The 72,089-nt window shown below is 42.7% G+C and overlaps 1 protein-coding gene and 1 pseudogene across 1 annotated transcript; one reads left to right on the top strand and one right to left on the bottom strand.

The window, feature by feature from the left end:
- Nucleotides 1-332: 332 nt before the first annotated feature.
- Nucleotides 333-4,796, bottom strand: LOC148161722 (testis-specific Y-encoded protein 3-like; the record flags this gene model as incomplete). Its single annotated transcript, XM_088020617.1, has 9 exons — nt 4,778-4,796; nt 4,375-4,532; nt 3,904-4,113; nt 3,111-3,188; nt 2,860-2,971; nt 2,616-2,761; nt 2,439-2,523; nt 482-546; nt 333-395 (listed from the first exon to the last, which is right to left on the bottom strand). Coding segments are annotated over exons 1-9 (936 nt in total), but the record flags the coding sequence as incomplete, so codon positions are not given.
- An 18,799-nt stretch (nt 4,797-23,595) lies between these two features.
- LOC148161721 (gamma-taxilin-like) lies at nt 23,596-60,738 on the top strand (annotated as a pseudogene).
- Nucleotides 60,739-72,089: the final 11,351 nt, after the last annotated feature.

The following is a 72,089-nucleotide window of genomic DNA, read 5'->3' as shown; positions in this document are numbered from 1 at the left end:
CCTGCATATTGAAAAGGACAAGAAGCATGGTTGAGGTTTGACTGCTAAACCCTCCCCTGGGAAAGAGCCGCTGCACTTCCCAGATGTTGTGGAGAGGGCAGTCTCACTGGGTGGGGCGCGGTGGGGGGCAGGAAGTTTAGTATTCCCCTGTCCCCCACAGGGCTGCTACCCTTGCAGCCAACTTAGCTGGGGATGGAGAAGAGCCCCATGGGTCAAACACTCACATCTCCCACTGTACTGGCAGCGGACTCAGTCCTCTGCCAGCTTCCCTCAGCAGAGGCATCTCAGGCAAGCAGTCATCCGCTCCGGGGAGGAGCGGCCCAGGGGCTCACCTCACCGCCTCCCAGGTGCAACTTGCGACAGGTACTCTGTATGTCCCAGGTCTTTCCATGGACCTACGCACAGAAGGCTAAGGGATATCAGCCCAGAGTCATCATGGGACAGAGAGCACACGGGTGAGTGGCCCGTCCCTTGCACTTACCAATCGTGCTACCCCCGCCCCTCCCCTCGGACTGTCTGCACTCTGGCGGACCCCAAACGAGGGCCCTAGGGAAACAGGGGCCTAGGGCTTCTGGGGGAGCATGGGTGCGTCAGTGAGTGTCAGGACATGTGAGTGAAGGAGCCTGTGGGGGAGGGGGCTGAGTGAGTGTGTGCCTGAGTGAGGGACCGAGTGGGCGTATGTCAGGGGATGTGGGTCAGTGAAGGAGTGTGGGTGGGGCGGTGAGTGAGAGTGAGTGTGGGTGTCAGTGTGTGGGAGTGCCTGAAAGAGTGTGTCTGTATGGGGGGTGAGTGATTGTGCCCCTGAGTGTGCATCTGTGCGTGTGTGTGTGTGTATGCGTGTCTTTCCCCACAGATTAGACGCTCGGCCTGGCTCCTGTGCCCGACTGAGAGTGCCATCCTTCCTACCTTCCCACCTCACTCTGTCCCCTCTCCCACCGTCCCGCCATCAGGCCTGACCCACACTCACTATCATCGTTGCTGCTTCTGAGAGGCTGACCGTGTCAGCAAGAGCCTGTGCGCATTCCTAGGCCCAGGAAGAGCTCCAGCGCCCGCTCAACTGAGTAATGAACCTTGGGTTCTCCCCCCGCCTCCCCCGTGGCGTTTGCAGTGGATGTGTCTGAGGTCACCCACCAGGGAGCATCCCTGGACGACTGTCATCTCCATCCACCGAACCTGGGTCCTACACACATTGGCCCTGGCTCGTCGCTCCCTTTCCTTGAATGTCCTCATTTCTCCAGGGAAGAGATGAGCCCCAGGGAGCGGGCCTTGGTCTCATTTCCGCTCCCTGCCCAGCACCCCCGCACCTCCAGGGGAAGGACCTCTGCCCCCTGGGATGCAGTCCCCACGCATGTGTGACCTAGCCCTCTGGGCAAGCATACAGGCCGAGCCATTCCACGGGCCGGCAATGCCCAGGCAGAGAAGTCAAACACCCACATGAGGCCGATGTGCTCAGGCCCTCCCCCGACCCCCATCCCCAAAGGGGAGCGCGCACACCCGAGCGCCAGCGCACACGCGCGTGCACACACACAAAGCACACTTGACCTTGTTTATCAACCTTTCAATGTTTTTCCAGGGCTCCTGGGGCCTCAATCTGCCCCATGTTTCGCCCCCGCACCACTCTTCGGTTACTTCCTGCGCAGAGGAACTCGCCTGAGCATCTGAAGCTTCTGGACTGGCTTCGGTCAAGTGTGATGCTCCCTCATATTCATCTCAAATTCTTGATGCTCCCTGGGAGGGTCAGACACACCGAGACGCAGACAGACACACACGCACACAGGAGGAGACCCGTGTGTACCTTCTCTGAGCCATAGGTAAGGTTGCTTCAGGGTTTGAAGGCCCTCCCTGGGAACGGCGGTCCCTCTCCCATGCCACTCCCTGCTGCTGACTGTGATCTCCTTACCTTTCCTCCACCCATGTATTCAACTAATCTGTGCACCCTGGCCAGTGCTTTCGGCGTGCCTGGGGGCGGGAGGAAAGGAGCTGCCTATGGAAATGAAGGGTTCAACGGTGGTGTCCAGACCAACACAGAAAGGTGACGGGGCGGCGGGGTGAGCCTTTGCGCCAGGATACCCACCCGTCTCTGCCAAGCATGACGGGAGGCAACTTTGGTGGGCCTAAGTGTAAGGCGGTGCTAGGAGACCTGAGGTTGGGGCTCATGGCCCCGGAATGACAATTCCCCCAAGTGCAGCTGCCGACCCGCCTTTGCCTCTCCAGCTCTGCTCATGGATGCTGCCTGGCCCCGCCTGCCTCAAGATTCCCCAGGCAGAAGCCGTTTGGCACTGCACTTGTCCAATCTCCCTCTCTGACGGTGATGCCCTTTTGACCCGGGGTCCCTGCGTTGGAGAGTTCCTCTGAGCCTCAGGGTCTCCATTGGTGGAGCCGAGGTTCCACAGAGCCCCATGGCGCACATTTCGGCATCCACACCCTGGGTCCCTCACCTGTCCTCCTCTCGGTTCCCTCTCCTGGGGCCTTCTTCCTCATGTAGTAATGCAGGGGGTTGGGCCACAGGTCGTCCATGATGATCTGGCATGGAAACGGGGCAGGGCTCAGAGGCCCATCCCAAGCAGCCGGGGAGCCCAGCAGGGTCCTTCCCGCTGTTTGTCACAGGGCCCCACCTCGGCTATCCTGCTAGAGCTGGCAAAGCTGGGGTCAAAGAACCAGTTGAAGAAGTTAAGACTGGTGTTGTGGTCCCTGCGACTGTAGGCCTCTTGTTCATAATCCTGGTGCCACTGGATGGGAGTGGAATGAGAAGGTCCGTACCCTGCCGGAAGACAAGGATGTGAGAAGGCACCGGATAAAGAATCGGGTTCGACCCCCCTCCTGTCCCTGTGGCCGCCCATCCAGGCGGCGGCCTCTTACCAGCAGCGCTGAGGACATACTCCTTCACAACGACTTCATTCCGGAAGTAGGGGTTCTTGCGAAAGAAGAGCAGGATCTGGCGGCAATCACGGGGAAACCTGAGATCCTCCACCTGCCGGGTGGCAGAGTGGGGGAGACGGGGGTGAAATCTCTGTCCAGGAGAACCTCCCCGTCCTGACTTCAGAGATGGATCACTTCGGCACGCTCCCCACTCCCGTCCCCCGCCCCGGTCTCAGTCTGCCACGCCACACCTTCAAATCCGTCATGTAGCCAAGGAGGCCTTCATCTTCCTTACTGATCACGGCTGACATCTGGGGGTGGTTCACAAACTGCTGTGAGTCAAGGACCCTCCGAGGGCTGGAGATGAAAGCGCTACAACAACAGAGCAAGTCTGGACAGCGGCCGGGCACTGCCTCCCCTCTGCTTCCCCGGGTTGCATTCCCTCCCCACGGGCTGCATCAAGGCCCGCTGGGTCCCCACACGGGATGCTGCAGATCTCGGCACTCACACAGGAAGCTGTGCATGCTCAGAGACCACCCCTCCCGCCCCACACTCCCCTCCCCAGCTCATCCTCCTGTGCTGACGGCCAGACACAACTAGCTCATCTCCGGACAAGCACACGTTCCTGCCTCAGGCTGAGCAGGTGGGCACTCACAGCCACTGGCCTGCTGCGTTACCCCGAGGGGAACCTGAGCTTTGCCTCCAGCTGTTTTGTGAGAAGAAGCCCTGCAGCGGCTCCTAATTCCTAATTCTGAGCTGGACCTCTGCTCCTACTCCCCCACTGGTCTTCCAGTGCCTCTTGCCACATCAAGAGCACTCTGAGGCCCACAGGCCCCACCCCACCCCCAGAACGAGGATGTTGAGGCTGTCGGGATCACCAGGGCATGAGCGTGGCCCCCACACCGCGGCGCGGCCGGGGGTGTGGCTGGGGTTGAGGGGGGTTCTCCAACCGATGTATTTGGATACTCAACGGCCCCCTCCCTTCAGTTCCTCTTGCTCTAGGCCGGCCACATCCGGGTTCCTCCATGACAGCGTCAAGGATACAGCCTTGGCCCAGAAGCCAGGGATGCCCCGGATAAGGGCGCTTCGGTGTTCCAGGTGACGCTGCCGCCTCCGAAAATAGCTCAGTCTGAGCCGAGAGGAGGACCTGCTGGCTTGTTTATTCTCGGGCTCCAGCTCTGACTGCAAGGCCTCTAGAGCCTCGAGCGGGGACGGGATCGGACCCCGCCGCCCCTCTGGCTGTTCTTCCCCTTTCTGCTTCTCCTGTAGCTCCTGCGCCCCTTCTTCCTCCTTCTGGCCCTCCTCCCTCTGGTCCTCGTGCTCAGCCTCCTCCTCAGCCTCTTGAGCCTCCTCTCCCTCCTCAGGCTCCTCGCACTCCCCAGCCTCCTCTGCCTCAGCCACCTCCTCTCCAACATGCTCCTCCTTAGCCTCCTCCACCTCAGCCTCTTCCACAACAGCCTGCTCCTCAGCCTGTTCCTCCCCCTCCTCTTGCTCAGCCTCTTCAGGCCCCTCCACCTCCTCCTCTTCCTCGGGCTTCTCCTCCGCCCTTGGCTCCTGCTCAGCCTCCTCAGCCTCCTCCTTCTCAGCATGCTCAGGCTCCCCCTCCTCCTCCCTGTCCACATCCTCCTCCTCCTCCCCCTGCTCCTGCTCAGCCACTACAGCCTCCTCGCCCTCTTCCTCCACAGCCTTGTCAGCCTCCTCCTCCCCCTCCTCCTCCTCCTCCGCCTCCCCTCCCTCACCATCCCCCTCCCCCTCCTCCTCCGACTCCTCAACCTCCCTAGCCTCGTCTTCCTCCTCCGTGTCAGCCTCGTCTACCTCCTCCGCGGCCTCCTCCGTGTCCTCCTCGTCCTCTCCGTCCTCCCCCTCCAACACGGCCAGTTGCAGCACCAAACTCAGGTCAGCCCCCACTAGGACCAGCTCCACCACCAGGATGGCATCCTCTCTCTCCCATCGTTCCTCCCCTTCCCGCACAGCCTCGTCTGCCATCCCCACACCTAGGGCCTTCAGCGCCCCCGGCGCGCCCCGGGGGCCTCTATCCCCGGGCACAGACACCTCGTGACCGGCCCCTTCCTCGACTGAGGCAGGTCCAGGATTCTGGGGACCGCCCCGCCTCCCCCGAAGCCCGCCTCCCCACCCCCGGACCCTGCCTCGCTGGGGCAGCTGCGAGGGAAAGGCTGGAGTTGTGAGCGCAGGCCTCCGCAAGCGGCTCGGCAGGTGGGGCTCCGTCCGGCGCCCAGGGGCGGCGACCGAAAACGGTCTCTTCCCGGATGCTTCCGGACTCTGGGACGCATGCGCACAAGGGCCTGGGGCCAGGTGTCCAAGGAGACGACGTCGACGGGGCACCCGTGCGGCCCTGGAGATATGGAGTCCCTGAGGCACGCCCAGGACGCGGGCCGGCCCCCGGGTCCCACCAGTCGCACGGTGGTGGGCGTGGCCGCCACCGGCCCCGCCCCTCGCCCCCTCGGGAGACAGCCTTCCAGCAAGGGAGACAGCCATCCAGCAAGGGAGCCCGCCAGTGCTCCTCCTCGGGGGGGGCCTCGGGCTCCCACCCGCCCCGACCCCACCCCTCCCACCCCCACGCCGCCCCACAACACGATCCGCACCCCACCACCCCACCCACGCCCCTGCCGCGGCCTCGTCGGGCGCGCCCTCTGCCTGGATTTTCTACCAACAATGCGAAGCTGTACCTCGCCCTTCCCGAAGAGACTCCTCTGAGACTCGGGACACTGTGTGCACCACCGGGAAGCCTGGTCCAGTGTGCGTGGAAATGGTCAGCCCAGGCCCTGGAGTATTCATCGTGCGATTCCAGGAGACAGAGGCCCCGAAACCGCCTGCCTGCTTGGCGGAATTGTGCGGCTACAGTTTGTCCCAGCGCATGCCCTTTGCTGGTCAGAAGACGAGCGACGAAGAGCGCTCTGTCCACCGGTCTGCCTGTCCTTTCCTCACGCTCTCCTCTCCGTCCTCTTCTCTGACTTTGGCTTCCGGCGCTCTTTCTCTGACCCCTCTGGCCACACGGCCTCTGGAACCTAAAGGCTTCAGGAAGGAAGACGCAGATGAGTCTCGGAGCAGCTCCTTTCCCAGGAAATCAAAGCCATCTCCCCCTCTGGGACCGGCAGCCAGGCCGGTGACCCTCGAAAAGGTGCCAGGTTGAGGGCCCACACAAACACACGCTCACACGGTCACACAGGCACACAGTGTGTTTGGCATGGAGGACAGAGGGACGCATGCCTTTTCCTGGAGCCAAGAGCATACAGCAAAGGGGACCCAGTTGCCCGTCTATGAAGAGGAAGTCTGTACCAACCCTGTGGAGAGGACGGCAGAGGGATGCTGTCCGCCAGGTGGATGCTGTCTGCCCTTTCGGTGACCTCAGTGCCCACTCTTTGAAGGCCAGGCAGCAAGGGGCTGAGCACGGCACCCAGGCGACAGGCAGGACGAACGCCTGCACCACCAGCGACGGACTGTCTTCCGTTGCATTCTGCCAACTGCACAAATGCCCAGGGAAGGGGTTTCCGGCTCCTCTGGCCTGCAGAGGAGAATGCATTCTCCCTAGCCTTCCCCTCTCTGGGTCCGCCGGGTCCGACCGTGAGTGGAACATCAAGCCGGGCCATCACAACCCCAGAGCTGGCCCACAAATGTGGTGAGAGATGCCCAAGTGTGGTTTCGAGCCTGCAAAGTAGGCTTGGGGCCGTGGGTCTGGTGCCAATGGAAGCCTGTCTCCAGGCATCACCGACAAAAAGGGGTTTCTCACACAGCCCCCCTCCCCCTGTCTCACGCGGGAGAAGCGTGCACATATCTACAGGTACAGTGCCCGACTGGATCTCCATGCATTTCCACCAGAGTGGATTTCATATGCGCACCCACGGTCTTTGGACCCCAGTTTTTATTTGTTTGCCCTTCATGTGGATGCTGTCCATGTCCACTCCCAGTCCCAGGTGACATTTGTGCAATGACAGACTTCTGGCATTGCCCTTGCCGGGGCGGGAAGGTGAGAGGGACCACACGACAAGAGGTGTGCGGCCCGGGAAGGAGACTGAAACCCCTAGCTATTGCCCACACCTGAAACCATCTGTACAATCAGCACAGATGGGTGGTGTGCCTCACACCCGCCTGACAACTCCAACCCCTCCCTCCTTGCCTTGGCCCCTGCGTGTCTATGCATCGAGAGGTGAGACAGATTCCTGAAGAACCACAGAATGCACACGAGGCCTGTGTGTCCGGAGGGACATGGCTACCCTCGGCCTCTTGCCCATTTCTCCATAATCCGCAGAGCTGGAAATCCTGCAATCCCTCTCCTTTTCTGACTGGGGCCTACACACGCACATATACACATGCAAACGCTTGGACATACAACATACATGCATACAGTCTCGACACACAGGTATGTGCCAGTGGCCGATCACACTCACAATCACATGTGCCTGGAAACACACGGAGACAGGCACCACAGACACGAGCTCATGGAAACACACACATAGGACACACACCCACACTCCCGGGCTTGACACAGCAGATAGAAGATGGCCGCACACACGCACGCAGACACAAACCCATGCAGACAGGCACCACTCTCTCTCTCTCTCACACATGTGCAGAAATACACAATCTGCGCCCCCAGGAATGCATGTTGGCTGCACACGTCCACTCACACGCACACCTGTGCATGGACACACACTGAGATCACATAAGACACAAACACATGTGTCCTGCTCACAGGCATGCATACTTGCCCATGCAAACACACCCAGCTGCACTTGCAAGCACATGCACAACACTCACAAAAGGTCTCCAGCACAGCCATACATGCTTGGCCTGGCACTAGCACACACAGCCCCCCTCCGCCCAAAAAGTCACACACACACACGCACAACAAATACACACGGTCTTAGGCACACATCCATTCACAACTGGCTCTCACGCAGACACATGTACACACACCTGCCCTCAGGATACCCACAAGTAACAAACACACGGTCTGTGTCGCATAGGAATGTACACTGAGCCGCTCCAACACACACATATGCACGTGCTCACGCACACGCACACACTCACGCGACACAAATTCTCTGGTTCACAGGCATCTGCAGTGAGCTTCCCAATACACATGCACACTTTTGCACATGTAACCCCACACCCACAACATACACGAACGGTCTCCAGTACAGAAGAATACACAATTGGCCCCGGAACAACATACACACACACACACACACACACACACACACACACACACACACGGCCTGTACAGCACACAGACACTCAAGGAACACACACAATCTTCAGTACACAGGCATACACCTCTGGTCCCGCACCCTCAAACACGCACACCCGCACACGAGCTCGTGCCAACACACATACATGCAACGCACACACACCCATACGTTTTTTCAGGACATAGGTGTGCTCACATGACCTCCCAAATACACACACACTTGCTAAAGCAACACACACACACCAACCACGCACACAATCTCCAACACAGAGGCATGAACAGGTGGCTACAGATGTGTGCACACACACACACACAATCACCCAAAGGCCTGCAAACACAGAGACACACAACAGACACCCTCGCGCATGCCAGCACACATACACTCAACACTCACATGAAAGGTCTCTGGCACATGTCCATACATACGTAGCCCCGCAGAAAGTCACACACCGAGGTGCGCCTGAAAACACACATACACGCCATACACCCATGGCCTAGCCCAGACAGCCAGGCAGGTTTCCGCTCGCATGCACACACACATTCACATGCACTGGGTAACAAACACAACACACACATGGTCCCCGCACACAGGCATGCACACTTGGCCACACAAACAGACACCACCGCACGTGGGCAAAGACACACTCAGGAAACACACACCCAACACATTTGATCTCTAGTACACAGGCATGTACACTTGCCAGGAACACACATGGCCGTGCACATGACACACACACACACCTAACACTGGGAAGCACACACTGTAACCGGTACACAGGTACTCACACATTGCCGCACACATACACATACACACGCATACAAACGCACACAAATGAAATAGGACCACACATGGTGTCTGCACACAGGTATGTGCACATGGTCACCCCCCACACACCCGTCCATGTGCAAACACACACTCAGGCAACACCCAACTCACAAGGTCTGTGGCACTCAAGCATGCACACTTGGACACACATATCAACACATACGTCGGCATGCAAACACACACACACAACACATAAATACTCAGGGTCCCTACACACTGGTATGCACACAGGGCCTCGCAAACACACATACCCGTGCACCCGTAAACACACCGCCCCGATACACACACCAAGACTCATGGTCTCCGGTCCACAAGCATGCACTCTTGCCACACACACATGTGTGCATGCAAACACATACACACTGCACAAACATACACAATCCCCGGCAAAGAGGCCTGCTCAGCTGACTGCACATGCGAGCACACACACACACACACATGCACGTGCGCACACACACACCCGAACGCAGATCTCCCTCACACACAGCCCACTCACAAACCCACAGTGCCCACCACTCACACCTGCCTTCCCTCGCACGTCCTTGGAACTGCCCCCTGTGGGCGGGTGGTGAAGCGCAGGAGGGCATGTGTCCACAGGGATCGCCAGGGACGGCCTCCTCTTTAGTCCTCCCGGTACACATGGGTTTTGCAGTGCTCCTGACCGGACACATGCATGGGAGCGCATCACAGCAGTGCGGGGCCCACTTGCAGGAGCAAGGGTACTGGGCCAAGTTCCCAAAGCGGTGTCAACGCGGCGGTACCAGGAGTCACCAGGCCACGAGGGCCCTGCTCTCCAGGACCCTTCCCCGCCTGTGTGCCCTGCCCTAAAGAACAAGGCTCCCGTGAAAAGTGGTCTGCCTTTTCCAGTCCTCCTCCCAGACCCTTCCTAGTAAGGGCGGTGCTCTGTCAGCATGTTTTTCTGCTGGTAAAATATTTTATTTCACTTTAAGTATTACACCAGCCAAAGAATGTAAAAGGGATGAAAGGAAAATATTTTCATCTTTTACAGTACTTAAGTCATTGGTTTTAGCCTTTTTTTCTTTTTTAAGGTGTTTAGAGATACATATTTCTTTCTAATTATTGCTCTGCCTGTAGCTAACAAATTTTAACATGTATCATCAGTATCATTTGGTTAGCAATATTTTCCATTTTTTCTTGGGATTTATTCTCTGGCCTATTTATAAGTATTCTTAATTTCCAGTGTTCCATTGTTCCAGAAATATGTTATTATTATTAACTTCGCATATGATTCTATGATGGTCAGAAATATGCTCCAAGATTTCAGTCTCTTCAAATTGTTTACATAGTTTTAAAAATCTTGAAATAAATTCATATTTTGGGTGCCTGGGTAGCTCAGTTGGTTAAGCGACTGCCTTCGGCTCAGGTCATGATCCCGGAGTCCCAGGATCGAGTCCCACATTGGGCTCTCTGCTCAGCAGGGAGTCTGCTTCCCCTCTAACCCTATCCCCTCTTGGGTTCTCTCTCTCACTTTCTTTCTCTCTCTCAAATAAATAAATAAAATCTTACAAAAAAAGAAATGCATGTTTTGTGGTTTGATTTATTGGTTTATAAATGTCAGCTAGTCCAGGTAGTTAACACTGGTGCTCAGAATTTGTGTATTACCTTTTTTAAGTGTGTATATTTGGCCTATTATTTGCTGAGATGGCAGTATTTCAAATCTACTGAGTGCATTTACCTAGTTTCCTTATATAATCTGCACTTTTTTACTTTATATACTTGGAAACTTCATTATTAGGTGCATCAACACTTATGATGGTTATGTCTTCCTAATGAATCAACTTGTGTCTGGGAATAACTCTTTCTTCTGAACTTAATATATATGATAAGAACAGAGCTACTTAGTGTTTTTTTTAATTAAGTGAAATTCACATAAAAGTCACCATTAAATTATGTATATTTCATTGACATTTAGTCTTTTTCTAGTAGTTTCAAAGATTTTTTATCATCTCCACTTACCCCTATTGACTTGTGAATTGTTCTGCTAAGAACATCTGTGTACAAAAATTTGAATACCTGTGTTCAATTTTGGGGTACATAGTGTTACAAAAGTGGGTTAAAGATGACCCCTGTGTATTGATCTTACATTATTTACTGGTTCGTAGCATGCAGAGACAGCTCAAAGCCACTGGTGCCAAACTCGAAGTCCCATTGTTTTAAATACAGCCAAACAAGAATATTTTTAGTCATTACAAGTCCTCTGCTTTGCTTACCTGATGACACTGCACCCACCATCTGCTAGGCACAGGTAAGACAAGCCCTGGGGCTATAGAACCTTCTAAGTCCTGCTGCCCTTTGGAACTCTCTGACTTATAGTTTCCCTGCTGTGGTGCTGAGTTGTATCACCTAGACACATAAGTGCTTGCTGTCTCTCTCTCTCTCTGATTCTCTCCTCCTGAAGAATTTCCTTTCAGAATGATGGCCCAGACCATTGTCTCTGAAAAATCTCAGGCTATGAGGGACTTCCTTCCTATCAAAACACCACCTGAATATAGCTCCTTCTGTGCTGTCTTCATTTTGAGGCCCTATCAGCTCCCAAATCCCTGATAGAACCAGTGTAAGGATGGATTTTTTTGTTTGTATGTGATTGGTATGGAGTATATCCAGTAAGTGGCCAATTGGTTGACTGATTAATCTGGAAATGTCAAGATGCCAGGACATAAAACTTAACTCCTCTGCGTGAATTTGGTATGGCACTGCCACACACTGTTCTGCACTCTAATTGCCATGGTGTTCCTCTGTGTTTGATTAGCCCGGTAAACTAGGAGTGCCAGTAGTTGAGTGAACCCACAGCACTGGGACTGACTTTGACAGTGAGAGGAATCTGGGAAGGATGTCAACCCACATATGTGGGTTCTCCCTTGAGCAGGCCTGAAAATTGTTAAAATATGTGAGACAGAACAAGAAAAGGGAAGGAATACATGCTTCTGGACCAAGGTGGGCTGCACCTGATCCCATAAGCATAATCTGCTGAATTAGGAAGGATCTCTCCACTGGCACGCCTGTGATTCATAATGTTGTGGGAGACAACTTAAAATCTTTGTGCCTGGTAACAGCAATGACATTTAAAAGAACTGTCACAATAGAGATGCTGGGGTGGGCAAAGACACAGGGAGGACAAGAGACAGACAGACAGAAAGTTCTGGTTTTTTAAGCACAGCTGGGGAGAGCTGTCTTTGCAAGCAACATGTTCTCATCTGCTTTGGGGACCTCACCATTCTAGGCCCTCTACAGACCGATACCAAGACGCCCAAGTCTTGGCCTGAGTTGCTAAAGCCTTATTTAAAGTGACTAAAGGCAACAGAGCTTTTATTCTTGCCTCTCTGAACTCTGAAGAAGGTGGCTCTCTGACTGAATTGCTGCTTCTAACACTTATAGCAGCTTCTCTCCAGGATACTATCCAGAAGAGGAGGTAGGAGCCCAATTCCTGGGAAAACAGTCAGAGGGGAGGATCCCAGGGAAAAGAGTGACCCTCTGAAAAGCAGTGAAACAAAAGAGACAGGAGGGCAGAATCGTCAAGGAGAAGATCATTCTCATTTGGAGGAGGAAATCATGTCTTTTTATTCTGAGGCCCAGTCTCTCCTTAAGGGTATAATCCAAGAACTCTTTGCAAAAGGGCCTGCCCAGCTGTGTAGAAGTAATTCCGGTACAGTGAGGTCCAATTAGCAGGACTAAAAGTGAATAATAGGCTGCCATAGTACAGATGGAAAAATCTGTCCCTGATACAGGACCTGCACAATTACTGTGGAAAGTGGAAAAACCATCAGGGGAGGCTTTAGCTTATCCATTCCACTAAAGTCCACTAAAATCCTCACAATGGTACAGGCAGGTTATGACCTTTATGCATGACATCTTACTCTGTGGACCATACAATACATAAGATGGCAAGTCTGTCCACATGCTGGGCTTGCTTCTGCCAATCAGGTTTTAGTACACATAGCATAATCGTCTTCCCTGGCCAACCTCCCCCATAAACCTCACTTATCAAGATAAACTTAATTTTATGTGCCATGTTGGGTAGGCTATGGTATCAGCTGTTTGATCAAACACTAGCGTAGATGTTGCTGTGAAGGAATGTTTTAGATATGGTTAACATTTACTTCAGTAGACTATGAATAAACCATATCATCACCCATAAAATGAGTGGGTTTCCTTTAGTCAGTTGAAAGCTTTAAGATAAAAAGCTGAGGTTCGGGCGCCTGTGTGGTATCGATGGTTGAGCGTCTGCCTTCGCCTCGGGTCATGATCCCAGGGTCCTGGGATTGAGTCCCGCATCGGGCTCCCTGCTCAGCGGGCAGCCTGCTTCTCCCTCTGCTTCTCTCTCTCTCTCTGTCTCTCATGAATAAATAAATAAAATCTTAAAAAAAAAAGCCGAGGTCCCACAGGGAAGAAGGCATTCTACCTCCAGGCTACCTTGGAACTCAAGACCTTGACAACATTGGCACTTTTCTCAGTCTCCAGCCTGCCCATAGATTTCAGTCTTTTTTTTTTTTAAAGATTTTCTTTATTTATTTGACAGAGAGAGACACAGCGAGAGAGGGAACACAAGCAGGGGGAGTGGTAGAGGGAGAAGCAGGCTTCCCGTGGAGCAGGAAGCCCAATGCGGGGCTCGATCCCAGGGCCCTGGGATCATGACCTGAGCCGAAGGCAGAGCTTAATGACTGAGCCACCCAGGCACCCCCCATAGGTTTCAGTCTTGCTAGCCTCTACAATCATGTGAACCAATTCCTTAAAATCTCTCTCTCCGCCCCCCTCTCTCTCTCACCCACACCCCTACTCTCTTTCTCTTTCCCCGTACCCTCTTTGTTTCTCTAGACACATTCTACAAGCACTGTATCCCTGAAGAACTGTGACTAATACAGATTTGGGTAAAGAGGGTAAATATAGAGGAACAGAGACTTGAAGATGAGTTTCCTGAAATTTGTTCCCTAATGATTTTAGAGTTGAAGGCACTAATGATTATTTCCAGTAGGAAAGAGAGCATGAAATAAAGTGGCAAGGGAGAGATGGTAAACAACCTCCACCAGATACTCCTAATCAGATACTTACAGGAAGTAAGATTCTGGGTGACAAAGTATCTGATACTTTGAACCGTTTTGTCAGACTAATTAGTTTAATGGGATTGGCTGGCTAATCCTGTAGGAGAGGAAAATGTTTTCTCTATCCTCTTGTTGTTCAATGTCTGGGCCTAAAAAACCAACTGACAGCAGACCCTTTAACGGAGAAAAGGCATGTAAATTTACTTAATATACAAGGTTTCACCTTATTTGGGGGAGCTTCAGAGAGGGAAGAGGAAACCCTCCACCCAAACAAAATAAAACAACAACAAATCAACAAAGCTTGGAGGCTTTTATACACCATTAGGGCAAAAGAGGATCCGATTTAAAGAAAAGCGACAAGACAAAGGAAAGGGACTTTGAGCTTCAAACGGTGGCTGACTGTGGGAAGGCAAATACAGGAGTTAACTTGTGATAGATAAGGGCTCATTAGTAAGGTTTGTCTACATAGACTCTTTTTCAGTGCTAACTCTTCTGCAGAGGTAAGTGCGATGGAGTGGCAGGGGCAGGATCACAAAGCCGACTTAAGGATCTGTTTTCAGGCAGGTAGGGAGAGGACAGAGAATCCATACTGTGTCTCCCTTTCCTCCATTGCCTTCAACTCAAGATAACTCGCATGCCAGGATGGTACATTTTGGGGTGGTGTATTCTGATCTCCAACATTTCTCCTAACTGAAACTTCATGTGAAGCCTACATATTAAAAAATCCAGTTGATGACTGTGGAGAGAAGTTTTGGGAAACAGCTGAGTGGCAAGAGAACTGTAAAGGAAGAGAAGAATATAGATTAGAACAAGAAGAACCAAGCAGGAAAGAACAAATTCAAATCGAGTTTTCCACACCTCATTAAACCATTTTCCCAATCCTGGGGATAAGTCAGTCCAACAAAATGGCCAGTGGAGTGTGATTATCTTGTCTTTTAAAAGGTATAAATTGGACACGATTTATCTCACCCAATTAATATGGAAACTGCATTTTTGTCACCAACGGTTGCACAAGGTTCTCCCTGCTAGGCTACTAGCATATTCTTGGCATGGTGATATTGGAGCACATCTGAGACTGAACTGTTAACTTCTGACGGGACTGTTTCCAGCATTTGTGTAGTGATATTGAATGCTCATTCTACTACCATGGAGAGAGTTAGGACTGCCTTTTCTCACTTACAATTTCCAAAACTTGGGAAAACACTGAAAATATCGTGGAACTGTGCTATTCAAGTGTGTCTCTTACCTGAGACATTTAAGTGGTATTACATTGTGAACAAAGGATCCCAACTTTATAATTTATCTTGTGTAGCTATCTTTATTATTGTTTATTTCTTTGTATGGCTTTGAATTGCTGAGTGATATCCTTTCATTTCTGTCTCAGAATCGTCATTTTCATTTTTTGTAGTGGGTGTCTGCTCTCTTTTGCATTAAATTTGTTATTTTATTTTATTTTTTTATTGGACTGTGTTTGACATACAATATTGTTTTCAGGTGTACAACACAAAATATTCAACATTTGAATATGTTAATGAAATGATCAAATGCTTAATCTCATTACCATTTGTCACCATCTTCAGCTTTTGTTTATCTAGAGATTAAAAAATCTCTTTATTTTGAAGGATAGACTTTGAGTTTATCATAACTAAAGTTCTTTCAGTTCATTCGATGTGTAGATGAATGGTGTTTCTCAACTGTGACAAATTTTTTGGCTATTTCTTCCAAAAAAACTTTTGGGGGGGCATCTTTCTCTTTCACTTCCCCTTTAACTCTCATTGTGTGTATGAGGGTATGCTTCCCGGTATCCTAGAAGTGTCTTAAGCGCTCCTGATTGTATTCATTCTTCTTTCTGTTTCTCGGACTAATTTCAGTTGACCTAACTTCCAGTTTGCTGATTCTGCTGCCTGCTGAGCTCTGCTATTGCACCTCTCTCTTTAACGGATTTTGCTTTTACAGTTACTGTACTGTTCAGCTCTGGGATTTCTATTTGGTTCTTTCTTTTTTTTTTAAGATTTTATTTATTTATTTTATTTGAGAGAGAGCATGAGATAGAGAGAGCATGAGAGGGGGGACAATTAGAGGGAGAAGCAGGCTCCTCGCCGAGCAGGGAGCCCGATGCGGGCCTCGATCCCGGGACTCCAGGATCATGACCTGAGCCGAAAGCAGTCGCTTAACCAACTGAGCCACCCAGGGGCCCTTATTTGGTTCTTTGTTTAAATAATTTCTCTTTACTGATGCTGTTATTTTGTTCGTATATTGTTTCCCTGATTTAGTGCTTTGTTTAAGTTTTATTTTTTTAGTTTAACTTTTCGAGCATAGTTACAACACTTGGTTCAACATGTACTCCGAATCAGTTTTATACCAGGGTTTGCTCAGGGACATTTTCTCTTAATTTCATACCTGTAATTTGCCCATCTTTCCATGTTTCTTTGCATAATTTGTAATTTTTCTGTTGGCAAGTAAATATTGTGAATGTTATAATGTTGTCAAACAAAAACAAACCGTGATTTGATAAGACACCTTATTCAAGGACAGTACAGCAATAGGGAGAACATTCTGATTTTAGAAAACTGAAAGTATTTCAGAATCAGAATGATTTTTCTTTGATTGGAAGGGGTAGGGTAAACAGGACTAGTAGAAACTTTACAAGAGGAAACTGAGCAAGGAAAGAATGAGCCGACAGCATGATGGGAAATGTGTCACAGCTCTTCCTTGGAATGACCTCTTAATTAAGGGGGCATAATCTGTATTTTAGTGCTCACTCAGGGGTAAGCCCAAATTCAGGGACCTGAGGGAAGGAGAGAAACTTGACTAAAGTTTGGTCAAGAGAAGGCAATGAGTACGAGGTGTGCCGTGGTGAACACTGAACTCTGGAAGCCAGATTTCTTCCCCCTACTCCGTAGGGCTCCTGGTTGCTGCTTATGAGGGGTTGTAGTTGTTTAGTAACTTTTTATGCTTTGGCTAGTAGGGAGTTGTTTTGTAAAAATAACATATGCTTTGTATGGCTTTGGAAGTCTCTTCTTTTCGCTTAGAGGTCAGCTAGTGACTTGGAAGAGATTTCCTTGAGAACGGGGAACACCGAGAAAAACAAACTCAGTCTTTGCAAGACTGTTTGGGGAACTCCTTAGCGCTTAGCCAGGCCATTTAAAATTTTGAATATAGCAAGATGTAAAGTGTGAGGTCTTTTCTGAGCATGTACCCTGCCCTTTCGTATGTGTGGTCTTCTAGATTCCCTGGTATACCTGGAGCTTTTTCAAAGCTCTGTTCCATGTATCTTCTTTCTCAACCTTCTCATTTCCAGGCTGTTTGCCTTACCTGTTATTCTTAGCCAGAATAGTAGCTGCAGCTGTTAACTTCAACTTTGATACTAGGAGGCTACACCAGTCTGAGAGAGTTCTAAGGCTGGCAAAACAAAGGCTCCTTGGGAGCTGCCATGTAGGTCAAAATCCATCATCAGGGCTCTTAAGAGTTTCTGTTACCCACCCTGGCAACCAGCAAGTCACACCAGGAATGCTAGCTACTTGCAGGCTGCTAGGCACATAATTAGAAAGCTACAATGTCCCTTTACTAAAATGTAGTATTCTTTCTTCATTTAGCCTGTCTGTGGTTGTTGTAAATTTTGATTATATTCCAGAGTTTCAAAAAATTAATTTTTTTGGATTTTTTTTTTTTGGAGCTTAATCTTTGCTTTAGTGTAGGAAGAATGGGTTTTTAGAAACCCCGCTTCATCGTTTTCAGTCATGGTTCTCCCTCTAGTATAAGCTTAATTTTGTAAAGTAGTGGTATCTGGATAACACATCCAGTTTAAAAAACAAACACAAGAAACAGCAAAACTTCCTTAGGTGATATAGTTCCTAATCATGTTGCAGATGTTTAATCAGAGCAAGCCAGAGCAATGAAGATACAGGGGAAAATGCTTTATATCACCTCCTATTTGGATTTTCCTGGCTTGATAACACCGATCACTTCACAAAAGGAGGTCTTATTTATAAGTTACAGTTGATTGAGAAGGAAGTGGTTGGTACTCCTCTCCCTGTTGTCCTACCCAGTTCCACGGCATTTTCCCTAAAGTTGGGTTTGCCTGATAATATGTAAGGTAGGGATCCCTCTTCGACAATGTCTTTTTTTCTACTGTCTTCCTGTCTGTGTCCTTATTTACACCCAAGGGCAACAGTTCTCTAACTTAACTATTACTTAATTTTATTTTAAAAATTACTGAAAAAGCACTGATGACTCCAATATTGAATCTTAAGCCCTATTAGAACTTTTTCTAATGTGCCCTTTTAAAATCCAATGCTCTGTTTTATGCTTTAGATGCAGCCTGTCCCTTTGGGTCATTTTGTAATGCGTTGTCATGCGGAAAATATTGAATCACTGAGTTGTGTAGATCTTTCAAATGCTGTTATAAAATATTAGACTATCATAGTTGTTGGTACCATGATCAGTCTCATCATAAAAGTCTTTATGTACTGGGAAGCTGCCAGTCATGGTGGCTGACTGAAATTTTCCAAAAATTCTAATTTTTGTTTCAAAGTTTGAATTTTCCCATTGAGACAGGTACTGTCTGTTGTTTATCCTTATGAGCTTGTTTCATTCATTTTCTAGAAAATGCCTGGCACATACCCAAATTTGAATAATCACGGTGACTAGAAACAACGAAGGGTCAGAGATGTTATTTTACTTACAAACTAATTTTTTTTTTTTTTTTTTTTTGTCATGGGGAGTGAGTACTGGGAGAATTATCAAGACAAAAGCCAGGTTTTTACAATAGCATATACCAAAGTGTCCACATTCACACCTGTTTCCTGAGCCTCAGTTCCTGCAGGGTGATGTAAAGAGAACCAGATGATGTTTGCATTTCATAGGAGGAATCCTAAGCTTAGGATCCTAAGATGACTCTTTTAGAATGTGGCAGACTCAAAGATGCCCATGTCTTAAACAGGGACCTGTAAATTATCTTATTGGCCAAAGGGATTTGGTATAGATGTGCTTGCATAGATTAGGATTTTGAGGGGTTATCAGGATGGGCCCAGTGAAATTGCAAGGATCTTTATAACAGAAGGAGGAAGACAGGAGTCAGAGTGAGAGGGTGGGCATTGTGCATAAGGCTTGTCTTGCTGTTACTGGCTTTGAAGATGGAAAGAAGAGCCAGGAGCTAGCCTCCATAAAAGGCAAGGGAATGGATCCTCCCATAGACCCTTGAGAAGGGATGTAAGATAATAAATAAGCCACTGAGCTGTGGCAATTTATTATAGCAGCAATTGGAAACATGACAATAAACAAATATGTCTTACTGCTCTTGAAATAGACACCATTTCTCTTTCCCACCCACCCCCCCCCAAGGCTGTTTGCCTCATGGGCATCCTTGGAAAGATGGCCTGAAACAAAGGCATCGTCTCTGTCCACAGGAGAAGCAGAAATACTGTCATAGGTTCTGGTGAATTTTCCCTTGGGTATACAACTCCACTGCTAGGACCAGATTTGTTCAGTTTATCTGATAGGATACTATCAACAGGACTCCAAGCATCAGGAAGAGCCCAAGTGGCAGAATTAACTTCAGCCCTACCCTGAGATCCAGATGTAACAGGCTGAACAAGTCTCATAATCTATCAGATCTACCTCAGAAAACCAGCTGGTTTTCTTCCTTGAGGCTCCGTGTTGACCTTCCACTGGCTGGGAGTGTGGCTCATGAATGGTCCACAAGAAGGGCAGTTTTATCATTACTAATCATTATCATTACATTTATCATTACTAATAACCGACTCACCTGAAACCAGGCAGTCATTGATCATTTCAACTAAAGTTTTGGACAGATTGCAGACTACCTTTTGTTAGTGAGTGGCTCCCATTGTGGGGACAAAACTACCTGCAGTGTGGGCATAAGCCCATGTTATGTGTGGAATGAGTTGGCCCTCTGGTGACTTCATGCAAGGAACCAAAGGTGTAAGGGCTACATGAGTACTAGTTGTGTTTCCTTAAACAGTTGATGATCTTTTATGACCACCCCTCAGGGAGAAGACACAGAGTTTTTTTGAGGGATGCACGTTAATGCACAGCTTCCATGAAAGAAGAGGTGCATATTGTACATCTGTAAAGAAAGTGTTTTTATGATTTTGGGGCTTCCCAAGTAGTACTTAAATCTGTGTTCTCAAGCGGATGCAAGTTTAGAGCGCTTTACTGCTTAGCTCCCTGGAGAACTTGGAAGTCTTACAATTTCCCGTTAAGTAATTAAATTACGCCCTCTTCCCCTTTTTGAAAGGCCTGCCTGAGGCCACTCTGTCCAGTTTGCCCTGTCTGTCGATTACATCAGCTGGATGACATTTGTTTACCCCTGGAATGACTTGGTGATGACTAGAGGAATGAGGGCAGGAAAGACATTCAGTCACTTAACATAAGTGTTTTATTTGGGGGATGCAGGAGTTGGGACATCCATTTCTGCTTCCCTTTAAAAGGCAATAAACTTACCATCGCTGTCTCTCTGTCAAATAAATAAACACACACACACACGCACACACACACACACACACTGGTGTGGTCTTCTCAAACTGTTGCAATGTCCTTGGATCTGAGGCACTGCGGAATGTAGCTTCCAGCCAGATCCAAGGACATTGCAACAGTTTGAGAAGGCCACAGCAGATGTGTATGTTATATACATTTATGTGTGTATGTTACATATATTTGTATGTATATGTTATATACACATATATATATATTTAAGATTTTATTTATTTATTTGACAGAAAGGCGGTGAGAGAGGGAACACAAGCAGGGGGAGTGGGAGAGGGAGAAGCAGGCTTCCTGCTGAGCAGGGAGCCCAATGTGGGGCTCGATCCCAGCACCGTGGGATCATGACCTGAGCCGAAGGCAGACGCTTAAAGACAGAGCCACCCAGGGGTCCCCAGAGTATATTTTTTATGAGGAGGTCTCCAGGAATAGTTTTGAAAGACACAGGATAGTTAATTACTTTCCTCCCTCAACACTCCTCAGTCTAAGCTGTTACTCAGTACCTAGATTTTGTAACTGCCACAAGGTTGGTATTTCCAGTAGATTCAACTTCACCTTTTGTCCAGTCATCCCTCACGTGTAGCAGTCCTTTTGTCCAGAAAGGTTAGGTGCTTGGGGGATGGGGAAAGTTTTATAGACTGTACAGAGGTCAGAAGACCTCTTTGACATGTGTGGGCTGTCATCCGAGGGATACCCCATGGGCAGTGGACAAGTGGTCATTATCCTTGTGATATAGGACCATGTCAGTCCCATAAGAGAATCCAGGTAGCTGAACCAAAGTTTGACTCCTCTAGGGCCCATTTTGTACCTGGAGAATGTACCATGTGGATTGATTTGGTTTTGCTTTTGGGGGAATGAAAGAAGCATCAGTTTATGAATGGTCAGGGTTCTTTGAATTTCATTTGATGGTGGTGCAAATGTCATGATCAGTGCAATGACTGTAACTCAGGTAGCAACGGTGGCAATCTGGGTGGGGCAGGCTTGATCAGTGGCTTCACGGCTTCATTTTAGTTGCCTTGGGCATCTGTATGAATAGCCCAGATGATTCATTTAGTAGGTTTGATTGATTTCCTCATTTTGTGATGCTGAAGAGGAGGTCTTTCATCTACGACTGTATTCATCTACTGCTCCACAGTTTTCTAAGTTGAACACCAAAGCGTGGGGCTGTAATAAGGCTTATCAGGGAGTACAGGTCAGAGCAATTCCCTCCACTAACACATTCTTGGTCCTTCATAATTTATGTTGAGGCAAAACAGCCACTGCGGCCAGCTGCACACTGTTCAGTTTCATTGTAACTCAGTCCCCTAGTAAACAGGAACAAGGCATTTGCAGAGCCTCTGTGAATCCCACTGGGCCAGTGGCTTTGCTTTAGGCAACAGATCTCCAAAACGACGCCCTACACTTCTTTGTGTATCATTGAGATGAGACTTTGCTGGCTAAATTCTTGACTCTAGACTCTACCATTTCAGTTTGAGAAATGAAGTTTGTTGGGCCTTTCCTACGTGGTTAGTCTGATAAACTGAGCTGACCCACCCCAAAAGAAGAGTATTAGGCCAGAGACTCAGGAGGGTTTCATTCATTAGGTGTTAACTGTTTGCAAGAGCCCCGAAGTAAGATAATCGGTGCTTTTCCAAAAGGATATGTCTGGTGTGTGAGGGAGGCTGCTCTTTGCTTGCCTTAGCATAGAGACTTGTGACATAAAAGAGTCATTAGGGTTTGCGGACCCCCAAAGTACTTATTTGTGCGTTTCCCAAATGAGAGAATCCCCATTGGCAGCATATTACACTTCATATCTAATGTGTATACGTATTTGTGTAGTAATCTGTACTATACATTCAGATTTGGGGGCAGCACTAACAGTACATTGAATAAAGGCCAAAGCTGGTTGGTCTAACTTCGTAGGTCCACTGTGACGTGTGCCCCAGATGCCATTAGTGAAACAGAATCAGGTGGGGCAGTGATTTAGGTAGCTGTTTCCAGAGACCTAAAAATTTGAGTCCCTCAATTCTACACGCCAACATACTAGGATGCGTATGTGTGGCCTTTGGTTTCATTTGGGGATGGGGAATCCTTGGTCCCAACCCTAACCATCTTTCTCTTTAAGGTGGTTAACGTCAGGGTACACAGGAAGAAATGAGAGGACATGAGGAAGGAGAGAGTAGGTCCATCCACGTGATACGCGAGAAGTGTCTCTTCTTGCTTCTGAACAGCATAACCAGGGTGTTTATAACTCTGCTTTCAAATGTTAGCCTTCACTTCTGTTTGAAGTCCAGACTGAAGGCCAGGAGGAGATAAAAGATAAGTTTGGGATGTGAGAGCTTTTAAAAGCATATCATCATCTCCTTTTCCAGTTTCTCTCCTCTCAGTTTTTTTCCCCCTCTGTTGCTTGCATTTCCTGATTGTTGTCCCTTAATCCAGCTGTTGAAGTCAATATTTGTGCCTATAATGCTTTTTTCCAGAGCTTCCTGGAAAGCTGCCCCACCTTGGGGCAGCTCTCTCAAGAGTGAAACAAAGGCAAACTCTTGCACAGGTTTCTCAGGGAACTGCCAGAAAGGTTGAGGGAATCCTTTGAAAATAATGTCTGTATTATTCCCTCTGGCACTAAGAGTCTGGGCTGCCATCTTTACGGCCACTGTTGTTAGAGTGTGAGGAAATGTAGGTGGGTTGTTTTAAATCCCACGGTGCTCTCCTAGAGCAAAACAGCAGCTTTTCTCTTCACTAAAGCCTTCCATTTGGGTTGAAGTTATAATTTCGTGGGTACATTTTTAGAAAATTCCAGAAGGAGTTGTTTCTGCGAAAGTTGTTTCTGATGGATTCTGCCAGTATATACTACTTTTTGGAGGCACGGGGCCTTGGAGTTTCTTATTCCACCGTTACGGTAGTCCTTTTTAACTCTTTGCCTCCTTTCATTCTAAACAGCATCGTTATTTTGTAAACAACTATGAAAGGATGAAAAACTGTCAAGTGATGATGTGCCTATTGATTGTACCACATACAAAAAGTAAAACGTACTTTTAGACATGAAGAAAGAATGTAGGATGGAAAACTCTATTTTTATGTACTGCATAGTTCCCTCCCTTGATTTCATTTGATTGAGCTTCCCTTCCATGACCTTTCTTTCTCCTCATTCTTTCTGGCTTATGATTGGCATAATGGAAGACTCTAGAGTTTGCAGGCTAGGACTAAAAGCAGATATATCGTGTATCTCTCAATCAAATGACATTCTTCAACATCAAGACTCAAATTGTGCTGGCGCAAGTTATAAGAATCCCTTGCAAGAGGGTGAAGGCAGTAACTTTATAACAAAGAACAGGAATTTGGTGAGCCCAGTACACTGCATGCAAGAGTCAAGAGTGGATCCTTCTGGACCAGAGGCTGGAACAGATCCTTCTGATAGTCAACAAGATTCAGAGTGCAACAGGAACAAAGAAAAAACCTTAGGTCATAATCTCATAAATAAATCTCATGTCTCATAAAATTTGACATTTTTACATGCTGCTCATTTTACCTAACTTTTCTGTGGCACAGGCAATTACAGAACCTGTCCAGTTTCGAGGTAGTTGTGGTTTTGGTTAAAACACACCTCTGTGGTCAGTTATATGTAGAAGGGGAAAATGGCGAGATAGGGACCTTAGTTATAGGATCCGAGTTATTTCTCCCTGAATAATCAAGAATTTTTTTTGTGTGTGAAAATGTCTATGGCCATTTGGCAGAAGCACTATTCTTTTGGCCTGTTTCTTTTGGTTCTGTTAAGTAATCGGACCAATTATTGTGAAGACTGTATTTTTGCTCAATTTATTTAAAGAATATTTACTAATATTTGGCATGATACATTATTGCTGGCTTAGAAAGCAGGCTAGTTAACACTGGATTTCACGGTGCGTTTTCTCCCTTCTGCTCTGGTAGTTTGAGAATTTAGGGCTAAGAATGTGATACGTTAAATTTCATGAATAAAATCTAAAACCCTAACTTTGGCTTTAGGGGTTGCTTCTCATTTTTAAAAATTCCTGTTTGTGGGGCGCCTGGGTGGCTCATTCGTTAAGCGTCTGCCTTCGGCTCAGGTCATGGTCCCAGGGCCCTGGAATCGAGCCCCACATCAGGCTCCCTGCTCAGTGGAAGGCCTGGTTCCCCCCCTCCCCCTGCTTGTGTTCCCACTCTCACTGTGTCTCTCTCTGTCAAATAAATGAATAAAATCTTTAAAAAAAAATTCCTGTTCGAACCAACATTTACCGTATTTGAATTGAGAGATTTCTGTACCTGACACTAACTTGGAATTTTTTTAAATCCACTTTCTGCCATCCTTTATGACTTTAAAATTTATAGGAATATGGGTAGTATTTAAAATTCCTTGCAAACAAGACAGGTATCTTCAGACTAGGCATCCTCAACAATATATGTAAAATGCGGCTTTAGGTTAAGATTGTTTAAATAGTTGTAAATGGTTACAGTTTAAAATCTTCATAAAATTACATTTTAAATGTTCTGTTACTTAACCAATTGTCATTCCCTCTTTATTTGTCTTTGAACTCAAGGAGAAACAGTTTCAGAATGAAACTTTTATGTGCAAAGTATTTTATTTTATATTATTTAAATTCAATTAAATAACATATAGTGTATTATTAGTTTCAGAGGTAGAGTTCAGTGATACATCAGTTGTATGTAATACCCAAAGCTCATTCCATCACAAGTCCTGGTTAGTGCCCATCACCCAGTTACCCCATCCTGCCTCCCCCTCCCTTGCCCCCAGCAGCCCTCAGTTTGTTTCCTAGAGTTAAGCATCTCTTACGGTTTGATTCCATCTCTGTTTTTGTCTTATTTGTCCTTCCCTTCCCCTATGATCCTCTGTTTTGTTACTTAAATTCCACATATGAGTGAAATCATATGATAATTGTCTTTCCCTGACTGACTTATTTCGCTTAGCATAGTACCCTGCAGTTCCATCCATGTCCTTGGAAATGGTAAGATTTCATTCTTTTTGATGGCTGAGTAAAAGTCTGCTGTATATCTTTATCCATTCATCTGTCGACGGACATCTGGGCTCTTTGCATAGTTTGGCTATTGTGGACATTGCTGCTATAAACATTGGGGTGTAGGTGCCCCTTTGGATCACTATTTTTGTATCCTTTGGGTAAATAATTAGTAGTGCGATTGCTGGATCATATGGTAGCTCTATTTTCAACTTTTTGAGGACCCTCCAAACTGTTTTGCAGAGTGGCTGCACCAGCTTGCATTCCCACCAACGGTGTAGTAGGAGGGTTGCCCTTTCTCCACATCCTCACCAACATCTCTTGTTTCCTGGGTTGTTCATTTGAGCCATTCTGACCATGGAAGTGGTATCTCATTGTGGTTTTGATTTGTATTTCCCTGACGATGAGTGATATTGAGCAGTTTTTCATGTGTCTGTTGGCCATTTGTAAGTCTTTGGTGAAATGTCTGTTCACATCTTCTGCCCATTTCTTGACTGGGTTGATTGTTTTTTTTTGGGGTCTTGAGTTTGATAAGTTCTTCATAGGTCTTGGAAAGCAGCCCTTTATCTAATAAGACATTTGCAAATATCTTCTCCCAATCTCTCGGTTTTCTTTTGGTTTTGTTCACTGTTTCCTTGGCTGTGCAGAAGCTTTTTGCCTTGACGGGGTCCCATTAGTTCATTCTTGCTTTTGTTTCTCTTGCCTTTGGAGGCGTGCCTAGCGAAATTTGCTGTCACCGAGGTCACAGAGGTTGCTGCCTGTGTTCTCCTCTAGGATTTTGATGGATTGCTGTCTCACATTTAGGATTTTCATCCATTGTTTAGTCTATCTTTGTGTATGGTGGAAGAGGTCCAGTTTCATTCTCCCGCATGTGGCTGTCCAGTTTTCCCAACACCATTTGTTGTAGTGACTGTCTTTCCCCATTGGATATTTTTTCCTGCTTTGTCGAAGATTGGTTGGCCATAGAGTTGTGGGTCCATTTCTGGAGTCTCTATTCTGTTCCCTTCATCTATGTGTCTGTTTTTGTGCCAGTACCATGCTGTCTTGGTGATCACAGCTTTGTAATAGAGCTTGAAGTCGCTCAGCCTAATGCGCCCCTAGCTTTGTTTTTCTTTTTCAACATTCCCCTGGAGATTTGGGGTCTTTTCAGGTTCCATACAAATTTTGGGATTGTTTGTTCCAGTTCTGTGAAAAGTGTTAGTGGTATTTTGATAGGGATTGCATTAAATGTGTAGATTCCTTTGGGTGGTATAGACATTTTAACATCATTTGTTCTTCCAATCCATGAGCATGGGATGTTTTTCCGTCTCTTTGTGTCTTCCTCAATTTCTTTCACAACTGTTCTGTAGTTTTCAGAATACAGACCTTTTACCTCTTTGGTTTGGTTTATTCCTAGGTATTTTATGGTTTTGGGTGCATTTGTAAATGGGATCGAATCCTTGGTTTCTCTTTCTTCAGTTACACTGTTAGTGTAAAGCAGTGCAACTGATTTCTGTGCATTGATTTTGTATCCTGCCACATTGCTGAATTCCTGTATGAGTTCTAGCAGTTTTGGGGTGGAGCCTTTTGGGTTTTCCACATAAAATATCATGTCACCGGCAAAGAGCGAGAGTTTGACTTCTTCTCTGCCAGTTTGAATGCCCTTTATTTCTTTTTGCTGTCTGACTGAGGCTAGGACTTCAAGTACTATGTTAAACAATAGTGGTGAGCGTGGGCATCCCTGTCGTGTTCCTGACCTTAGGGGAAAAGCTCTGTTTTTCCCCGTTGAGAATGATATTTGCTGTGGGCTTTTCATGGATGGCTTTTATGATATTGAGTTATATGTTCCCTCTGTCCCTACACTGTGGAGAGTTTTAATCCAGAAAGGATGCTGTATTTTGTCAAATGCTTTTTTCTGCATCAATTGAGAGAATCATATGGTTCTTGTCTGTCCTTTTATTAATGGGATGTATTACACTGATTGACTTGTGGCTGTTGAATCAACCTTGCAGCCCTGGAATAAATCTCACTTGGTCGTGTTGAGTAACCGTCTTAACGTACTGTTGCATCCTATTGGCTGGTATGATGGTGAGAATTTTGGCATCCCTGTTCATCAGGGATATTGGTCTGTAATTCCCTTTCTTGGTGGGGGTCTTTGTTTTTGAGATCAAGGTAACTCCAAGCCTCATAGAATGAGTTGGGACGTATTCCTTCCATTTCTGTTTTCTGAAACAGCTTCAGAAAAATAGGTGTTGGGACACCTGGGTGGCTCAGTCGTTCAGCCTCTGCCTTCGGCTCAGGTCATGATCCCAGGGTCCTGGGATCGAGCCCCGCGTCGGGCTCCCTGCTCGTGGGATGCCTGCTTCTCCCTCCCCCACTCCCCCAGCTTGTGTTCCCTCTCTCGCTGTGTCTCCCTCTGTCAAGTAAATAAATAAAATCTTAAAAAAAGAAAAATAGGTGTCAATTCTTCCTTGATGTTTGGTAGAATTCCACTGGGAGGCTCTCCGGTCCTAGACTGTTATTTTTGGGGGAGATTTTGGATTAGTTCTTCAATTTTGTTGCTGGTTATGTGTCTGTCCAGGTTTTTTATTTCTTCCTGTTTCATTTTTGGTAATTTGTATGTTTCTAGGAATGCATCCCTTTATTTCTTCCAGATTGCCTAATTTGTTGGCATATAGTTGCTCACAATATGTTTTTATAATTGTTTGTATTTCTTCGGTGTTGGTTGTGATCTCTCCTCTTTCCCTTATATTTTTATTTATTTGGGTCCCTTCTCTTTGACAAATCTGGCTAGGGGTATTTCAGTCTTGGTAAGTCTTTCAGAGAACCAGCTCCTATTTTCATTGATCTGTTCTACTGTTATTCTGGCTTCTATTTCATTGATGTCTGCTGTACTCTTTATTATTTGCTTTCTCCTGCTGGGTTTAGGCTTTAATTGCTCTTCTTTCTACAGGTCCTTTAGGTGTAAGGTTAGCTGTGTATTTCAGATTTTTCCTGTTTCTTGAGAGAGGCCTCTATTGCTATATACTTCACCTTCGCGCAAAGGTTTTGTAGAGTTGTGTTTTCATTTTCATTGAGCAAATATTTTTTTGACGTCAACCTGTTTCTTCCTCCCTACTCCCCTTGCATTGCAGTTTGTAAAGTGTATACCAACTAGGAAAGTTTTCTTCAGATTCTTAAAATGAAATAACCTACATGCAAGAGTGAACAGTTTAGAAAATAAAAAGGCACCTACCCTCAGCGTAAAAAGGAAACATTATCACTTACTTTGAAGTACCATTTGCCTGCACTTATCTCAGCCACATCCTTCTTCCTGCCAAAGTTATTAAAAGTATTCTTTTTTTAAGGTTTTATTTATTTATTTGAGAGAGAGAGAGAGAGAGAGAATGAGAGATAGAGAGCACGAGAGGGAAGAGGGTCAGAGGGAGAAACAGACTCCCTGCTGAGCAGGGAGCCCGATGTGGGACTCGATCCCGGGACTCCAGGATCATGACCTGAGCCAAAGGCAGTCGCTTAACCAACTGAGCCACTCAGGGGCCCTTAAAAGTATTCTTTTAAAACTCTTTTGCCTGAGGGAGAAACGAATTATTTGACTTTCTTTTCTGGACCCTTAAGTTGGTTAACACCCAGAATATGGTTTTTAAATTACCTGAAAACGATTATAACTCAAATTGGTCCTTAGAAAAGTTGTTGGTCACAGTGGATTTTGTGCGTTTTCGATAGGCAGAGTGTGCTAGCTGAATAGACTTAAACTTCCTTCAGTATTTGTATTTGGCCAGCGGGAAGGTTTTGAAAACATTCCCACCCTTTGTAAAATGTTTTATCTTGGAATCAGCAGTTAAGTAAGAGGTGTTTTTTGTTTTGTTTTTTTTTTTAATTTTATTATGTTATGTTAGTCACCATACAATACATCATTAGTTTTTGATGTGGTGATCCACGTTCCATTGTTTTCGAAAAACACCCAGTGCTCCATGCAGTATCTGCCCTCCTTAATTCCCATCACCAGGCTAACCTATCTCCACTCCCCCCTCCCCTCTGAAACCTTGTTTGTTTCTCAGAGTCCATAGTCTCTCATGGTTCATCTCTCCCTCCGATTCCCCTACCTTCATTTTTCCCTTCCTTCTCCTAATGTCTTCCATGCTGTTCCTTGTGTTCCACAAATAAGTGAAACCATATGATAATTGACTTTCTCTGCTTGACTTATTTCACTTAGCATAATCTCCGCCAGTCCCATCCATGTTGATGTAAAAGTTGGGTGTCTGCAAATGACACTACAGATAGAGGGCTGATATCCAAGATCTATAAAGAACTTCTCAAACTCAGCACCCAAAAAACAAATAATCAAGTCAAAAAATGGGCAGAAGATAGGAAAAGACACTTCTCTGAAGAAGACATACAAATGGCTAACGGACACATGAAAAAATGTTCATCATCATTAGCCATCAGGTTAATTCAAATCAAAATCACATTGAGATACCACTTTACACCAGTTAGAATCGCAAAAATGGACAGGGAAGGAAACAACAAATGTTGGAGAGGTTGTGGAGAATGGGGAACCCTCTTACACTGTTCTTGGGAATGCGAGTTGGTACAGCCGCTTTGGAAAACATTGTGGAGGTTCCTCAACATTTAAAAAATAGAGCTACCCTATGACCCAGCAATTGCACTCCTGGGTATTTACCCCAAAGACACAGATGTAGTGAAAAGAAGGGCCATATGCACCCCAATGTTCATAGCAGCCATGTCAGCAATAGCCAAACTGTGGAAAGCAATCTACACATTCAACAGATGAATGGATAAAGAAGATGTGGTCCATATATACAATGGAATAAGTAAGAGTTTATAAGCTTTCAATAAGTGGTGTGCTTACTGTCTTAAATGCCAAGTACCTAATTGCTAATGGCATTAGTAAACTGAAGCAATTTGATGGGGCGGCAGGGAGGGGTTCTTCCTCATAGTTTCCCTGATTTACTGGTGACTCTATAGCTAATTAACAGCCTTACATCATAATCTGAATATTTGAATATCACATTTATGTAGAATTTACAGATTGGATTCATTTTATCATTCTGGTACTTTTTTTTTTTTATTGACCATCAGGAAAAGAAGTGTTATTATTGATGCAAGCCTAAAACACACTTTCAACTCCAGAGGAGAAGCTGGCAGCTCTCTGTAAGAAATACGCTGATCTCGTGAGTATTAAGGGTGCAAAACCTATGTAAAATAATAGCAAAATGTGTATTTTAAAATGGAATTTTGATATGGCTTTAAATGTCAAGTTGTATTTCACTACAAAATTGAAGGGAAGAATCTCTTTTTTTATTGTTGTTATTTTTTAAAATTTTTTATTGTTATGCTAATCACCATACATTACATCATTATTTTGGATGTAGTGTTCCATGATTCATTGTTTGTGCATAACACCCAGTGCTCCACGCCGAATGTGCCCTCTTTAATACCCATCACCAGGCCAACCCATCCCCCCACCTTCCTCCCCTCTAGAACCCTCAGTTTGTTTTTCAGAGTCCATCGTCTCTCATGGTTCGTCTCCCCCTCCGACTTACTCCCCTTCTTTCTTCTCCTCCTGCTATCTTCTTCTTTTACTTTTTTCTTAACATATGTTGCATTATTTCTTTCAGAAGTACAGATCTGTAATTCAACAGTCTTACAAAATTCACAGCGCTCACCATAGCACATACCCTCCCCAATGTCTATCACCCAGCCACCCCATCCCTCCCAACTCCCACCACTCCAGCAACACTCAGTTTCTTTCCTGAGATTAAGAATTCCTCATATCAGTGAGGTCATATGATACATGTCTTTCTCTGATTGACTTATTTCACTCAGCATAACACCCTCCAGTTCCATCCACGTCATTGCAAATGCCAAGATCTCATTCCTTTTTAGGGCTGCATAATATCCCATTGAGTATATATACCACATCTTCTTTATCCATTCACCTGTCTATGGACATCTTGGCTCTTTCCACAGTTTGACTATTGTGGATATTGCTGCTATAAATATTGGGGTGCATGTACCCCTTCGGGTCCCTACATTTGTATCTTTGTGGTAAATACCCAGTAGTGCAATTGCTGGGTCGTATGGTAGCTCTATTTTCAACTTTTTGAGGAACCTCCATACTGTTTTCCAGAGAGGCTGCACCAGCTTGCATCTCCACCAACAGTGTAGGAGGGTTCCTCTTCTGAAGGGAAGAATCTGACTTCTTGAGGCTTAGGTTGATTGTATGGCCGCATTTTATGGTATGATATATATAACATTTTATTGCTTTCTGACATGTAAGGTAAATTTTGTAAAACTCGGTCGGTTTTAGCATTTCTTTCTTTTTTTTTAAGATCTTATTTATTTGAGAGACAGAAAGCAAGCATGGTGGTGGGGACGGGGGCAAGGGAGAGGGAGCCTGAAGAGAGGCTCGACCCCAGGACTCTGGGATCATGACTTGAGCTGAAGGCAGATGCTTACCTGACTGAGCCACCCACATGCCCCAGTTCTAGCACTTCTAAGCGAGCATTTTAATTGCATGTTTATATACCTGACAATTGTGAGGGAGTAATTTCATGTGTAAATCGAGGAATTCTAGACATGAAAGCAGTATTAAGTTTGAAGGATTTAAGGATTTTGAATGAAGTTGTGAGTTACATGAAGTAGTCTAGCAGTTTCTTAGGAAAATATTTCCTTAGCACCCACTCTATGCCAGGCATTGTATTTTTTCCCCATGTTCCAAAGAAATTGACTCCTAAAAAGAGTTTGTTCTGAGCTATGGTCTGTGTTAATTTAAGTAGCATTAATCCTTTCTTGGGGGATATGAAAGAACTCTCAACATGGATACCCTGCCATCATTTTAAAAGTGAAGAATGGGAAAGTCATAAAACCTTTTGAAGAACAGTTGTGGGAATTTTTTAGAATCGTTGGTTCTGATGTAAATGCTGAAATTCTTGTGTTTTGTGAAATATTTATGTGAATTATTTCTGGTGAATTTTATGCATTCACATGTGTTATTAAATCAACTGTGCTATATCGTATATATTAGATTGGAAAGTATGCATCATATCTTCTAATAGACGATGTTTTGAGAATAATGGACTCTAAGTGTAGAGCTGGAACAATTGTAGTTACTATTCCTTCAGGTATTACATATATACACCCCACTGGCATTTTCTGAAATTGTGAGATGCAGGGACCACTCAGCATCAATGAAAAGGCCTAGAAACGGTCCAGATACAAAGATGGCCGTAATCAGAGTTGTTGGAATGCTGGCCTCAGGAAAGGAAAGGGCTGTTGCCATTGGGTAGGGAAGTCAGTCTGTAATGGTACACTCACATGATGAAAATCAAATGAGAAAAGGTAGAAAAAGAAATATGGAGAAAGGAGTGAAATTCACGTAGGAAAGTGGCAGAATGGAAGGTTGGGTATTTGACCTGGTGATGTGATATATCAGCAGGCAGCATGAAAGGATTAGGGAAGAAAGAGCAAATTGACTAGCAAGCAGAGTGGGCTAGGGCAGTCCTTCTCAAACTCATACACATCACCAGAGGATTTTGATTGTAGATTCCGATTCGGTAGATGTAACATTCACTTTATAGTAGGTCTGAGGCAGGGATGGGGGAGATGGCTAAAACACCGTATTCTAGCAAATTACCAGTTGATGGCCAAAGCTGTTGGCCCAGGGACTAGACTTGGAGAAACAGAAATCAAGTGGGGTTTCACTTAGGAGGAGGACACGATAAGTAAGAATTACTGCTTTTGTTTTAGCAAGCAACACATTAGAGACTTTGCTAGTGAGTAGCCTCTCTTTGATCCCATTCAGATTAGTAGTTCTTGTGAGTAATACCAGCAGGCATATTTTGTTTTGAAAAAAAAAACACAATGTTCTAATACTTTGTTACTTGAAAAACTAATTTCCTAAAAAATTAGAGTAGTAGAGTTAGGGTACATAACAGTGAGACCATCTTGAGAGTATAACATCAGTATCAGAGTAAAAAGCAAAGGGCCACATTACAGTGGATAGGAGAGACCGAGACACAAATCCCATCCCCAGCATGGCTGCCAACAATCCGGAGGATTGTCTGTGAGGAGCAAAGCATTCATAGCTCATATCACACACCCCAAGTTTGAAGATCTGCAACTGAGAGACAGACCTCCACAATATCAGGCTTTGAATACTGGTGGGGTTTCTATTCACAAGACCCAAAGGGCAGTGTCACCTGAGATACTGTTCTGTAAGGACTTGTGCCTAGACTCACTTGCCCTAGGGCCCAACACAGAAGCCGCTGTTTGAAAAACACCCAGACTTAATGTGCAAGACACTCATCTGATTATCTTAGAGTGTGGACCTGAGGGACAAGGGCGTGTTGGAATGCTCCTCAGGGACTGCGGTGATAGCAGGCACCATTTTTATACCGTCCTTCTCCTATCCCTTGCTAAAGCCCATGAGTGCCTTTTTTTCCCCCTTAACTCTAGACCCCCGCCAATCCCCCCTTTAGTGGGTGCCATCTTTGCCCTCTCCCTGTGTGTTGCTACAATCCATGGGAACCATTCTTTTATTTCCTTTTCCTTGGTGGTGCCATCTTTGAGCTCTCCGTCTGCCATGCTCCCCAACTCCCAGGGGGAAGCTTGTTTTTGTGGTTGCCTCCCAGGGGACAACAGTTTGTTGTCTGGCTCTTGAGGCTGAGGAAGTTGTTTTGCTGGATCCCACAGGACTGTAACAACAGGGACAGTTCTTGGCTGATTACCACCCCCAGGGCCCTGCACAGACACCACACAGGTAGCCGACTGAAACATGTCTTCAGTCTTTCTGGGAAACTTTATCATCACAGCTGCAGTCTGAGGGTCTGTCTTATAATAGACATGCCTCGATAGGCAGACTGTAAACATCTCCAGAGATCTTGGAAGTTGTGTGTTGTCTTTGAGCTCTCCCTCTCCCACTCTGGAGCACCAGATTCTCTTAGAGAACAGCTCTTATACGTGTCTGCTGCCCACAGGACACCCCTTGAATGCCTCGTCCAGTGGCCACAAAGTCTTGTGTTCCTGGATCCCATAGGGCTGTAACAATCAGAGAGATAGTTCATGGCTAGAACCACCCACAGGACATTGCACAGGCAGCCGACTGAACCATGCCAGCAAGTCTCTGTGAAAAAAGCCTGTTTGCTTGTCCTGAAACATCAGCTCGAGAGGCAGGCTTCAGGTTTCTATATAGTTGCTCTCTTGGAAGAGAGGCCAGAGTATGCCATGATTATTCTCTTCCTCTGCCTCACTACAGCTCATGATTATCTCCCAGAAAGGAGCTTGTTCGCTCCTCTGGAATTCTGATTTTTATGACTTTCACCCAGGGGATACCTCCAGATCTCCTGTTCTGGGAGACAGGCTGGCTTATGCTTCTGGTCCTACAGAACTCCAGATATTTGCATATTTTAAGATGTGTTATCTGGGCCTGTCTTCCAGTCAGCACAAATCTCAGTGATCTCTGAGACCTGCCTACTTTGGGACACTGACATATCTTGGCACACTGAACAGCTGTGAGTCCATGAAGGGACAAACAGGCCACTGGACACTCACAAAGGCCTGACAGACAACCAAGACGTAAGGCATTGCTGAATTCCACGGTTCATCCCACAGAAGGCACTCCTTCAAGACTAGGAGGGGTGGCTGCTTCATCTGCTGCATAGAAACCAGGACAGAGAGTCAAGAAAAAGGAAGAAACAGAGGAATGTGTTCCAAAGGAAAGAGCAAGATAAAAAACCATAATGAAACAGAGTAAGTAATTTACCTGATCAAGAGCTCAAAGTGATGGTCATGAAGATGCTCATTGAACTCGGGAAAGGAATGGTTGAAAACAGTGAGAACTTTAACAAAGCCTTAGAAAATACAAGAAAGAGCCAAAGAGAAAAGGAATACGATAACTGAAGTGAAAAATACATTAGAGGCGTTCAATAGCAGACTAGATGAGGTAGAAGAAAGAGTTGGTGAACTTTGTAGCAAGAACAGTGGAGCTCACACAATCAGAGCAGCAAAAAGAAAAATAAGAATAAAAAAAGGTGAAGATAGCTGAGGGGACGTAACCGGACAACATCAAGTGGATTAACATTTGCATTATAGGACTCTGAGATGGAGAACAAAGGCAGAAAGAGAAAGAAAATTTATTTAAAAAAGAATAGGTGAAAACTTCCCTAACCTGGGGAAGGAAAAAGACCTTGAGATCCAGAAAGCACAGTTCCGAAGAAGATGGACCCAAACACATCCACACCAGGACACATTGTACCTAAAATATTAAAAGTTAAAGACAGAGATTATTAAAAGCAGCAGGAGAAAACAAAACAAACAACAACAACAACAACAAACACCTTATATACATAGGAACCCTACTAGATTATCAGCAGATTTTTTAGGAGAAACTTTGCAAGCCAGAAGGGAGTAATACAATATATTCAAAGTTCTGAAAGGAAACAAAACAAACAAAAACAAAACCTCTAACTAAATGAGAACACCTACCAGGTGAAAGCTATTATTCAGAATTGAAGGAAAGGTAAAGAATCTTCCAGATAAGCAGAAGCTTAAAGGAGTTTGTCAGGCCTAAACTGGCTTTACATGAAATGTTAAAGGGACTTCTTCAAGCTGAAAAGAAAGGGTACTACACAGCCATAAAAACACAGGAAAGTCAGGGCGCCTGGGTGGCTCAGTTGGTTAGGCGACTGCCTTCGGCTCAGGTCATGATCCTGGAGTCCCCGGATCGAGTCCCGCATCGGGCTCCCTGCTCAGCGGGCAGTCTGCTTCTCCCTCTCACCCTCTTCCCTCTCGTGCTCTCTGTCTCTCATTCTCTCTCTCAAATCAATAAGAATAAAAAAAAAGAAATTAAAAAAAATAAAAAAATAGAAACACAGGAAAGTATAAATTGCCCAGGTAGAGGTTAAAGGCTATAAAAGGCAGTGCGTTAATCACTTATAAAGCTAGTATAAAGTTTAAAAGACAAAAGTAGTAAAAATAACTACAGTATAGACATGGACATGGATATATAGTACAGGATAGACATGATAAAAAGATGAAAAATGTGACGTAAAAATATAAAATGCAGAAAGAGAGAATTAAAATGTAGAGCTTTAGAATATATTCAGTCTTACATTGCTATCAACTTAAAATAGTCTGGCACATACACGTATATGTATGATGTTATGCGCAAGCCTGTTGGTAACCCAAAAACAGAAATCTATGGTAGATACCCAGAAGACATTGAGAAATGGATGTAAGCCTACCGCTTAAGAAACTCATCAAACCACAGAGGAAGAGAGTAACAGAAGAAGAAAGGAACAGCGGTAGCTACAAAATAGCCAGAAAACAATTAACAAAATGGCACTAAGTGCATAACTATCAATAATTACTTGAAATATAAGTGGACTAAATTATTTAATCAAAAACCTAGTGATTGAATGGATTAAACAACAGCAACCCCAACCACCACAAAAAAAACCCCAAAACAAGAGCTGTCTATATGCCGTGTATAAGAGAATAACATAAGATGTAAGGATGCACACAGACCAGAAGTGAAGGGAAGGGAAAAGACATTCCATGCAAATGAAAACCAAAAGAGAGTTGGGGTAGCTATAGTCAAATCGGACAAAATAGCCTTTAAAATAAAAAACCAAGACAAGGGCATTTCGTAATGAAAAATCAGTCAGTCCAACACGAGGATATAATGGTTTTAAGTATCTACGTCTGCAACTTAGAACAGCCCAAATCAAACACTAAGAGACCTAAAGGAAGAAATAGATAGGAATATAGTAACAGTGAGGGGCTTTCACACTCTATTTACATCAATGGACAGAGCGTCCACACAGAAAATCAGTAAGCGAATATTGGCCTTAAAACAGCACCGTTAGAGCAGATGGACTTTACAGCTATATATGGAACATTCCATGCTAAAGCAACCGAATATACATTGATTTAAAATGCACATGGAACATTCTCCAGAATAGATCACATCAGGCCACAAAAGATTTCTTAGTGCATTTAACAAGATTGAAACCATGTCAGGCATCCTTTCCAAACACAATATATATGTTGGTATACAACGAGAAATCAGTCAGGAGAACTAAAGTGGGAAATTCACAAATGCGTGGAGGTTAAATCACGTGCTGAACCAGTGGATCAGTAAAGGAATTTAATTAATTAAAGGAAATTTTTTTTAAATGTTGGGACAAGGGGCACCTGGGTGGCTCAGTCGTTGAGCGTCTGCCTTCAGCTCAGGTCATGATCCCAGGATCGAGCCCCACGTCTGGCTCCCTGCTCAGCGGGAGGCCTGCTTCTCCCCCTCCCACTCCCCCTGCTTGTGTTCCCTCTCTCGCTGTCTGTCTCTCTGTCAAATTAATAAATAAAATATTTAAAAATAAATAAATAAATAAATAAAATGTTGAGACAATTGATGATGGAAATCACATCATACCGGATTGTGGTATACGAAACTGCAAAACCAGTTTTCAGAGGGAAGTTCATAGCACTTTGCGCCTACCTCAACATGAGAAATCTCAAACAAACAACCTAAGTTTACATATCAAGGAACTAGAAAAGGAAGTTAGGAGAAGGAAGGAATACATAAAGATAATAATATTAAGATCCCAGTTGAAATGAATGATAAAGAGACCAAAAAGCAGTAGAAAAGATCAATGAAACTAACCTGGTTCTTTGAAAAGATTAACAAAACTGACAAAATCTTCAGCTAGACATAGCCAGAAAAAATAGGGACGCCTGGGTGGCTCAGTCAGTTAAGCGTCTGCCTTTGGCTCAGGTCATGATCCCAGGGTCCTGGGATCTAGCCCCACGTCAGGCTCCCTGCTCAGCAGGGAGTCTGCTTCTCCCTCTCCCTCTGCCTGCCTCTCTGCCTACTTGTGCTCTCTATCTCTCTGTCAAATAAATAAATAAAATCTTAAAAAAAAAGAAAAAGAAAAATATAGAGAGGCCTCCAATAAATGAAATAACTAATAGAGGAGACCTTCCAAGTGATAGCACAAAAATACCATTAACTATAGCTGCTGATAGTGGCTGTCTGTGGGAAACCAATTCCTAGGCCCTGCTCATTGAGCCACACTACCAGAATAATCTTGCCTCCTGGCCGTAAGTGAAAGCCATGGTGCCTAGGACTAGGGGAATTAGGTCTTGAGGATGGATGATGTCTTTCCTTCTCCCCTCTGACCTCCACCAAAAAGGAAACAGACAAAACTTCTATGGTCGTTTTTGATTCTTACTCTGTACCACATGAAATGCAAACTCCAGAATTTATAGCCATATCTAAAATCAGTACCTCAACTTGTATTGCCGAAAGCTGTTTTTCCCCTGAGGACCTTACTCCCTTTTGGTCTCGCCTCCCCCCCCAAATATCTTGAGGCTAGGAGGTGCACCGTTTGCACTTCTTTCTGTTTCTCTGTCTTCTTTTTTCTTTTTTTTAAAGATTTTATTTATTTATTTGACAGAGAGACACAGTGAGAGAGGGAACACAAGCAGTGGGAGCGGGAGAGGGAGAAGCAGGCTTCCTGTGGAGCAGGGAGCCCGATGCGGGGCTCGATCCCAGGACCCTGGGATCATGACCTGAGCCGAAGGCAGACGCTTTAACGACTGAGCCACCCAGGCGCCCCTCTGTCCTCTTTTTTCAAAACCTGTGTTTCCAAAGGTTTGAAACAAATCTAGCTCTCATGCTGTTTTTATTTATTTATTTATTTATTTATTTATTTTCCTCTCTCCCTCTTTTTGTTACTGTCATGAACCATCTTTTCTGGTCACCCAACTCTCTCACTCATTGAAGACTTTTGCACTGACCCACAGTGGTCCACAATACCGCGACTCCTATTCTCAATCCTGGTGCTTCCTCACTATGGGTGCCCCATATGAAACTCCAGCCCTGGCCTCTTGTTTCTGTGTTTTTAAAATAATGTGTTTTAATATATATACATACATACCATTAAATGTACCATATTAACCACTGGTAAGCAGTGCATTTCAGTGGTATTAAGTAAATTCATATTGTTGTGAACAGTCGCCACTGTCCATCGCTAGGAACAAACCAAACCTCTAAACGGTAACTCCTCCTCCTGCTCTCCCTCAGCCTCCAGTAACCACAATTCTACTTCCTACCTCTACGATTTTTGACCACTTGAGGTGTGTCATTTAAGTGGTATACGTACATACATATACACTGTTTTATATCATGTAGCATGTCTCAGAGTTCATTCATGTTGTAACATGTATCAGAACTTTCTTTCTAGCAGAATAATATTGCATTGCATGTGTATACCACATTTTGTTTATCCACTCATCCTTTGATGGACATTTGTTTTGTTTATATCTTTTGGCTGTTTTGAATAACGCCTCTATGAATATGGGTGTACAAATAATCTGTTCATGTACCTGCTTTCAGTTATATCACGTGCATACCCAGAAGTTGAATTTGCGGATTATATAGTACTTCTGCATATACCCTGGTGGCTATAGCCAGCCAGCAATGCTCAATGATTGCATTTTCTCCACATCTTTGCCAACATTTGTTGTTTTCTGTTTGTCTGTTAAAAGCCATTCTAATGGGTGTGAAGGTGTATCTCACTGCAGTTTTGTTTGCATTTCTGTAATGACTGGTAATACTGTGCATCTTTTATATGCTTACAGGCAATGTGTATGTCTTCTTCGGAGAAATGTCTATGCAAGTCTTCTGCCCATTTTATAACTGGGTTATTATTTTGTTCTTATGTTTTAGGAACTGTCTATATCGTGCAAATACTAATCTCTTATGATATGGAACTTATACATAACATTTGTTTTTCTGTTCTGTGAGTTGCCTTTTCACTTCCTGGATAGTGTCCTCTGATGTACAACAGTTTTTAATTTTGTTGGAGTTAAGTTGTTTGTTTGTTTCTTTTTCTTTTCTTGCCTATGTCTTTGGTATCAGGTCCAGGAATCATTGTCAAATGCAAGGATTCTTTTCCCTATGTTTTCCGGTAAGAATTTTACAGTTTTAGGTCTTACATGTAAGTCTTTGATCCATTATTTTCTCTTTTAGGAGACATTTGGAATACAGTCTCTAGGTTGTTGTTGTTGTTGTTGTTTAATAGGGTTCTTCATTTTTTTTTTTAGTATAGTTGTTAACGTTACTTTCAGGTATACAACATGGTGACTGGACAAATTTAAACATTATGCTATGCTCACTACAAGTGGAACTACCATCTGTCCCATTACATCCCTATTACAACTGTGCATTTTACTCTTGACACTTAATCGTTCCATAATCGGAAGTCTGTTATCTCCCACTCCCCTTCACCCATTTTGCCCATCTTCCCACTCCCCTCTGGCAACCATCAGTTTGTTCTCTGTGCTAATAGGTCTAGTTCTGCTTTTTGTTTGTTTTTTAATTTTTTCCCTTAGATTCCACTTATGAGTGGAATTGTGTGGTATTTGCCTTTCTCAGTCTGACTCATTTCAATTAGCATTGCACCCTCTAGTCCTGCCATGTTGGTGCAGATGGCATGATCTCATCCTCTTCTATGGCTGCGTAATATATCATTGCAAGTTATACCACATTTTTCTTACCCATTTTTCTTAGGTTGCTTCCAAGTCCTGGCTGATCTAAGTAATGCGGCAGTAAACTTTGGGACACATATTTTTTCGAATTCATGTTTCATTTTCATTGGGTAAATACACTGTCATTGAATTACCAGCTCATACGGTAATTCTTTTTTTAATTTTTTTTGTGGAACCTCCATACTTTTTCCAGAATAGGCTGTACCAGTTTGCAGGAGGGTGGTTTTTCTCCACATCCTCATCAACAGCTGTTGTTCCTTGTGTTTTTTATTATAGCCATTTGGGCAGTGTGAGGTGATAATCTTATGATGGATTTGATTTTCACTTCCCTGAACATTATTGATTTCTTTTAATTAAATTAATTAATTTTTAGATTTTATCTATTTGAGAAGGACAGTGAGAGAGAGAGAGAGTAGGGGCGGAGTGGGGGGAGGTGCAGAGGGGGAGGGAGAAGCACTCTCCCCACAGAGCAGGGAGTCCGAAGCGGGGCTCGATCCCAGGACCCTGAGATCACGACCTGAGCCAAAGGCAGACGCTTAACCGATGGAGCCACCCAGGCGCCCTGAGTTGTTTAAGTTCTTTATATATTCTGGCTATTAGGCCCTTATCGGTTATGTCATTTGCAAATATCTTCTCCATTTAATAGGTTGTCCTCTGTTTTGTGGATTGTTTCCCTTGCTGTGCAGAAGCTTTTATTTTGGCATAGACCCAGTAGTTTTTGTTTTTGCTTCCTTTGCCATAGGACACATAATGGAGAAAAATATTGCTGCGATCGGTGTCAGAGACATTACTGCCTGTGCTCTCCTCTAGGAGTTTTATGATTTCGGGTCTGAAGTTTAGGTCTTTAGTTCGTTTTCTGTTTATTATTGTGTGTGGTGTAAGAAAGTGGTGCAGTTTCATTGTTTGGCTCCTTGCTGTCCATTTTTTCCCAAAACATTTGTTGAAGAGACTGTCTTTTTCCAATTGCATATTCTTGGCTCATGCCAAAGATCAGTTGACCATATACCTTGGGGTACCTTTCAGGGTTTTCTGTTCTGTTCCATTGATCTGTGTGTCTGTTTTTGTGCCAGTACCATGCTGTTTTGAATACTACAGGTTTGCATTATTTCTTGAAGTCCGGTAACATCTTATCTCCAGTTTCATTCATTTTTATCCGTATTTCTTTGACCATTCAGGGTCTTTTGTGGTCCCACACAAATTTTAGTTTCATTTGCTCTAGTTTTGTGAAAAATGCTATTGGCATTTTGATACAGATTGCATTAAATGTGTGGAATGCTTTGGATAATGTGGAGATTTTAACAGTATTCTTCAAATCCACAAGCATGAAATATCTTACCATTTGCTTGTGTCATCCTGAATTCATTCCATAAGTGTTTGTTATAGAGTATAGATGTTTCAGCTCAGTGTTAACTTTATTCATAGGGTTGTTGAATTAATTTATTTATTTGGTACAATTATAAATGGTATGTTTCTTTAATTTCTCTTTCTGCTACTTTGTTATTAGTGCATAGGAACACTACCTATTTCTGGGCATTAATGTTGTATCCTGCCACTTTGCTGAATTAGTTTATGACCCATAGTAGTTTTTTTTGCTGGAGTCTTTACGATTTCCTATGTCATCTGCAAACTTTAATTTCATTCTTTTTGGATATTATTTCCCCAGCATCTTTTGTTGAAGACACAGGTTTTCCCCCATTGAATGGTCTTGGCAGCCTCGTTGAAAATCATTTACCATGTACTTGAAAAACTATTTCTGTACTGTTTATTCCATTGATCTGCATGTTTGCCTTTATTCCAGTCCACACTATTTTGATTAGTATAGCTTTGCAGAAGTTTTAAAGTCAGGAAGTGGTGAGATATTCAACTGTTCTTTTTCAGTATTTGGCTATTCTTGTCCCTTGAGATTCCACATGTTTAGGGTGGATTTTTGTACTTTTGTGAAAAACCAAAAACCAAACCAAAACAAAACAAAAAAGCCCACACCATTGGAAACTTGATAGGGATTTCACTGAATCTGTAGATCACTTTGGTAATGTTGCCATCTTAACAATATCCTGACACTAGTATAGCCACCCCATTTGTCTTTTGGTTCTCTTTGTGTGTAATGTCTTTTTCTTACCTATTTACTCTACCTATGTGTATTTTGGATGGTAAGTGAGTCTCTTGTGGACAGTGTGTAGTAGGCTCATGCATTTGCTTGCCCATTTATTTACTTACATTTTTTATTGAGATATAAATGGCATGACATTTATTAGTTTCAGTTGTACAGCATAATGATTAACATTTGTATATGATCGAAAATGATCACAATAAGTCTAATTAACGTCCATCAACACACATTATTTACAAATTTTATTTTTCTTGTGATGAGAACTTTTAAGATCTTCTGCCTTGCCAACTTTCCAATATACAGTGCAGTGTTAGTTACAGTCACAATATAATACATTACATCTTCAGGACTTACTTATAACTGGAAGTTTGTACCTTTTGACCACATTGACCCATTCTTGGCTCCCCCACCAACCCTGCTTCTGGCCACCACCAGAATTTCTTTTGTTTTTGTTTTAGGATCCACATATAAGTCAGGTCACAAGGTATTTATTTTTCTCTGCCTGACTTACTTCACTTAGCATAATGTCCTCAAGGCCCATCCATGTTGTTGCAAGTGGCAGCATTCCATTCCATTTTTATAGCTGAATAATATGCCCCTTCCCCTTTCTGTGAGTGTATGACTTCTTTATCCATTCATCAGTCAGTCGACACAGGTGGTTTTTATGTGTGGCTAATGTAAATAAAGCTTCGGTGCACATATACGTTTGAGTTTGTACCTTCATTTCCTTCACAAAAGTACTCACAGGTGGAATATGGTACTCCTATTTTTAACTTTCCAAGAAACGTCCATACTAATCACCATGGTGGTTCTGTGGTTCTGAGCCTCATGTAGGACAGTTCTGTTTCTGTGCAAAATGCCATTACAGTTTGGATACAGACTGCATGAATTAGTAGATTGCCTGGGGTAGTATGAACATCTTAGAATGATAATTCTTCCAACCCATGAGCATGGAATTGCTTTACATTTATTTGTATATTACTCATTTATTATTATTATTTATTTATTTGACAGAGAGAGACAAAGCGAGAGAGGGAACACATGCAGCGGGGAGTGGGAGAGGGAGAAGCAGGCTTCCCACTGAGCAGGGAACCCGATGCGGGGCTAGATCCCAGGACCCTGGGATCATGACCCGAGCCGAAGGCAGACGCTTAACAACTGAGCCACCCAGGCACTCCTCTTTTTTTTTTTTTTTTCATCAATATCTTATAGTTTTCAGTACAGGTCTTTCATCCTCTTGGTTAAATTTATTCTGAAGTATTTTATTAGTGTAATCTTATAAGGGATTGTTTTCCCAATTTCTCTTTCTGGTACTCCCTTTGTTGCTGTGTAGAGAAAAACACAGCTGATCTCTGCATATTAATTTTATATTCTTTAACTTTACTGATTCATATATCCATTCTAACAGTTTTTTCGTCGAGTTGTAAGGGTTTTCTCTACATACATATCGTGTCATCTGCAATTAGTTAGAGACACTTTCTTCCTTTCCAATTTGAATTATTTTATTACTATTTTTTCTTGTTGAATTGCTTGGCTAGGATTTCTTTTCTTTCTTTTTAAGATTTTATGTATTTATTTGACAGAGAGTGAGGGAGCACAAACAGGGGAAGTAGCAGAGGTAAAGGGAGAAGTAAGCTCCCTGCCTGACACAGGGCTCGATCCCAGGACCCCAGGATCAGGACCGGAGAGGAAGGCCGGCGCTTAACCGACTGAGCCACTCAGGCACCCCGTGGCTAAGATTTCTGATACTATGTTGAATTAAAGTGGTGAGAGTGGGTATCTTTGTCTTTTTCCTGATCTTAAAGATCAGGAAAGCACTGATTTATTTATAGAGACAGGGAAGAGAGGGGGAGAGGGAGACGGAGAGAAAGGATCTCCAGTACTCTATGCTGAGGGTAGAGCCCATCAGAGGGTTTGATCTCAAGACCCTAAGATCATGACCTGAGCCAAAATCAGAAGTTGGATGCTTAACCTACTGAGGCACACAGAGCCCCCTTGGCTTTTCACCATGGACTGTGATGTTAAGTGTGGGCTTATCACATATGGCCTTTATTGTGATGAGGTGTGTTTCCTCCCAACCCACTTTATCAAGAGTTTTTATCATAAATGGATGTTGGTTTTTCTGCATGTACTATGATGATCCTATGGTTTTTGTCCTTTATTTTTTTTTTGTTGTAGTATATCATATTGATTGATTTGTGAATGTGGAACCATTCTTGTATTCCTGGGATAAATCCCACTTGATCGTGGTGTCTGATCATTTTACTGTATTGTTGAATTTGATTTGCTAATATATTGTTGAAGGTTTTTGCATCTATGCTGCTCAGGGATACTGGCCTATAATTTACTTTCCCGTCTTGTCCTTGGGTCCGGTTTTGCTGTCAGCATAGTGCTGGCCTCGTGAAAATGAGATCAGAAGTGTTCCCTCCTCTTCAGTTTTTTCTTGGAAGAGATTGAGGTGGGGTGTTAATTCTTAAAAGTTTGGTAGAATTCCCTGGTGAGGCCCTTGGGTCCTAAACCTTAGTTTGTGGGGAAGTTGTTGATTACTGAGTTAATCTCCTTACTTGTAATTTGTGTGTTCGTATTTTCTATATCTTCATGATTCTGCTCATAGGTTATTTGTATCTAGGAATTTATCAATTTCTTCTAGATCGTCCAATTTGTTGATCTATAATTGTGTGTGATAATCTCTTATGATCCTTTGTATTTCTGGGGTATTTGTTTTTATGTCTCCTCCTTCGTTTCTGATTTTGAGTCCTGTTGTTTTCTTGGTAACTGTGGCTAAAGATTTGTCAATTTTATTATTATTATTTTTAAATCAGCTTAGTCACTGAGGTTTTCTATTGCCTTTTTAGCCTCTATTGCTTTTATTCCACCTGATCTGTGCTATTTCCTTACTTCTACTAATTTTGGGTTTTGTTTATTCTTTTTTGTTTGTTTGTTTGTTTTTTAGTTCCTTGAGGTATAAATTTAGGTGGTTCTTCATTTGGGCTCTGTGTTTTGATGGAGGCATTTATTACTAAGAACATCACTGTTAGAAATGTTTTTGCTGCATCCCATTTTGGTAAGTTGTTTATCCACTTTAATTTGTCAGAAGATCTTTTTTAATTTCTTTTGATTTCTTCATTGATCCATTGGTTTTTCAGTATGTGATGTTTAATCTCCACACATTTGTGTATTTTCCCCTCCCCCCCCTTGATATTGATTTCCTGTTCCGTACCATATTGTTTGAAAAAGGATGATACGATTTCAGTGTCCTCAAAATGGGCTTTGGGGCCTATCATAAGACCTCTCCTGGAGAATGTTGCAGGTGCACTTCAGAAGAATGTGTATTCTGCTTTTGGGTGGGGTGTCTCTGGTGCAGTTTTGTTATATCCTTTTGGTCTAACCTTTTTTAATCCATAGATTGATTTTCTGTTTGGGTGATCTTCCTTCTTGTCTCAGTGGAGTTTGCTTTGAAATCTGTTTTGTCTGAAATAAGTGTAGTTACCCCAGCTCTTTTGGTTTCCATTTGCATGTACAATTTTTTCCATCCCCTCATTTTCAGTCCTGTGCATTCTTATTGTTGAAGTGAGGCTCTTCTAGGCAGCAAATGGCTAGTCTGTCTTGTTTTTTTAAATCCATTCAGCCACTCTGTGTCTTTTGATTAGAGAATTTAGTCTATTTACATTTAAAGTAACTGTTCCTGCTGTCCCTACTGCTGTTTTGTTCATTGTATTCTGTCTGTTAATGAATTACCAGTGTAAATGTGCTGTAATCATAGACCATAGTAGGACTCAAAAGCAAAACTATTCTTTCCTGGCAGGAATTTCAATGAAAGTATTTTTAGTAGCTGTAAACATGTTGCCTCCAAGAGTGTTTTTTTTTTTTTTTTAAGATTTATTTGTTTGAGAGAGAGAGAGAGTGCGAGCGAGTTGCCTGAACATGTGGGGGGAGGGGCAGAGGGAGAGAGCGAGAATCTCAAGCAGACTCCCTGCTGAGCACTGAGCAAGACACGGCTGGATCCCATGACCCATGAGATTAGACCTGAGCTGAAACCGAATCGGATGCTTAACTAACTGAGCCACCCAGGTGCCCCACCTCTAGGAGTGTTTGATAAATCAACATTTGTCAACATTTTTTTCTTCATGAAAGCTTTATTGAAGTGTCAGCAAGACTCCTATAATTTGCTCTGTCTACAATTGCCTTCTTCTCACTCACAAAGAGCTGCTAATTTTTTCAATAAAGTAGTTTTTGTATGTTCTTGTAGAAAAGCAAACCCAGATGGTGTGTGCGTTCATAAGAAGTTTTCCTAAAAGATCTCTCTTTGTTTTTCATGAAAAATTAGACACTGAGGTTTGATTTTCTTCATACACTAAATTATTTGCATACCTTTTTTATGTCTCAACTGAATAAGAGAGTAGTAGAAAGATTCCATGATGGTACCTCCCCAATTTTGCCAACTGTAACTCAGAGGTTCTTACTTTACTTTGTAAACGTATGGAGTGCTTGTTAATTTTAGCTGGAGGAGAGCAGGAATGTTCAGAAGCAAATGAAGATTCTGCAGAAGAAACAAGCCCAGATCGTGAAAGAGAAAGTTCACTTGCAGAGTGAGCACAGCAAGGCTGTCTTGGCAAGGAACAAGCTAGAGTCTCTTTGCAGGGAACTTCAGCGTCACAACAGGACATTAAAGGTTAATTTGTTGACTTTTTTGTTTTTCAGGAGATCGTTAGGGTGATTTTATAAACACTGTGTATGTGTTCGAAGTAAATCCTTGCTTCACTTGCTGTACTGGAACTTGGTTGTAATAATGGCTGCCCGTTCATATTCCTAGGTACACTTTCTCTGATAGGTTAGGTTCCTGAGCAGAGGACTTTGTGGGGTCCTCAAGGACGTACTACCTTGCTTACTTGTTTATTCTTTTTTGCCTGGCTTAATGCTGTATGTGAGTCTGTCTATCCAACTCGTGGTTTCAGCTTCAAGGAAGAGCTCTGTAGTATGTATATCTTATACTTGATCACAGGGAACCGAGATGGTATTGATGTTTACGTCCATAGCCTTCCTGCTTAGTAGGGAGCTCAAGGTGGCCAGATACTCTGCTGACCATTAACGTAGTTGATTACCACACTCTTCTTAGATAAGAAATGAAATGCTTAGCTGAAATGAAGAGACTGGTAGGTACAGACTTGAATCAGAATGAGTTTAAGAAGGAAAAACAGGTTGCAGAGCTGAGCCGCACTATGGATGCTGATTGGTGAGGGTGCCTGAGTATTCTCTGCCAATCTTCAGCTATTCAGTTGCTAAATACTGCAGAATAGCACTTATACCTAGGCTGATTTTATGTACCTGTGTGTATGTAAAAAGTATATATAAATCCAGGTAGTCCTATATATAAATTAATGTCCTGTATATAGGATTATAGATTATTTGATTATTTGTATATGAAAAGGGTTATATGTGTGTATTATATATGCATATGATTTTATACATAAAGAATATGTATATTTATACATAAAGGAAGAGGGAACAGGTATCAAAATTTGTGCAAACCAGGGAAGAAGGAACAAGAACAGAGACTCTAGAAGGACTCTGCCTTCTATAAAGGGAACGTGTCTGCTTTTAGCTAACAGTAGCTAAGCAGGTACAAATGGAGTAGGATTTTGATTAAGTAGGATTTCTAATTACCTCTGTCACAGCACACTCCCTGGAATATAGGACGACTCATGAAATGAATCCTTATGTAGTGTGAGGCTTGCCCCCCGCCCCCCGCCCCGTTTAGAAGCCTTAAATTTGGATTTAACGAAAGTGGGTTTTTTTCCCTCCTTATTTCAAACTAACATTTTGACTAGACTGATCATTGTTTAGGTAAAGCTCTTTTGTGCTTGTATCCTATGAAGGATGGAGAGTAAGGGTTTTTTTGTTTTTTGTTTTTTTTATTATGTTCACTTAGCCACCGTACAGTACATCATTACTTTGTGATGTAGTGTTCAGTGATTCATTAGTTGTGTACAAAACCCATTGCTGGGTGTTAAGGAGAGCACGTGTTGTGATGAGCACTGGGAGAATAAGCTTTTAAAATAAAGGTTCCATGTGTCCCTTGACCCTTAGGGAATGGAAAGTGTGACTCAGAAAGTAGGCTGCTAGATGGGACATCTCTCTTCAGACTGATATAGAATGATGTTTTGCCAAACCAGTGAGGAGAATAGTGGGGAAAATAATGAGGAAGAATATGACTGTGTGGAGAAGCTTCTTACTTGCGCTTTGGGCAGTAAGGTCTGCACAGTCAGCAAAACACTTATTTGGTAAGCAGGGCAGTTGTTTCTCTCTGATTATCTACTTAGGAAATATGTTTGTTTTTAAATGAAAGTTTTCTGGTCATAGATAAGGAGAAGGAGGTGAGAAGCAATACTTGGGGCAGGATTACATGAACTGACATAGCAGTAACGTGAGCAGTTTATGTATGAGTTTTATACCATACCAGTAACAGAAATTATTTTGGATAATAAGGAAGAAAATACGCAGCAGGCACAAGAAGAGGAAGAACATCGTAAAGAAGCAACTGCACGTTTCCAGTTTACTTTAGATGAAATCCAGGCACAGCTGGGACAACATGACATACACAATGCCAAGCTCTGCCAGGAAAACACTGAACTGGGAGAGAAGCTGAAGAAACTTGAACAGTATGCATTAAGAGAGGAGGTAAAGACGTTTTGTTTATTTAGACAGCATCTTGTTGTTATGAAAAACTTTTCACCATTCATTACTAAAGACTACTGTCACAGGACAATATTTGAAAACTTGTGTACACAGGGTAGTAGTCGGGCATTCATTAGGAAAGTATTAGGCACACTGTGAAGGACTAATTGGGGATCATCACTGATGACCCCGGGGTCTTTGGATTTGGATTTGAGGTACTTTCTGCAAGACATGTTGAGTGGTGCTTGTTTTCCATGCGATAGTAGAAGATTGTGGTTTTAGCATACAGATTGTTTTTCTCATACACAACCTACCAGTAAATAAATATTTGGACCCCAATATCCAATAACTCAGACTTCCATGGTAATCCATCATATATCTATGATGATACAAGGTATAGTACCATTGCATTCTACCTACCATACTTTTTGGGAGAAAAAAAAAAAAAGAAGCTTCTTTTAACAGAGCACCCAATCTTCTCGGTTGTCACACACAGTAAGTTTACAGGAATGATCTATAGCTGTACAGGTGCAGTTATTTTACACAAACTAGTCTGGAAGTTCCGTGGCATCCAGCTTAAGAGGAAATTGGTGATAACAGGCTCATTAAATTTTGTTACTTTCTGAGTTCAAGTGTACAGGGTGAGAGCCTTTGGGTTTTCCAGAGGGTACATTCCTCTGCCTTTACTATGCTTTAAGGGTAGTAAAATGTGGCATTAGGTGTGTTGAACTCCTCACACAACAGATTAAAACTGCTAATTCAAAAACATTCTGACCAATAAAAATGGCTAAAATGGTAAATTTTAAAATGGTGTATTTTATTCGCCAAAAGAGCCCCCAAACAAATCCAGCAACAATTTCTATGGCCTTTATCCAATTGTACTTCAAATTTTAGATTGTTTTAACTTACGGAGTTATTTACAGCCTTTGAAAACATAGTTAGGATTTTGAGCATTTTCCTAACTATTCTCGTTCATTCATCTTTTAACAGCAAATCTGTGTTTAAGCATATCCGAGATGTCATATTACTTCACTCAGCACTATTTGAACATATCTTGAAAGGACAAGACTCTCTTGAAGCAGAAACACAATACCATTTTCACACCAAAATATTTAATAATAATTACTTAATCAACTACCTTGTCACTACCCACCTTTTTCTGTTCCCCAACCGCCTTTTTAAGATTGTTTTAATCAGATCCAAACAAGGTTTATACGTTTCATTGGTTGTTGTGTCTCAAGTCTTTCTTCAAATACAGGTTTCCATCTCTGTGTTCATTCTCCGTGCAGTGTATTTATTGAAGAAACTGTTTTTCAGGCCTACAGAGTGGATTGTCTTTTCACTACGTTTATTTTATAAAGTTCTCATTTTCTTAAAGTTTTCCTTCATTCTGTGGTTGTTACAAATGACAGCCTATTTCATTATTAGTGTGGCACATTTTGAAAGTGTATGTTCAAATCATACTACGTGTAAGTCTTTTTGTTTTAGAATTTTCTCTCGTCTGCCCTTTTTTTAAATGAGGTCAGAATATAATTTGATAATCTAAACAATTTACAAATTGTTTAGACAAATCTAGTGCACTCCTTAAAACTTAGATGACTCATTATTATCTAGCATTTCTTCCTCTCACATGGAATATTGAACAAAAACTTTTAATGTTTCTCCATCTGTAAAGGATATTCTGATGACTTTATTATACAGAAATACTACTTAACAACCCAGTTTGGAAATAGGAATGACTTCTTCTCTTACTAAGTGTCTAATGTGGTTAGGCACCAAGCACATTAAATACGGTAAGCATTGTATTGATTTTTACAATAACGTCAGAAGGTACATGTGTGGCTGTCCTTCATATAGGACAGTAAAGGAGCTGAGATTCATCAAGGAGCAGAATTTGTCCAAGGCCATACACTGAGCCATGATGCAACCCCAGGCCATTCCTACCACTTACCATGCTACTACTATCTACTCTAAGAAATTTGGGGAAATTTAATGAGGAGAAAAAGTATCCTAGAGTTGTGTGTGTGATAAATGGGTTCCGTAGTTTGATCTCCTTATCTGTCTGGGGTTTTTTGGTTGTTGTTGTTTGTTTGTTTGTTTGTTTGTTTGTTTTGATAGTTTGAGCCTAATTCTCAGTGTAAAGCAGAAACAAGAACTACAAAGCCATTGATTGGGTTAGACCCCATCAACAAGAATGGCCTCAGCTTAGTAGTCAGAGGGAATCATTTCTGCAGCTGCAGAGTGGTTTGCAAGGTGACATGAATAGATGCTTCTGCAAACACAAGGATAGAAAGACCCAATGTTATTAGTTATGGTGGTATGAGCAGAAAGAACAGGGAAGGAAATTATTGTTAACTTGTGTTGTATCTCCTCACCAATGTATAGCCTTTTTCATTAAGTGACGGGAGAAATTTTATATTTTCTGTAGCATATTGATAAAGTGTTCAAACATAAGGAACTGCAGCAACAGCTTGTGGATGCCAGGCTTCAGCAAACAACACAGCTCATAGAGGAAGCAGATGAATAACACCAAAGGGAGAGAGAGTTTGTAAGTTCTGTTTCCTAAAAACATTATTGCACAATTGTAAACAAAATATTTAAAATCCTTAAATTCATTCAATATTTTACATAGACCTGGGCATGTAATTTGTTTTTTTACTGTCAAGATTGAGAAATTTTAGAATACAGTCTGCTTTTTATTTCTGGTTAAATTTTCTTACAGAAATAGACTTGGAAATAATTAGACCAAGTGAGTCGAAAGACCTGCAGTTGGCGATTTTGTTCATGTGTAGAATGTTATCTTGATTTTTAGGTAACAGTCACCAGGTACAACAGTTGTGGCAGGTATTGGCAAATTAGGCCTTAAGAGCTACAGACAGTTACATTTCAGATCAAGTTTATTGTCTCCTATAGCCTGTTACATTTTCTCTTAAATGTACTTAAATGAGTAACTTGAAATAGGCAAGCTGGTTGTTTAACAACTCTGGTATAATTTTCTGGTAAAATTTAACAGAATTCCCTATTTCCTTAATCATGCAGCATTTTTCCCCTGAGGATGTACTTAGATTATTTTGTGTGTCAGTAATTGTGAACATGGTGAAATCTCATATGTAACATACACAGGTCAAACTGTATATGCTTAAGTTAGCTTAGATAAATTGTGGAAATTGTGAACATGGTGAAATCTCATATGTAATATACACAGGTCAAACTGTATATGCTTAAGTTAGCTTAGATAAATTGTGGACTATTTCATCAAGCATTTCACATTTCATTCAAGTACCCTAGATGCTGAGGTAATGATGATATGAAATGCTTAGTTCCTGAATCTTCCTCAGGATGTGAACAACACATACTAAGTCTGAGTTTGGAAAGATGGATTTTCCAAAGCATGGACACCTTTAGTGCAGTGCAATAGTGATACCTGGTGTACCTCTGAAGGAACTGTTGCCATTTCCAACCTGGAGTATAAAGAGAGTGTGTATGTGTGTGTGTGTGTGTGTGTGTGTGTGTGTACACGTATGTATACATAAACGTGTACATACATACATTACATGTATTATACTTTCTGGTTGGTTTACAAACCTTATTTGTAATATATGTGACATTTTACTTCTGAAATTCAAAGACTGGATTTCACAACTGCTTACTCTACAACTTTTTACTATATAATTTTCTTAAAAACCCGGGTACAAAACTAGACTCTCCTCTTCCCCACTTTTATTTTTTTAAATGTAAGCAGAAACTGATACCTGTTTTCACTGCTTTGCTCTGTGTGTTCCCTTTCTACCTGCCTCATCTTACGTCTCTCTTGGAGTGGAAAGGCTTTCTAAACCACCTAGATAATGCCAAGGTTTCCAGTCCTGTTTTGTGCTTCTAAGTGTAGTTGCCTGATTTCGTTCACCTAAACATGACAATTTTAACCCTGAGTTTTATAAACCCTATTATGCCTCCAGGGTACTTTTTCTCCTTAAGCAGTTTAAAGATGCTTCCCACATTCCAAAGTATTAGCAGGTGGTGCAGATCAAAGATAGAAATACTTGGCAACTGATATAATAGGATGCTTGACCTGTGATTCTTGTGAAAATAATGAGAGGGAACACTAAACCTAAGTATCTGGTTATTTGACGTTTCAGCCACATGTGTAATTGCTATTAGTATTTTGCCAGAATGTTTCTGTTTCCTAGTTCTTAAAAGAAGCAACAGAATCGAGGTACAAATATGAAGAAATGAAACAGCAAGAAGTACAATTAAAACAGCAGGTAGCTTGACAACAGAGGATAGTAGAATTTGTGAGTTGTTGTTCCCAGCCAATGCCAGCTAGAACTGAAAAATAGATCTCTTGACCTCCTGGAATGTTCCTCTTCATTTATGGTAACTAAGTCATCGTAAATTGACTAGGACTTTTCTCAAACTAGCACTGTGAGTCCTGTGTCTCAAAGAACTCCCTAGTCCCAAGCAAGTCTGGATGGCAGGTGAGCCTATTTTCAGTGTCCTCTTTCCAATGTCCTAGATTATCTTCTCCAGGGCTTTTGAATTTTGTTCTATGGGGAAAATAAAACAGGCAGAAAATACATACCTTGTTGTATGTGTAGTCTTAAAAACCGGCATATGCTTGCCAAATTCACTTTGCAGGTGAGTGTGTGTAGTGTGTGTCTGTGTACTTTCTAAAGGAGGAATTCAGATTCTTTGAGTTCAACCTTCTTATGTAGTTGCTTTATGTGGCATAAAGGAAGTAGATGCTGCATCATCGCTTCAGGAAAAGGTCCAGGAAAGTTGGTGCTTCCGTCTCTGAAAGATTACTAATCTCTACCTAGTGCTTATAGACAATAACAATTAGGTATTTATCCATATAATTTATTCTTTTACTTAACCAAATTATATGTTGTTGAAAAAAATATCACATACTTTTTAAAACTTTATTAAATGGTGTTTAACATAAGGACTCTCTTAATTAGTTCTAAAATACACTCATATATTAAGACTGGCACACACGTTCATGAGCAACTCTTCTGTGAGTGCTCTTTATCGCTTTGGGAACAGTTTTTAATGTGATATGGGTGATAAAGCTAGTAGCCCCACTTACTGTGAAAATTGAAGAGGAATCAGATAATGAGAAGTCTTTTCTTCTTATGAAGCATAAGTTATGACTCTGCTTAGCATGCTTCCAGAAACTTCAAACCCTTCCTTATTAGTCCTATATACTCGGAAATCCATATAAAAGGCAGAGAGGATTGATGTGGAGAAGGTATACAATGTCTATATACAGCTTTGGAAGATGTTCTTTAATGTGGGATCATTGATAATTTCTCCAGTACCAGTCAGCAAAGGGCGTGTGATCAAGCGCCCAGGCAGCTCTGATTCTGTTGGGCTGTTCTTATTGCAACTTCTGTTGTCTGTACATCTGTGTCACTATGGGTCGTGTTATCGGATCATTACTTTGTATCCTTTGCTGTTGCCTCTTCCTTGTCCCAGTCCTTAAATGTGGCTCTCCTTTCCAAGACTCAGTCTCACGTGTCAGTTTCCAGCATTTGTTGAGGATAGACTCACATTGGTGTGTGTTGACCATAAGGCAGGCATGTACGTCCAGGGGTGTTGGTAGTTGCCACTTACTAACTACCCAGTTTGAGCCACCATTGAGCTCTTGGATGGGACAGTCTACCTCTTCCATCTTCAGTATATGCACACCATGCCCAGACTGCCATAACTTCTTATCTCCCTCAAGTGCCCAAACACTCCCTTTGTCTCCCTGAGCAGCACCATTGCTCTGACTGCAGGCCAGCACCTTCAGAAGCCCTGTCAGTGTGTGTCCCTCTACAGACTGCTCACAGGATTTTCCACATCGCTCCTGAGTTTTGATTCAGCCTGGTCCTTGCCTTCCCTTTCTGTGGAAGTGAGTTGGTTATCTTATAATCATCTTGTCTACCCTGTTACCGGTAACACTCCCTTTAGTGTGTTTCTCCCTCCCATGTGTGGCAGAACTTGCTTTTTTATTTGATTTGATTTGGTTTGATTTGATTTGATTTTAATTTAATTTAATTTAATTGTTTTATTTTATTATTTTTATTTTATTTTATTATTTAATTTAATTTTATTTATTTTAGTTTAATTTTATTGTTTTATTTTACTTATTTTATTTTATTTTATATGTATTTTATTTTATTTATTTATTTTTATTTTATTTTAATGTTATGTTATGTTAGCCACCATACAGTACATCATTAGTTTTTGATGTAGTGTTCCATGATTCATTGTTTGCGTTTAACACCCAGTGCTCCGTGCAGAACCTGCTCTCCTTAATACCGGTGATGGGTATTAAGGAGAACTTGCTTTTAAATGCTGTTTCCCATATGACCCATTCCATGTGATAACGGGGTGGACCGGTTCCATCATACCACATCCTATCCCTTCCCCATTGTGTTCAGGTGGTTTTGTTTATTAGTTCTCATACAGCACTGATGAAAATGGAAAGATATCACTTATATTATTTCTGGGCCTCTGATGGTTTTTTATTCTTTTCTAAACTTTTCTTGGGCAAACCACTATATTTCTCTGGTCCTCTTTCCTCATCTTGAACATAATATAATCATATATTAGTTACATACACTGTGTAACATGTACCATGTATAATATGTATGTAATATTTGTATAAAATTAATTACCTTCATATTTGGAGACGGTCTTCAAAGGGCTCCCCCTGGCCTACGTAAAACAATTCAGCCCATCCTGAGGCCTAGCTCAGCACTCACCTATGTGAGCTTTCTCTTCTGGCCACTACTATGCATGTTCCTCCCCTCCACTGCAACTCCTTTTCTCAGGGGAAGAAAGAAGGGAGTCTGCATGCTGTATCCTTTGGGCTGCTCGGTTGGCATTGTCTTCCCAGCTACAATTTAAAAACTTCTTGAGGGTGGGCATTAAAAGAAAAATTGGTGTCTCTAACTTAATTTAGCTTTCCTTTTTCTCAACTACAGTCCCACTGAATTCTTTATCCTCCAACCAAGCCATTCTTCACCTTCTGTTATATTTTCCTGCCTACATTAAGGAAAGATTTAACCTTGGTATCAAGCTAACAACTATGCAGGCTACTGATCTAAAAGAAAGATTTCCGCCCCCCCCCCAGAAGTTCTTCAAATGTATGGACAGGGGGTAGTGCATAAAGCATTATAGTTATAGGAAGTTTATAGTTTCAGGAAATTTTTAGTTTTCATTATTGACATAATACAGCTAGTAAAGGCTTGACATTTCAGATATTTATAGTTAGATTAAATCAACAAGATTTCAGAAGTTTCAGAGCATTTCTTCTTCTTTGTAGCACTTATAACAAGTAACTAAGGTTTCACCATAGTACGTTCTTTTGCAAGTCTTTGGGAGTGTAAATCGCTTATCTGGAACTCAGAATATTTGATACTTTTTTTCTGTAGCTTTCTCTTTATATGGATAAGTTTGAAGAATTCTAGACTACCATGGCAAAAAGCAATGAACTCTTTACAACCTTCCGGCAGGAAATGGAAAAGGTATTTACATGATTTTAAGTAGAATATTACCACTAAATTTATCTGAGGTCATTTTAAGCATAATTAGTATTTGGATGAGTTTATATTGAACTGATATGATTTTAACTTTGTCTTTCCTGGTCTTCACCTGGCATACTCAGACATTTTGTCTTGAAATTACCCCAAGTTGCTCATGATTGCTTGATGCTCTCAAAATTCTATCATCGTTAAAAATAATTCTTTTATTAAAGACAGCTTATTGTTAGAAGTAGATTTTGTTTTAAAAAAATCACTTCAGATGATCCCCACCCAGTTCTTTTCACAGAGCATTATTTATTTTTTTTTAAATCAAGGTCAAGGGAAGTTATGATATATTTTGGTAGAAATAGATGATTTCGGAGGATCTAGGTAAGCTGAATGTATTCTTGCTCTTTTAAATTTGATCTTTATACATACAATATACAGGGACAGACGTCCTTATAAAATTTAAAAATACTGTTAAAATTCAGGGTAGAAAAATGTTTGGGATCATTCCAGTTCAGAATGTGGGCTAAGTTACCTGCCTCTTCCCCAAATAAATAAACAGCCACCTTGGTTTGGAGCATGGACTTTGGAACTGGGTTCTCTTATTTGCATTGTGTAACTTCCGTGGGGCAAACGGTTTAGCTTGGCATTTCCGCCTTTTAAAATTGGGATTTAAAAAGAAATGATGGTCAATAGAGGATGAGTAACAGTAAGGCTGACATTTTGTAGCCATCCAGTACATACCAGGCACGACTATTACTAGCTCTTACATGATGGTTGAGAGCATATGCTCGTTAGTCAGATTTCTTGGATTAATAGTCCTGGTCATCACTTACGGTAGACCTTGGACACGTTGTTTAACTTTTCTGTTCCTTCATTGTTAAGAATGGGAATAACAAAGCTAACTGCTGTGTTTCAAATGGTGCTTAGCCATGCTAAGTAGTCCAGTTACTACCTTCAGGTATTTTAACACCCAGTGGTGCCTAGAATTCAGCAGGCAGCAGATTGGTTGTGCCTGCCAGTCCTTTCAGCTGGGTGCTGCAATGGAAGGGAAACTCCTCCACACAGAGAAAGTATTAGCGGACAGGGACTCCTCAGTTTGCTACCATTCTGGAGAACTCACTGGAGTGGAACATATTCCTCTGTGCTAGTTGCTAATGCCTGTAGAGATCCCAGTTGGCAACACTGAACTTAGATCTTTCAGGAGCTCCTCCCACAGCTGTTGTCCTACTCTGCCTTGTGGGACTTCTCTGGTCAATTACCTATGGCACAGGGCGTTGCCTCTGGCTTATCCTAGTTTCCCTTAACAGTGCCTGATGCAGCTTCCCTGCTTGGAACAGAGCTGATGTGCAGACCAACACTAAAGGAATATTGGAAAGATGGGTGATTGATGGGCATAGTTGAATCTAATTTTGAATTTCGGAGAATTGGGGTCCTGTAGCATTAATTTAAGATCACTCTTATTTTTACCCCCATTTTATCTTTAATAACAATCTTGAAATAGAATCGTCTTGTGAGTTGTGAGGATGGTTAAAGCTAAGGATTTAATAATTCCAGTATCATTTTCCTGATCACTTGCCTGAATTATGTGGCCTTTACTTCTGATACTTGATAGGGTTTTAGATTCTTAATCTCTTTGTGGACTAAGAATATCGCTCTTTCTGGAAATCTGATGAATTAGTTTAGTGTACTGTATCTATAGAAAACTCGAGGTCATGGACGTTTTTTGATACAATTTAGGGAGAAGGTAGTCCCATTTCTTGCTACCTCTGGCTGGAATCAATGGCACTCCACTCTTAACTGAAAGAGTTCGGAGCGTGGAGGTATCTGAAGTTTCCATGTGCTGCTTCCTCTGAAATTGAGGAGATCAAGTTGTTGTTCTTCTGATTATATGAAACTCCTACCTACTTTGGTTCCTGCTGCCACCACTGTAGGGGTTTCTGCTATATTAGTTCTGCTAACAACAGTCAAACGTAGCTACTTTTAGCAAGACATGCACAGCTATCAGCTGGTTGAAGCAAGTGCACTAAAGAGGCAGGGGAGGAACAATATAAGATATTTTCGTGGTGGGTCAGGGAATGCAACTTAGAATTTAAACTTACAATTGTGTTGATTCACAGATGACAAAGAAAATTAAAAAACTGGAAAAAGATGATAATATGGCGTACCAAATTGGAAAATAATAATAAAGTACTTCTGCAAAAGGCTGAAGAGTTGAGAAGTCTTTACATGAATAACTGTTCATTTATTTCAGTAGTAAGGCAGGCTAACACTTCTAGAGGTTTCCTTACATGGTCTCTTGCCTGTAGTAAGTTAGGTTGTCTTAGGTGAGGGATCAAAATTATTTCCCCAACTTATTACCTCAGGGTTGTGTTATAGACACCTACAAAGTAAGGAGATTTTGCTTTCCTCTACAGCAAACCTAGCTTATAGAGACTAAGGCTTGTTAAACAGGATGCTGTGCCCACCGTGCCCCCGCTTTTGATTCATTAGATCTGAGGTGTGGCCTAAAATTTTGCATATCTAACAAGTGTCCAGCATATGTTCCTGTTGCTGGTTCAGGAGTCCACAAGTTGAGAATCCCAGCTTTTCCAGGAACACAACTTTATTCAAATTGCCTATGGACAGAGAACAAACTTTTAACCCAACAACTTTTTAAGTTGATTTTGTATCTTGACTTACTTCCAAAGGCAGCAAAGTACTTTTTGCAAGGTTTGCTGTAAAGGAAGCTGAAGTATATTCCATTTGCTAAATTTCTCACTTTCATAAACTGGATAAGGAGTCGCTCATAACATTTCGTGGGAGAAAATATTAGGGTTAGAAAATGGTGGAAAGGAAGAAAAATCGAAGAAATAAGCATTTTAAATTAAAATCCTGAATTTTGTTAATACTTCAGTGATTTGACATAGATACTTGCAGTCAAAAAGTGGATTTTGGTTACTTTAAAGAGATATGAAAGAAGAGTATTTAACTTTTTGCATTGCTACAGAATAATTATAAATATTTTAAATATCATTATAGAGGGAGGTTCAACAGATGACAAAAGGTAGTTTACAGTATAGCACAGATTTCTTAATTTCCTTTTTTTGTATGCAGTAATATAATTTCTATTTACATGTAGAATGGTTACATGAATTCTGCGCTTTTCTTTCCCCCCTCAGAAAGCCGTCTGCGGTAAAGAGTACAGGGCCTTTCAGATAAAACTGGAACGGTTAGAGAAGCTGTGTAGAGCTCTCCAAACGGAAAGAAATGAGCTCAGTGAGCAGGTGAAAGTCCTGAAACAGCAGGTCTCTGTCAATGCAGTGGATGTAGATTTAGCTGCACCTGTAATACGGTCCTGCACTGCTCTTGTTTCTCAGAATGAGTTGTCGAGTTCCTCTAGTAAAGATCCAGGGGTCTACCTGGATGCTGAGCTTGAGGGAGTGAATGAAACAAAACGCAGCTCCAAAGACCCTCTCTACATGATCTCTTCCAGGCACTGATTCAGTTGACTAACATGAAGTGTGATCACTGTATTGAATGGTATTTTGTGTATAATTTTCTGTGTTAGTTACTGTTGGTTTTGTGGTGAATGTTCTTAACTTTTTCTATTATATCTGTATTTTTCAAGAACTTTTGGACTGTGTGGTACAGGAGGCTGTTAAGCAGTCTTGCATTGTTTTAATGCATACACTTTCCAGGGCTGTATTGCACACCTGCCTTACCTTCCCCTTCCCTGGAATACATGAGTTCATTGCCTTATGCTTTTCACTTTGTGTATTCTTTTGCCTTAATCTTGCCCCTTGTGTAATTATCATAAGTAAATGGTTTCCCAATGTGGAAACTAATACTAATTTAAACTCTATAGTCCATTGATACAAAAGAAAGAGGGAGAGAGACAAAGAGAGAAAGAGAGAAAGAAAGAAAGAGAAAGAGAAAGGAAGGGAGGGAAAGAAAGAAAATATAAAGATGATTAGTTTTGTCCGGTAGCTCATTTAAATGCCATGTTAAAATGTCAAGTGTGGGGTATGAAATAAGCAAAGCAAATTTGATATAGATTGTTTTTTAATAATATTTTCATCACTTGCAAATTGAGATGACTGCAAGTTTGTGGTACAATATGTATACGAAGATGTCATTTGTAAAGAAAACAGCATAATGCGGGCAAGTGATTGGACAAACAGGTTTCATGCTTGAGTCACTAAAAATAGTTCTACTGCTTTGATTTCAGCTTAGAACACATGTTTTAAGAAAAAAATTGATTATCTAGTCCGCTGCATTTACAGTGGCAAAATTTCTGGAATTTGTAATTTTGTTCCTTACTTTGTTATTTCAGTGTTCAAAAGCTAGTCTTATTTATGTGTTCCTATCACATTTACAACCTAAAATGGGTTGAAAAGTGAAAATCACCTAGTAGGTAAGATAGTCTGGAGTGTGAGGTACTTGTAATCTTTCACCACTGACCATGATTAATTAATGACTAGAGGGTGAAAGGAAAGAAATTTACATGAAATTTGACACTCAGTCCTCCAGGATGAGCAAAACCAAACAACAACCCTCCACAACTTTTTAAAAGCCGCTGCATCAGGCTCCAAAGACCCACTACTTTGAGGGGAAATGAAAGTTATGTGTCACAAATATAATTTACCTTAAAAGTAATACTAATGATCATATTGCGGCAGAACCCAGCTGCATGTAAAGGTCTTAACATCTTAACTAAGGTAGTTATGTGGCTCCCACACTTCTTTGTGGCACTTGTTTTGTGTGGAAGGTAAATCTTGGGCCGAAAGCGATGTGGTTCAGAGCATGTGTTCTACTGCTTTGTGTTTAGTAGGTTAATGTTAGATAGTATTGTGTGAAATAATGTAAGACATTGACAAGATCTGGATTCTGTTTGGGAAGCATTTGGTTTCCTTTCAGATTTTTTTCTCTGGTTAGCAAGAAAAAAGGAGCCCTTATGACAAGGATAAGCTTCCAAATGACTTTGTAGTATGTGCAGTAATACTATATTCTGGAACACAGGAGTTGTCAAACCAGCTCTATATTGGCTAGGCCTGCTTTCATACTACAACTGCTGAGTTGAGCAAGTCTTAAATATGTACTATCTGACCTTTGTTTGTCAGCCCTGTTTAAAAGCCTTGTAGCTGGCCCAGGAAAAGTTTAAATGTTGCAGTCTGTTAAATTATGTTTGTTACACCACTTGGTGGAACCCTCTGGAGTTGTAAAATCAGTAGTGTCAGTGGACTCCAAGGTGTAGAAAAAAACATGGCTCTACAAAAATAGGACATTTCATCTTCATGTGTGTAGGGAGTACATTTTGTGGTCATGAGACCAGTATTTTTAAATTATGTATTAACTGTCTTATCACACCTGCTTATCACAGTTCATCTCTCAGGTGTTAACAGGAATATCTACCTCTCAAACTGTAACTGACAATAACCCAAAAAGGATGCAGTGCTAAATAAACTGCTCTATTTTTACAGCTCACATCTTTCATGAAGATACAAAATTGATGAAGCAGCCATATTTTGCTTTTCAAAGACATTTTGTAGAGATTTTTCACTAATGTGAATCTGATTTTATCTACTCTGTTAAGGTTGAATAAATATGTGATGATTAATTTAACAGTGTCTGTGTGTTCTTTATACTGAATGTGACTTAACGTGTAGCATTCAAGCTGAAAGATAATTGTTCTAAATAGCTGATTTCTCAGGTCTTAAAACACAGCTAATTAATTATTACACAATTCAATAAGCAAGGGGTGGAGGAGATTGCCTTCTGATATTGGTAAAAACAATTTATTCCACCAGAGCACTGTAAGCACTCCCCCTCACCCCCATAAAGTAGGTGATTGTAGTTGATGTCTATGGCATCACTGTGAATTTCTCTGGTCCTATCCGACCTTACCAAGAGACACTTGTATATAGAATGTCTTTCTGTTGAACTAGTTGTTGATAATAAAAGGCGCAGTTGATCTGATCCTATATAAGCAAGTTAAGTGAGTGAGTATTTTCTAGTTGAATAACCTGGGAGAAAGCTAATAATTGAGTACCCTGTTCAGGTTCAAGTTAAAAAATAAAAAGTCAAGAATAACATCATAGAAAATGCCAGGAGTCTGGCCCTGCACTGAAACAACCAATTTTGAAAACTTTATGTCAAAGAACGTTATCTAGTAAGTGCAAAGGTAATCTATAAAATAGAAAAAAAATCTAAATCATGTATCTGATCAGGGTATACCATTCAGAAGGTACAAAGAACAAAAAGACAATTAAAAACTAGGTAGAAGGACTTGTATAGATGTTTCCCATATGTAAGACCCTATGTAATCATTAGTTAACCATATGAAATGAAGCTCAACATTAGTAATCTTTAGTGACATGCAAACCAGTATCATGAGACACCAGTTCATATTCACTAGTCCAAATAACAGTAGTAAACACTAGGCAAAATGAGAGAATGTGGAGAAATCGGAACTCTTGTTAATTGCTTAGGGGAATGTAAAATGGTGCAAATGCGGTGCAAAAGAGTTTGGCTGCTCCTCAAACAGATGGGAAGTGAGTGATATCCCAAGATGGCAATATAGGTCATTCTCAGTTTCACCCCCCTCTCACAAAAACCACCAACAGCTGTTCATGGACAAGACACGACTGACAGAATCCTAGAATATGCAGGTGAGGCTGGGGCAACCCTCCGCACCTCAGAGACTAAGACAGACTGCCTTAGAAGGGTCAGAGGAAAGGCTACATGCTGATCTCATTGCCCCTCCCCCAGGCCAGTGCAGCACCATAAGGAGAGGTCTCCCTGAGCCTATGGTTCCTCCAGAGGGAAGAAAGAACCCAGGGTGGACAACCAGCCCCATCCCTCTCCCTGCCGCCCTCATGTGGGTCACTTTTTGGGAGCCACTACCCTGACCTCATCTCATGGAGAGTGCAGGGGAGTCCACAGGGCCCAGCCACAGGGAATCTGACTGTGATGGAGAAGGGAGAGGGGCTCGCAGGGATCTTGGCTGACTGAATGCATACCTATAGTGCCCAAGTAATATTCCCAACTGGTGGTTTTGCTCATCTGCAGAGCCATGTTGGGGGAGGGTTCTAATCACGGAGCTTGTCAGGGGCAGGTCTGTGTGACATGGATCCTTAAGTGAGTTTGCCAGCCATAAAGCCTGGTTGGCCCTGTGCAGTAAAGGTGCTGAATCACCACCCGAACCTGTTGTGGAGAGTGCCTTCCAGTCCCATCTGACATGCAGGGCGCCTGGCATCTCCTGGAAGCTGTGTGGCTGTGTGGCCTAGTGGCACTTGAACTCAGAAGCTGAGAGGTAGTACCAATAATTTGCAGAACAGAGTCAGTGGCTCACCTCAGCCAGGGGAATGGGGATGCCCGGTGGCTTGAGTTAAGACGATAAATGAAGAGATCTACAGGCTTTAGAACTGCTTCCCCCACTGTGCGTGGGGAGGGAAGCTATTTTGTAGTGCCACTCATCAGTGAATACAGACTTCATTCAGCCTGTCCTACAAGGAAACCTAATGACAGCAAGTGGGAAGCTGTGTAGCCCAGTCAACAGCCATATGTACAGTAGCACTTGAAAAGAGAGCACAACCTGTGGTCTCACCCAAGTACAGAGCAAAACTGGTGGCCGCCCCGCACCAGGAAATTGACTGCATACTCCACGCCTCATTTGGACCCTCTAATGTTGAGCTGTACAGGACATAGTTTCCCTTCTGCTGCCCTGCTATGTCATGACAGCTAATTCATAGTCCCACTGAGTATAGTACCCAGTCCTGGCCATAGAAGCCGCGCCACAGAATCCAGGCAATGCAGAACCTATCCTACAACCTCACTTGTGTAGGGAACCAAGCCACTAGTCCTACCCAACTTTTGTCAATTAGAGACACACCCCACATCCGTGTCCCCATGTCTATCCCAAAACTATGCTCTAAGAGTAGGCCCCACCTGCCCGAAGACTTTACCAGCAGACATGTGCAGAAACTCAAACTGAGCTGATATGATGAACCATCTCTGGCAAAGTAAACCTGTAAAGTCTGGAAGAGGAACCACATTACTAAAATGCACAGATATCAAAGATCACAAGAAATGAGGTAAACATGGTATCAATAAGTTTCAAAGGAAAATAATACAGCTCCAAAAACTGACCTTAAAGAAATGGAGATCAGGGCGCCTGCGTGGCTCAGTTGGTTAAGCGTCTGCCTTTGGCTCAGGTCATGATCCCAGGGTCCTGGGATAGAAAGAAAGGAAAGAAAGTAAGGAAAGAAAATAAAAGAAAGAAAGGAAAGAAAAGAAAGAAAAAAGAAGAAAGAAAGAGAAAGAAAGAAAGAAAGAAAGAAAGAAAGAAAGAAAGAAAGAAAGAAAGAAAGAAAGAAAGAAAGAAAGAAAGAAAGAAGAAGGAAAGAAAGAAGGAAAGAAAGAAAGGAGGAAGGAAGGAAGGAAGGAAGGGAGGAAGGAAGGAAGGGAGGGAGGAAGGAAGGGAGGAAGGAAGGAAGGAAGGAAGAAGGAAAGAAGGAAAGAAAAAGAAAGAAAGAAAGAAAGAAAGGAAGGAAGGAAGGAAGGAAGGAAGGAAGGAAGGAAGGAAGGAAGGAAGGAAGGAAGGAAAGAAAGAAAAAAAGAAAGAAAGAAAGGGAAGGAAGGAAGGAAGGGAGGGAGGGAGGGAGGGAGGGAGGGAGGGAGGAAGAAAAATCAGGTAAACATGGTATCAATAAGTTTCAAAGGAAAATAATACAGCTCCAATAACTGAACTTAAAGAAATGTCAGGAGGCCTGGGTGCCTCACTCACTGAGTGTCTGCCTTCGGGTCAGATCATGATCCTAGGGTCCTGGGATCGAGCCCCTCATCAGGCTCCCTGCTCAGTGCAGAGCCTGCTTCTCCCTCTCCTTCTGCCATTCCCTCTGCTTGTGCTCTTCTACCTCTCTGTCAAATAAATAAATAAAATCTTAAAAAAAATAGAAATGGAGATCAGTGAAGTCAAAGAATTCAGAATAATCCTCTTAAGGAAGGTTAGAGTTACACGCTGACAACTAAATGAAATTAGGAAAACAATGCATGAACAAAATTAGAAATTTACAAAGGAAATAGTAACCATTAAAAAAACCAATAGAGGTCACCCAGGTGGCTCAGTCATTGAGCATCGGCCTTCTGCTCAGGTCATGATCCCAGGGTCCTAGGATTGAGTCCTGGTCAGGTTCCCTGCTCAGCAGGGGGAGTCTGTTTCTCCCTCTGCTGCTCCCCCTGCTCATGCTTTCTCTGTATCTGTATCTCTCTCTCTCTCTGTGTCAAATAAAGAAAATCTTAAAAAAAAAAAAGCCAACAGAAATCCTGATTGAAAAATACAATAGCCCAACTGAAGAATTCAGTAGGCTTTCTAAATCAGACTCAAGCATGCAGAAGAAAGAGTAAGTGACCTGGGAAAATAGACATTTAAAATGCTCCCCAGTAAGGGGAGTGAAAAAGAAAAGAAAACATGAAAAAGAGTAAAGAAAGACTATGGGACATATAGGACACAATGTGCATTATGGGAATTCAAGAAGGAAAACAGAAACACAAAGGGACAGAGTATATTCAATATATACTCAACTTCCTGAGCCTGGGGAGAGCAATGGACATCCAGATGCATGAGGCCCGAATAGGGTTACACAGAGTCACAAAGTAATTAAATTGTCAAAAGTCAAAGACAAAAAGAAGGACTTCTGGGAAAATGGTGGAGTAGGAGGCTCCTAACCTCACCTCATCCCACAGATACACCTAGATAACACCCACATCAGAGCAATTAACCCAGAAATGGGTCCACAGGACTGTCCATAGGAGCGAGGGACTCCACGGGTTTCAAGAGGGAAGAGGACCACACCCCCATGCCCCCAGACATGGGGGACCCTAACTGTGAAGACATCCCCATAACATTTTGTTTTGAAAACCAGAAAGCTTAACTTTATGAATTCTAACAACCAGCACAGCTTAACATCTGGAACTTTACACATCAGTGGGCTCAGCTCGGGGGAAGCTGGAGGGTGAGAGTGAACTGTGTCCCTGCCCTTAAAAAGGCAGTCCAACAAAGAGCGCAACTGATATGGCACAGAAACAACAGTTTGCAAACTACATGGGGTATACGGGAAGGAGATTTGTTTACTAATCTCAGAGCATGCCCTGGAGGGACAGGGATCTTTGGGGGACTCCTCCAAGAACAAAAGAGCTGGAGGGCATCATTTCAGTCCCCTGCCCTGGACACTCAGACATCTTTAAGAGCCAGCACAGCATGAACAGTCAGCACCTAGCTTGCTAACAGCCCACCCTGCCCCCACACTCTCCCGCAGACCTGCACCCTCCAACCTTCCCCCAGCAGTTCTCCAAAGCAGCTGCAGTTTGCCTTCCACAAGAAGCCTGTGCAAACCTTCCTAATGCCAGGCACCCCAGCCCTGCATTGTCCTGTAGACTTGTCCCCTTGGCCAGAATCCTACTCCAAAGAGGTGCCACAAGTGTGGCAGGATGCAAGCAGCCCCCGTAGGGACCAGCACCACTCTGGTGTGACCCCTGCCCCAGAAACAGATAACATCTGTCAGACTGCAGTCCTAGGAGTGGGCTGGGGGCAGGGTGCCCCCAACACCATGGAAATGCCACCACCCATGGAAAGCTCATCAGGGACATCACAGGGAGAGGGCCTTGCAGTTCAGTCTGACTGTAACATTGGAAAATACCTGGGCTGACCTAGCTCAAGCCCAAATCAGCCCCAGACTGGCCGACTACCAACACCATGACCAAACCCTGCCACAACAGGCCAAGACAGCCATTGCAGATGACTGGAGGGAAGGCAGACACAACTCAATCATAATAGTAAGAGGAACACAAAACACATAGCAGACACCCTGGAAGCCCCAGGTCCTGGTGAACAGGGTTAGGGTTAGGGTTGGGGCACTACAGGACCTCATCTTCATAAGGTGACTATTTTAAAGAGCAGGAGATGCAGCTGGCCTTCCTAACACACAGACACACACATAGAAAGAAAAATGAGGACATAGAGGAATACATCCCAAAAGAAGGAACAAGGCAAAATCACAGTAAGAGAGCTAAATGAAACAGAAATAAGTAATACACCTGAGAGAGAATTTGAAGTAAAGGTCAAAGTTCTCTAGACTTGAGAAAAGAGTGGAGGATTTCAGTGAGACCCTCAACAAAGGGACAGAAAACATTAAAAAGAACCAATCTCAGGTGAAGAACTCAAGAACTGAAATTAAAAATACACTACAGGGAATAAACAGTATACCAGAGGAAGCAGAAAAATGAATCAGTGAGCTAGCTGCAGGGCAGAGTAATGGAAAGCAACCAAGCTGAACAGGAGAAAGAAAAACAGGATAATAAAAATTGAAAATAGCTTTGGGGCTTCTGGGTGGGTCAGTGAGTTGAGCATTGACTCTTGATTTTGGCTCAGGTAACGATCTCAGGGTAAGGAGATCAAGCCCCGCATTTGGCTTCCTGCTCGCGGGAAGCCTCCTTCTCTCCCTCTCCCTCTGCCTCATGCCACCACCCTCAAATAAATAAAGACATCTTTAAAAAAATGAGAACGGGGGTACCTGAGTGGCTCAGTCGTTAAGCATCTGCCTTTGGCTCAGGTCATGATCCCAGGGGAATCATGCTCCCCTGCTTGTGCTCTCTCCCTCCCTCTCTCATAACAACTAACTAACTAACTAACTAACTAACTAACTAACTAACTAACTAACTAACTAAATAACAACTAACTAACTAACTAACTAACTAACTAACTAACTAACTAAATAACTAAGTAACTAAATAAGTAAATAAATAAAACCTTAAAAAATTATTTTAAGAAACATTTTAAGAATCCCAGAGGAGAAGAAAGAGAAAGGTGGGAAGAAAATTTATTTGAAAAAACAATAGCTGAAAACGACCCAAATCTGAAGAAGGAAAACAGACATCCGGATCCAGGAGGCACAGAGAACTCCCATCAAAATCAACCCAAGGACGGCTGCACATAATTATATTTGTTGGATTGTACACATTCTTTACAAGTGCACCATGGAGCATTCCCCAGAACAGATCACATGGTAGCCCACAAAAGAATTCTCAACAAGTTTTTGAAACGTCCAAGTCATATATAACTACACATAGTAATTAAAATGACAAAAAGTAGTGATAAGGAGAAAAATTTTAAAACAACAAGACAAAAAAAGACTTACATTCAAGGAGAACTTCTAAGGGCTTTAAGCTGATTTTTCAGCAGTAGCATGGCAAGCCAGACAGGAGTGGCATGATGTGTTCAAAGTGCTGAAAGCAAAAAAACCTGAAGCCAAGTATACTCTATCCAGTAACGTCATCATTTGGATAGAAGGAGAGAGAAAAAGAGTTTCAAGGACAAATAAAAGTTAAAGGAATTCATCACCATCCACCCGGCTTTACAAGAAATATTAAAAGGGACTCTGTGTGTGGAAAGGAAAGACCAGAAGCAGGAATAAAAAAGAAGTAGGAAGCACAAAAGCTGTAAAATTAAGTATATCTGTAAGTATACACACCCAGGGATTCACAAAATAAGAGAACGTAAAGTATGACTTCATGTACCTAAATTGTTGGGGGAAAGGAGTAAAACTAGTGATTTTAGAATGGGTTCAAATTTAAGTGGCCATCAATTAAATACAGACTCCTATAGGCAAAATGTTATACATAAACCTAATGGTAACCACAAATATGCTTGCCCCGATAATAGATATGCAAAAATAAAGAAAAGTAATCCAAATATATCAATAGAGAAAACCTGCAAACCCCGAGAGAACTAGAGAAGAAAGAAACAAAGAACTGCAAAAACAACCATAAAACAAGTAACAAAATGGAAGTACATACCTACCAATAATTAATTTGCATCCAAATGAATTAACACTCCAATTGATGTAGGAAAGACATTATGTTTCAAAGCCAAGAACCAAGAAAGAATTCTTGAGATGTCTTTGGTGCAAAAATGTGATTTTATTAAAGCACAGGGACAGGAGAAAGAACTGCCCTGGGGTCATGAGGAGTGGTCCATTATATACTTTCAAGTTGGGAGGGGGTTAGGGATAGCATAAGTCTCTAGGGAATTTTGGAAGCAAGGTTTCCAGGACCTTGAGGGGGCTAGCTATTGTTGGGAAAAGGCCATTTATTACCGTCTAGGTAAAACCTGAGTCATGAGACCCTCAGATGTGTATCAGTGGGTCATATGCTTGGAGGATGATTGGCAACACCTATCTTGGAGGGGGGCAGTTGGAGATAAAGGAAGTTTCCAAAGCAATTTTTATATGTTGAAGTAGACTTAGAGGATCCTGGTGGGGCTAGGGGGAGGGGGTCAGGCTACGATTGTCTTTGGCCCTTAGCAAAGCCTCAACATCGAAGCACTTCAGTCCCTACAGGAAGGTCACTTTGCCTGTTTCAAGGACTTGTCAAAGGGCTGTAGGTAGTAAGGAAATTGAATATTTTTTTCTTCTGCCTTTGTTTCCCACATCACACTCAAATGACATAGAGTGTCAGAATGGATAAAGAAACAAGACCCATCTATAATGCTGCTCTCAAGACACCATTTTAGACCTAAAGTCATCTGCAGATAGAAAGAGTGAGGGGGTGCAGAAACATTTGCCATGCAATGGAAGTGAAAAGAACTCCAGAGTAGCAATATCTATATAAACAAAATAGATTTAAAAAACAAAACAAAACAAACAACGTTTTTGTTTGTTTGTTTGTTTGTTTTTAAGATCTACTTATTTATTTGAGAGGAAGAGGTCAGGAAGAAGACAAGAATGTCCACTCTCACTAGAAAATGAATAGCAGGGGCGCCTAGGTGGCTCAGTCGTTAAGTGTCTGCCTTTGGTCGTGATCCCAGCATAATGGGATTGAGCCCCGCATTGAGCCGTGCATGGGGCTCCCTGCTCCACTGGAAGTCCGCTTCTCCCTCTCCCACTCCCCCTGCTTGTGTTCCCTCTCTTGCTGTGTCTCTCTCTCTGTCAAATAAACACATAAAATCTTTTAAAAAGAAAAAGATTAGTAAATAAAGCCTAAAACCAGCAGAAGAAGGGAAATAATAGAGATTGGAGCCGAAATAAATGATATAGAAACAACAACAACAACAACAGCAACAACAAAACCAGTACAGATCAACAAAACTAAGAACTGGTTCTTCGAAAGAGTGAAGAAAATTGATAAGCCCCTAGCCAGACTTATCAAACAGAAGAGAGAAAGCAGCCAAATAGATAAAATCACAAATGAAAGAGAGAAGATCACAACAAACACAACAGAAATGCAAACAATCATAACAGAATACTATGAAAACTTATATGCCAACAAGCTGAGCAACCTGGAAGAAATGGGCAAATTCCTAGAAACATACAAACTACCAAAACTGAAACAGGAAAGAAATGGAAAATTTGAACAGATCCATGACCAGGAAAGAATCTGCATCAGTAATCAAAAATCTCCCAACAAACAAAAGTCCTGGGCCAGATGGCTTCCCAGGGGAACTCTACCGGACGTTTAAAGAAGAGTTCATACGTACTTTTCTCAAACTGTTCCAAAAAATACAAATGGAAGGAAATCTTCCCCACTCCTTCTATGAGGCCAGCACTATCTTGGATCCAAATCCAGGCACAGACCCCACTGAAAAGGAGAACTACAGGCCAATATCCTTGATGAACATGAATGCAAAAATGCTCAACCAGATCCTCACAAATCAGATTCAACAGTACCTTAAAAGGATTCTTCACCGTGATCAAGTGGGATTTATTCCTGAGCTGCAGGCGTGGCTCAATATTTGCAAATCAATCCACATGACAGGCCACATTAATAAAAGAAAGGAGCAG

This window comes from Eumetopias jubatus, unplaced genomic scaffold, assembly GCF_037043125.1.
Source record: "Eumetopias jubatus isolate StellerSeaLion01/CBP00866 unplaced genomic scaffold, mEumJub1_p1.0 scaffold_86, whole genome shotgun sequence".
NCBI lineage: Eukaryota > Metazoa > Chordata > Mammalia > Carnivora > Otariidae > Eumetopias > Eumetopias jubatus.
This window is presented reverse-complemented; position numbering and strand designations above follow the sequence as displayed.